This window comes from Pinus tabuliformis, chromosome 8, assembly GCF_031772625.1.
Source record: "Pinus tabuliformis cultivar Carrire ecotype Pingquan chromosome 8, CPIR1, whole genome shotgun sequence".
Classification (NCBI taxonomy): domain Eukaryota; kingdom Viridiplantae; phylum Streptophyta; class Pinopsida; order Pinales; family Pinaceae; genus Pinus; species Pinus tabuliformis.
This window is the reverse complement of record NC_142294.1, coordinates 1,182,877,373-1,182,949,461: the sequence shown is the minus strand read 5'-3', so window position 1 is coordinate 1,182,949,461 and position 72,089 is coordinate 1,182,877,373. Positions and strand designations below refer to the sequence as shown.

Genomic DNA, 72,089 nt, shown 5'->3' with positions numbered 1-72,089 from the left:
AGTCATGGTTCTTTGACAATCCTCTATGGATCCAATTCGGATCAAGTCATCTCCCATAGCTTCATTGGGCCCAAAGTGATTCCACTACACCTTAACTTGCTCAATTGCTCTATTCTTGAGAATGAGTTGTTTCTGATGCAATATGCATTGAGTTTGTGGTTGTAATTCTCCTTCTGGCTCCACCTGCAATGCAGACCAATTAATCACATTATCAACATCCTTTATATATATATTAAGTAATGAAACATGGTAAACACCATGGAATTCCACTATATGAGGAAGTGCTAGTCTCTAGGCCACTAGTCCAATCCTCTCAAGGATCTTGAAAGCCCTGGAATAGTGACGTGCCAACTTGGCACATTATCCAGTCCTCAAGGAGCTCTTATTTGGCTTGATGTGGAAGTACACATGCTCTCCAACCTGAAACTCCTTAAATTACCTGTGCTGGTTTACATAACTCTTGTGTTTGTCCTATGTTTCCTTTAGGTTCTACTTGATAACCTACATTTCCTATTCCATTTATCCCAACATTTCTAGTCCAATAAGTACCCTATTCATTGGATCACTCCAACTGATGGGAGTTTTACAACTTTGGCCATAGAGTGCCTTGAAGAGAATCATCCTCAGTGACTCCTGATAACTATTTTTGTAAGCAAAATCAACTAGTGGGAGACACTCCTCCCACTTCCACTGCTAATGCATCACATACATCCTAAGCACATCGTTTAGGATCCTGTTGACCCACTCTATCTATCCATTTGTTTGTGGATGATAGGTTATGCTTAATGCCAATTCTGTACCCAAACCTACAAATAACTTCTTTGAAAACTTGGAAGTGAACTTAGCATCTCTGTCCTACACAATCTTCTTCGGAACACCATGCAACCTCATTATCTCCCTGATGAAGACATCTGCTACATCACTAGTTGCATAAGTAGTTTTCACTCAAATGAAGTGAGCTACCTTGCTCAATTTGTCAACCACAACCATAATAGAATCATGTTGTCTAAATGTCCTCGACAAACCTGTACTGAAATCCATGGAAATGACCTCTCATTTTCACTCTAGAATCTGAATCGGTTGTAGAAATCCACCAAGATGCTTACACTTTTCTTTTACCTGTTGAAAATCTAAGCATCTAGCCACAAATTGTTCCACTTCATTCTTTAAATTCGCCCAATAGTAGAATTTTTTCGTCGATGTCAATTTCTTCTGATATCCCGGGTGACCTTAATATGGATTGACATGAAACTCCCTGAAGATAAGCCTCTTGTGGTCACTGTTGCTCGACACATAGATCATGTCCCTAAATTTGATCAAACCATCCGCTGTGAGATGATAGTCCACATCTTGGTCACCTGTACCCTGTTTTTGTAACCTGTGCCTAAGCTCCCTCTACCTTTCATCCCATTGTCCTGCCTATCAGATCTGATCCTATAAATTTTTCCCATAAGAACTCATAGTTAGTATATGATTCACCTGCACTTTTTTGCTAAGATCATCCGCAACACTGTTTTCCTTCCCTTTAATGTACCTAATCTCGAATTCAAACTCACTGATCATGGCCAACCGTCTAACTTTCATGGAATTTTGACTCAATTGGTCAAATGAGTATCTCAATCCATTGTAATCACTCATAAAGATGAACTTCTTTCCAAGAATACTTTGTGTTAGTGTTGGTATCTTCATCCCTCTGTCAGTGATCAAATTCTCTTGTTGCATTGCATGTTAGGTGTCTCACCCAATCAGCTGCATTCCATTAGGGTCATGGATCATCTGACAGTAGTGGCTTATTATATATTTTCCCTCATGTGCTAGCCTATTTTCATTCATCTAGATCATCTGCAGTCAATTTTTGTCTTTAAATCTGTAAAAGTCATTTTTAGGGTTTTAGGTCTCATTAGGTCTAGGGTTTTTGTCAATAAGGTCTCAAAATGCTCAGTGATGGTCAGCAGGCACATGGGGAGGTCAAATAAAGTTCTAGCAACAATAATTTTCATAACCACTCACTTAGTGATTGATTTTTCCTCAAAACCCTATTTTGAGGAAAAACAAAGTATTTTATGTTTTCATGTATAAATTTGATGTATTTCAGTCCTTTCATATGTAAAAAACTTCAATGGCAACCTTGGTCACCTTGCCAAGCTTCAACAAATCCATCCCCTATAAGGCAAACAAAAAATCAAATCATTTAGTTCATCAAAGGCAAAAATGAAGTACACTGCCCAAAAATAGAGTTTAAAAAGTAAGTCACAATGCAAACATTATAAAAGTGGGTTTTATGAGTGAAAAATCAAAATCTCTTGTATATAACTCATTGGTCATGTTCAAAGAGCTCATTTACATTCAAAGGAGAAAGATTGAGCAAGAGAAGGCCATGTTGGAGAAAGGAAGCAAGATTGCAGAAAAGCTATGCAAATTCAGGGGTGCGGCGCGTAGAGCTGGCACGGCGCATTGGGCTGCCCTCCACAGTGCAAAAAATACACTGGCGTAGCGCATAGAGCAGGCGCGGCGCATAGAGATGCAAGCTCGATTTCACCCATAAACTCTCTCCAATTTCCAAATTTGCTCAATCCTATGGTGTGCAAGTAAGTCAAGCCTTCTTCCCTTGCTAGTGAAAGAGTTTTTCTTAAAATTTATGGTGGTTTAGTGGGATAAAACTCAAACCCTACCTCCTTGCAATTTTTGCTCAAAAACAATTGCCTAGGGTTTGCATTTGTGTTTTTGCTGCCAATTCCACTCCATCACTCCCTCACTCTTTGACTCCTCCATTTATTTTCTAGTTTCATCCACTCATTCCCTAATTCCCATATTCCTAAAATTCCCTAATCCCCATATCCCTAACTCCCACTATCCCAAATCCTAGTTATAAATTCCTAAACCCTAATTGTTGTCCTAAGCCTACATACTATTCCCTAAACCCCCTATTTCCCAAAAATCTTGTCAATAACATTCCCAAAACCCCTCATACCCTCTCCCTCCACAGTCCCTCATACATTCTCATCCTTGGTAGCAAAAAACTAAAAACACCATAAATCTCTTCATACTCATCAAGAAGACTCACACATTAGCAAACATGGAGTCTTATGCCTCCTATGACCGAGATGAGGAGACACACAGTGATTCTTCTAAAGAAATGCATGCACCAAGAAGACCTCACAAGGGTGGAAAACATATACGAGAGGAGCCTACTTCACTTGCCAAGCTGTAGGCCTGTCCTCTTGCTGTCACATGTTTTCAACACCAATCCTATTATCAGTTTTGTGAGATGGTAGAGAGAGTCCAGTACCATCATGAGTTGGCCAGGTTGTTTGTGCTCCATCTTCAAAATGGCCAAGTCACTCTAGCAGGTGTGACATTCACCTTGACACCAGAGTCTATTTCTCTAGCAACTGGCATTCCCAATGTCAGTGAGCAATGGAATAAGAGGCAGCAAATTGACAGGGAACATTATGAGCCTTACATCAAGGCTGGATATTTGAGACATCTCAGAAGAGTTTTTCCCTTCCGGTATCTAAAAGACTCATATGCTCCCTTGATGAAACTTATAATTAAGTATTTTAGTTGTGAGGGCCGGTTTTCTCACCTGTATGCCTACCATATCAGATTGTTGATGCACTTCACTGGGGTGAGAATGATGAACCTCCCATACTTTATTTTCCAGAACATTGAAAAGATGACCACCTTAGTGCATAAGAAGACTCCTCAGTAGTAGTATAACAACATATATCATTTTGCACTAATCAAGATTGTGGTCATGCATCAGATTGGTTGACAGAACATCTCATGGGAGGATTTCATTTCACATGAGGTCTTCACCGCTCCTCAAGTGCCTCCAATAGCTTTTCATGAGACAGGTGGACCTTCTCATCAGCAGGAGCTTCATGAGACACAAACCGCTAGTGTGCCAGTATATGTCACCTACCAAAAGGGCACTAGAAGGTTGTTTGTAGCAGCAAAGCAAGTATTATCTCCGCATGGGGTGGAAGGAGTCTTGCTTCATCCATCAGCAGAGTAGGTACAGGACAAGGGCAAGCAGCCATTATAGGATGAGGGGCCTTCAGGAGGGCAGGATACAGATTTTATTCTTATTCAGGATGATGACACCGATTTGGGCTCACAGAGCTCAAAGCTTAGAGAGATCATCCAGGAGAAACAAGCTGGCATTCAACATTTGTCTCTCAATCTACAAAGAGCCAAGTGGATAGTCAAATATTTGGAGCAAAGAAACAGATAGCTAGAGGATCAGCAAACCATAATGGAGCTAAGAAACATACGAGAAAATCGGCAAATTGCCAAAAGGAGGAAGGTCAAGTTCACAACACTTGAACAAGAAATCAATGTTGATCGTGAGTCTTGGTTGGAGAGGACAAATATCCACTTGGAGAGGATGCTGGAGAAGGCCATCAATGAGAAAAATATGTTGAGAAACATGGCATATCACTACTTGTCAAGAAATATGGTGTGCCAAGCAAGAATCAGGAACTTGAAGGCCAAGTTGAAGAAGGCATCAAGGAGGCAAAAAGAGCAAGATAAACTTCAGATCTTGGTTGAGGCTTCCTTGGCCCAGCATAGCACTTAATGGAGGACACTCAGCCCAAATTTCAAAAAATTTGGGACACTTTTTGTAATTTTTGAATTTTTGCCTTAAAAAACAAACTTTTCTGCCCAATGCGTCGCGCCACTTGGCGCTCGCTTTTGATGGAGACATCCTTTTGAGGAAAAATCAGCATATTTGGATTTGTCATGAAAAAATATGCATGCTCACAAATGGCCAAGAAATTTTGACAGGTTTTGGGCTTCCAAAAAGGTCAAAAACACCCCAAAAATGACCTTTCTGCCCCTTTTTTGACACACAGGAAGAAGTCTTGGGGGAACTTAGTTTTGGGGGGACAAATGGAGGCCAAATTCAAAAATTCCACTTGTGCTGGAAAGTAGACAGGTAGACCTTTCCAACAAATCCACTTGGAACAAATTTGGACACTGGGAAGGCCTCCAAAATCAGCTGCAAAAAGGCGCTACACATAGGGAAATCGACGCGACGCATTGGAGGAATTTTGCTCATTTTTGGTCAAAAGCTCTGTTTTTCGCCTAGTTTTTCACACTTTGACTTTTTACTTCTAAATTTTCAAACTCATGATGTAATTTAATGTGAAATGATGGATTTTGATGTTTTTATGTTAAATTTTCACTCATAGAGGTAGATTCATCCATCAGAAGGTAGTTTGCAATTGAATGAATCACTTTCCTAGTTTTTAGAGGCAAGCTGTTCCACTACCTACTTTTTAATTCTCAGTTTAGATTTTGTTGGAACAGCTCCTAATCTTATGAGCTCGACCCCTAGAGGCTAGGATGAGTTGTTGGTTGCCTATATCTTGTAATTTTTCAGTCATTAGCATGGTTGGACTTTTGGGAAAGCTTGGAGCTTATTGTATACTCATTTCAGCAGTTTGGCTAAGGAATAGACTAGTGGTTTGCAGCACTTTATGGGATTCATGTGGCATCTTGCTTTGGTATTGTGTTTTCTTCTGTAATTGTAAGTCTACATGTGTTTTATGTATGCCATATCTCTCTTTATTTCATCTTAACTAAATCAAACAAGGATAAAGGTAGAATACATTGAAAGTGCAGTGCTCTACCTAGGGTTTGCTTAGTTATCTATGTTTTTAGCTGCTTGAAAAGGATCCCTGAGTTTTTCATGCCCTTTTCAACTCCTCATCTGTCTAAAACCTCTCCATATCACACAATTTGAAGTACCAAATCACTTGCATACCTTGCCCCATAGAGATCTCTGCAAAACTAAGCCTCATTCCCAAACTCAAATCTGTCTTTCACATTTGAGCCAACAAAACATCATCAAATTCAATCAAACACCTCTGTACACATACCTAGCCTAAAATCAATCATTACATCAGTCATCTCAAGTTTTCATTGGCCATCTTTTTTGAGATTGACAAGGAGAGAGCCCTCTCCCGACCTAGTAGGGCTAGCTACCAGGTTAAGTGTGGTTTGATGTTACCCTAGATCCTGCCTTTCTCAGCCTGAGGTAGATTTAGGCCCTAACACTTTGTCTCCACATCTTCAATGCATGGATGCTTGTTTCCAATTCAAGATCATGTGTCACATAGCTATGCTCATGCTCATCCAGTTTCCTTGATTCGTAACATATCACCAATCCCTCCTGCATAAGGACTCCACCAATTCCTCTCTTGCAAGAATCTATTCACACAAAAAATTATTTATATGGATCTACAATTTTTAACAATAGAGTATTTTTTAGTAACTGCTTCAACTTCTCAAAACTTGCTACACATTCTTTTGTCCATTCAAATTTATTTCCTTTCCTCTGTAAGGATGTAATAGGATATGCGATCCATGAGAAGTTCCTGATGAACCTCCTATAATAACCCGCTAATCCCATGAATGATCTTAACTCATCCACACTTCTAGGAGTTTCCCATTCCACGATAGGTTTTATCTTTTCCGGATCTAGTACTATGCCTTCCTTGGAAACCACATGCCCCAAGTAATGTACCTTTGTCTGAAACAAACTCCATTTGATAATCTTGGCATACAACTGATTCTCTCTTAGCAATCTTAATACTGCTTCTAAATGTTCAGCATGCTCTTACTCATTCTTAGAATATATCAATATATCATCAATGAATACAATAACAAAATTGTCAAGATAAGGAGGCAACACACTATTCATCAAGCACATAAAAGTAGCTAGAGCATTAGTCAAACAAAAAGGAACTAAAATAAATTCATAATGCCCATACCTAGTCTGGAAAGTAATCTTGTAGATGTCCTATTCTTTAATGCATCTCTGATGGCATCGTGATCTCAAATCAATCTTTGATAACACTGCTTCTCCCATCAACTGGTCAAACAAATCATCAATCCTTAGTAATGGATACTTGTTCTTGATGGTTACATTATTCAACTACATGTAGTTAATACATAACCTGAGAGAACCATCCTTATTCTTCACAAACAACGCTGGTGCCCCCCAAGGAAATACACTTGGCCTAATGTACCCCTTGTCAAGAATTTCCTTCCATTGCAACTTTAATTCCACTAACTCTAGAGTAGTCATCCTATAAGGTGCCTTTGATGCTTGTGTTGCCCCTGGTACCAACTCAATAGAAAAGTTCACTTCCTTGTGAGGAGGAAACTCTGGAATCTCTACTGAAACACATCCTGAAACTGCTATAATACTGGGTACCTCTTGAATATTTCTGCATCCTTAATATCCTTACACTTGTCACTAGAAATATGGACTGTAAATAGTACACATCCCTTTCTATGACTGCACTTGGCTTGCATAATTGTAATCATCCTCACTGATGTAGGCTTATTCTTTCCCTACAAGTTTCTCTTTTTCTCATTATCATCCAAGCACTCAATAGCCTTTTGATAGCAATATACTTTGGTTCTATGGTGGTACAACCAATCCATACACGAAATCATACTATATGATACCAATAGAAGCACATTTAGATGGGTTGATGTAGGCATACCATCCAACTCAAATTCACAAGCTCTTACCTAGTGATGAACTCTCTTCTTAGTATCTATATCCAAATGCACCAACCAAGACTCTACATGCACTTATTTTCTCAAGCCACACTTATCCACTAGGTTAGGATTAACATAACTATAATTATGTCTAGGGTCAATCAAAATAGAAACAACTTGACAATAAAGTTTACCTTCCATCTCAATAATGGATTCTTGGTGATTTTCCTACTTGTTGTCCACAACTGCATAAATATGAGGAATGTTATGGCCCACATCCCCAATTGTCTGCGCCACCCTAGCACTATAGATCTAAGGAATTCCACCCTAGTACAATGGAAAATCATTCTTGCAATGATCTTTTCCACATATCGAACACTGCAATGGTCCTCTAGCATCACCTCTATTTTGTTGCTCTCCACGCTGTGACCCATGTCCCTTTTCAACTACATTAAACTTCTTGTAAGGAACAACATTTATTTCTCACCTGCATCATGAGGTATTCTTCGCTTCAGTGGCCACTTCCCTTCAACTTTCTCATTCCCCTTCAAATCATGCTTAGGCTTAGTTTTACACTTTGACTACTCATAACAATGCTTCAGTTTCTTGATGGGTTCCTCCAATGACCGTGGTCCATCAGACTCAATCTGGTCTCTATATGATACTGGAAACCCACTAATGAACCTTTGAATCAATAAAAATATAAACCAATCAAAATCCTTTAAATTTAAAAAGAGGTACATGTAAATATTTTGGAGGGAAAAGAAAAAAAAAACATTTTTTTTTTAATTGTATTTTTGGCTTATCTCCTTATAGGTTTACTCAAATTTAAAGTGTAGACACTCATTGGATGCAGAATTAAATTTTTCATCCAATGAGTACCCATTATTTATATTTTTTCAAAGATCCACATTGATAAAAATTGCAGATACATTAAAAAACGTGTTGAACATGTTTTTTTAAATGTATTTGCAATTTTTATCAATGTGGGTCTTCTCAAAAGTATACATAATGGGTACTCGTTGGATGAAGAATTTAATTCCTCATTCAACAAGTCTCTACACTTTAAATTTGAGTAAAAACATAAGGAGATAATAAAAAATACAATAAAAAAGTAGTTTTCTTTTTTCCCCTCCAAATTCATAACTATTATTTTATTATTTTTCCTTAGGAGGCCACTTTTAGGCTAAAATTTCCTCTAATGTGACTTCCCGTTTCCACTCTGGAACGGGTAGTGGATGAAGTAGGCCAGCAAGGTGTTGGCATTCATATTTAACTTGTTGACATTCTAAACATTTTGCTAAATACTTTGCAATATATTTTCTCATTCATGGCCATAAGTAATCATTTTTATTGCAGATAACAAATTTTGATAACCGAGGTGGGAAACATAAGGAATTATGTGAAATTCATCCAGAAATAGTTGTCTAACTAAAATATGGTTGGGGATATATACTCTCCCCTTAAAATTTAGTAGATGATCCTCATTAATACTATATTCAAATTGTTTTCCAGAGTTGTTAAGATGATGGGATTGCTGCCAAAAAAACTTATATTCTAGATCTTTTTGGGTAGCCTCTTTAATATGTTCCAAGAATTTAAATTCTATTTGGTGGTAGTGAAGTTCATACACATAATATACCCTTTGACTTAATGCATCCTCTACATAGTTTTCCTTCCCCTTTAGATGCTTAATATTGAATTTGAATTCACTAATAAATGCATTCCATCTTGCTTGATGGGCATTCAAGTTAGGCTGCTTACAATAACTCATTAGACTATTATGGTCTGTCATCAGTAAAAACATTTTTCCCAATAGATAGTGTCAATATACTTTCATTTCATGGATTACAATAGTTAATTCCAATTCATAAGCAAAATATCTCTGCTCATGTTCCTTCAGCTTCCAGGTCTCGTATGCTATCACTTTTCCAGCATGCATTAGCACTCACCCTAACCCTTCTTGACAGGATTCTATGCAGAAAACAAATTTCTTGTTTGGGTCAACAATTTTTAACATGGTGGGAGTGGTTAATAACTGCTTTAGCTGCTCAAAACTTCATTGGTAGTCAGTTTTCCACTTGAAATCCCTTCCTTTCTTTTACAGAGAAGTAATCAGGTAAGAAATTCAGGAAAACCCCTCAATAAAACGACCATAGTACCCTTCCAAACCCATGAAGGATCATATATTTGCTACATTTTATGGTACATGACATTCCATAATGGTTCTGATCTTTTAAAGGTCAACGGTTCTACCTTCAGTTGAAATCACATGTCCCAAGTATTAGATTTGGTCCTTATAAAAATTGCACTTGCTAAATTTAACATACAACTGATGTTCCCATAAAGCTTGCAACACTATACCCATATGTTCTTTATATTCCTCTATATTTCTAGAATAAACCAAGATATCATCTATGAATATCAAGACAAATTTATCTAGGAACGGGTGAAAAATAACATGCATTAAACTCATTAATGTTGCTAGTGCGTTGGTCAATCCAAATGGCAAGACCACAAACTCGTAATGTCCATAACAAGTTATAAATGTTGTCTTACAAATGTCCTCCTCTTTCACTCTAATTTGATGGTAACCTGATCACAAATCGATCTTAGAGAAGAGCGTAGCACCTTTGACATAATCAAATAAACCGTCAATTCAAGGTAATGGGTACTTGTTCTTGACAGTTAATTTTTTAAGTTGCCTATAATCAATGCAAAGTCTCAAAGTTCCATCCTTTTTCCTTACAAACAGTACTGGATCTCCCCAGGGTGACACGCTTATGCGGATGTACCCTTTGTCGAGAAGTTCTTGTAACTACATCTTGAGCTATGTTAGCTCAAGTATATTCATACATTATGGGAATTTTGACATTAGGACTGCTCCAGGGACCAACCATGTTGTAAAGTCAATGTCTTGCTTTGGGAGCAGTCTAGGTAGGTTCTGAGGAAACACATCAGCGAAGTCTTGGATTACTGGTATGTTTTCTATGGAAGTTGTCTTATACTTAGTATTAGAATACCCAACTTGAAAAACATATATTGCATAGAACTTCCTAACACATTTACCTAACTAAGAGGAAATAATGGAACATAATTTTATTGGTTTCTTGACCCCCTATATTTCTTTCCTAGAGCCATCTTAAACAAGGTAGCTAATATACTTTTCTTTGCACATCACTAAGTACCAATGCCCTTCTAACCAATCCATTCCAATCAACATTTCATAATATCCTAGTGGCAATATATTCAAATTAACTTTAATTTGTCATCTTCTTATTTCAATTGAAGAATTTGGTACCTTAACAAACACTTTTCTCTTGGCTTTGGTAGCTAATTGTACCATCTAGGGGTTTTAAATTTATAAATTTGTAAATGACATTTTTCCACTACCTTAGGGCTGACATAACTTAAACTTACTCCCGGATGTACTAAAATACACATACTCTGGTCGAATAACTTAGCTTCCAACTCTACCATTGTAGGTTCGTAATCCACTTGATGATCTTCCAAGGCAATATTGATTATAAGTATGCTCATCGCTACCTTACCGACCATAGAAGCTTCCTGAACATTAGCAGTCTGCTCTAGTCTTGCATGATGGGGGGAATTTTTATAGTAATGAGGTTCCCAACAACCCCAACACTGTAAAGGTGGTTTTTGTGATGGACCAAAATCTAGCTTACTTGATAACTCTGTTTTTTTGGGTTCGTTTTTCCATTTAATTTTCTCTTGGTTTTTCCCAAACTGTCTATTCGGTTGAATTTTTTCTGCATTCTTTAAACTTGTAGTATTTATGTTTCTAGTGTTTTGAAACTTTTTTCTACCCTTTCTTATGTGATGAGCCTTTACCACTATCCCCCTTTTGTCTGATTTGCTGATACCAAATTTGAGACTTACAAATTGCCTCATCCATTGTCTTGGGGTTATCAAATTCTAAGCTTTCCTTCATATATATAGATAGACTACTAACAAAGCATTGAACTTTAACTTTTACCTCACGAATGTACAAGAAATATATTAACAAGTATGTAAACTTGTTCACAAATTCGTTCATTATAAGATGTCCCAACTTTAAATCGTGAAACTCCTTTACTTTGTTGTCATAAAACCATTCTGTCAAATATTTATTTTTAAAATGCTTCATGATTTTCCTTGTACCAAATTTTCCAAGTTCATTGAGGTATGTCTATACGTTATTTGAGTATTTTAATGAAATATAATTAATGAATAGGGTTTAGGGTTCCATACTCGTTCAAACCATATATATATTCTCTACAGTGTGGTTGTTATTAATTGTTAGAGACCTAATCCTCTATGGGTTGGTGTGGAATGTGAACAACCACCAGAGTCCCAAAAACCTTGGAATATGGAATCCAACGGTCACTCCAATGTACTATAAATGTATATCATGTCAATAAGATATGCAACTCAATGTTTATCATTCATATTTTGCCTTTGCCATGTATGTGTCTAACATGGTATCAGAGGGCAGGGGCATTTTCAGATTCTATTAGTTCTGTATCCTTTCCATAATTTATTTGCCATTTCTTTATTTATAGAAATATTCTAATGTTTCTCTGCTGCACCTGGGCGCTCCATCAGACCATTTCATTACTCTTTTTGAATGTGTATACATTGAGTGTTAGTTGGAATCTTGAAAATTATGCATTGAGACTGTTAGTGCTGATCGCTGAGTTAAATAATATGGGTTGTAACTTTGCATTGTTTCTCTCCATGCACTGGAGCCAGACCTGTTAAGTAGTTGGGAGAGAGACTCGCGTTTGTGGAGGAGATGCTAAATAAAGCCACGTCTGAGGAGCCACATTTTCTATACCATTTGCATTTCCAAATGGTTATGATTTGAATATACTTGTCCAGTTTGCCATCGTTGATTTCACAGTCAACTCCCCTCATACGCACCAATAGTTTTAACCCATACCACACTGCCATCCCTCCCGCATCTGGTGATATGTTGTCTTCTACGTGTATTCTCCTTTGACTGATACACTTCCATAATGCTCTTCCTTCTAGAGGACAGTGCAAAATTGGTAGAGGGACCTAGGTAGGTGAGAAGCGTTATCACGAAGAGGGCAGAGAGCATCGAATACCATACTTTGAATACCAAACTTGCGTATGGTAAGGTGTTGGAATAAGTCCAATGGTTAATTTCTTTGCTTTAAAGGTTTTTTAACCCTCATCAAAACCTTGCATGCTGGGATTTTGAGACATAGAACACATGACGTACTCTCATGATTAAGATTTTGTTTTTTATATTTGTAAATCGAATTTGTAGAGCTCTGTCACTGACATTAAATTTCGATTATGTCAAGAACTGTGCGGGTATTGTTATATTATTGGTCATATGATGCACGAATATTATCTTCCATATTGCAGCAAAGTTTGAGCTACTTTTAGTTAATATTCTGGTTAAATTTTGTGCCATGTCGACATTCAACTAATTTCCAGAATTTTCCAAAAATACATTTACCAAGCTATCCTGTATCATTAGCGATGACATTGGCATCGATGAAGGTTCTAGAACAATTGCATACATAAAAATTGTGTATTGATTTGAGCATCTTACTCCCTGACTGAGCGAAAATATTTCAACTTGCTTACTTTTGGTGATCTTGGAAGTGTGGTAACACATAGCATAGAGTTAGGCAGAGTTAGTCAGTCTTCACTGCAGTTGAAATTTTCTTCCAAAGCATGACAAAGCAACATTGGTAGATACAAAGAAAGAAACATAGGAGGAAGGTGGCTGAACATAGAGTGTCACTTAAACCATAGAGAAGTGCTATTTTACTGGAATTGGGATTTGGTGCACCTTCCCTTCGCTACCAGCCATTGTCCTCCCGGCATGGAGCGACTCTAAAGAATCGATTGTTGATGTCATTGTTCATTGTCCATATGTAATCTCCAGCAGTCTCTGTTCACTATCCATGGTACATGCGGGTTGGTTGATGTTGACTATATATATATATATATATATATATATATATATATTCAAAAGTTTTGGTTGATGCTAGTTATTAGAGCTCCTTGATGAGTGACACATATTCTTATGGGTTGATGATCTATACTTTTGGAGCATTTATTTTTTTTAGTAATATTTCATTTTGGGAGAAGCTTCCTTATGTTCGTATTCCAATAGCCATTACAGTAGTATTTCGCCCACACATGGCTAGATTTGATGAATTTTTAGAGTTATTAAAGACTCTAATGTTATCTACTACTCATAACACAGTCCAAATCAATAAGGACACTCTCTATGATATTTGAACCTGTTTACAATATGCAAAAGAAAACATTTATTTTTTGCAGCTTGAATCTCAACTGTAGCAGGAAGAATTACAACAGTGGAGTCATCATTCTGAACATGTTTCTGTTCAGAACATTGAAACAAACTCACATAAATAGAAAGTAAATAATGTTATAGTTGATTCAGATCCAGTGCCCAATGAAGCAACAAAGTTACATGTAGATGCAGAAGTTCAGTTTGCACTTCCCAAGTCGATCATCAGACCTTAGGAAAAGCTTGTCGATAACAAGTACAAAACTGGTCTTGGATATGACAAGGATGTGTCCTTTCATATTCCATATTACTCAAATCCCATCAAATTTTAGAGTGCTGGGCTTCTTCATGGAAGTTCACCTTTAGTTGTTCCAGATTCTGCTCTTCTTCCACAACAACAATAATAGAATATTAAATACCAACATTGTGACCGAGTTGGCCATATGAAAGATCACTATTTTGATCTTTATCCATGTGATCATTGTCATAAAACTACTCATTATTCAAACAGATGCTTAAAAAACAAGCCTCCTGTAAGAACAAAGATTCATCTTAGATGGATCACTTCTTGGCAATGGGCTTCAACAGTCAAGAAGATATTTCACTCATACAACAGGATTTGTTCTCGAATATTGAAAAGTCTTTTAGTTGAGATCTCTTCATCTTCTCACCTTGTATTTGACATGGGGGGAGGTGATAGTCATCCACAAGATTCAAAGCCACATCAAGCAACCTGCGATACCAGATTTAGAGTTGTAGCCAGAGACAAAGATGCCCCTGAACATGCCTTCAGTTAATGATCAACCTTAAACCATCACAGGTTGAGACCTCCCTTTCAAGGTTGAAGGTTTCCCTCTTCAAAAAATGAGGAGCACTTCCTCTAGCAAAAGGCCTTAGCTTCATGCTAGATTTGGAAGAGTTCCGGGAACTGCACTAAGCATTCCAATGTTGGTGGTCATGCTTAAACCACCGCCCTTATACCAACATTTCAAAGAGAACATTCAGCTTATTGCTTCCATGAACTTTTGCACATTTTGTATTACATCTATCTTCTTGGAATCATACATACCCCTTCGGATTAAGGAGGGGAAGGTTGGACACCTAATTCTCTATGGGTTGGTGTGGAATGTGAACAACCACCAGAGTCCAAGAGACCATGGAATATGGAATCCAACGGTCACTCCAATGTACTATAAATGTATATCATGTCAATAATATATGCAACTCAATGTTTATCATTCATATTCTGCCTCCTCCATGTATGTGTTTAACATTAATATTATATGTCAATGTTGTATCTAGGGCTAATTTCTTTATCCCATTCCATGGTGCAACAAGGGGGCGCCAATTTCCCAACACTTCAGATAACTCAACAAACTTTCTCAAAGTACCATTAGCTTACACCTATGAAGCGAGAGTAGTTTGTTGGATGAGCACTGTTGCAACCCTTGTAGGTTGGCTACCCTTCTCTCATTTGGTAATCGGTTATGTCTATGAGTTTTTCCTTTTATTCTATCGGCCCCTTCTCCCTAGCGGAATCCTGACATTTGACGGTAAAATTTGCAGGGTTTATATTCGACAAAAGGACATGGCTCCTACATTTTTCACTCATGCTTGCCAGGGTTTGTAGGTAAAGGGTAATACACTGGAGTTTGGAGTATGAATATGTTAATTGAAACTTCGCACAATTTAATTCTATGGTTCACCCTTCTTTTGTTCTCAGGGTAACAACAAATGGTTGAGTGACATGTTTTCTTCAAGTAAGATGGAACGATTCCCTTCCTTTTAAATTTTCTATTATCATAGTCCTTATTCAATAGATTCTTATAGTAATGGTGTTGCATGTAGTTCTCCTGCATAGGTAATGTGTCCAACATGCTAGCAGACTCATGGTGTTTTTTTTCTGGGCTTTGCACATGGGATTTTCTTTGCATAGCATTCTAATGAAGTATTTTTCATACAAGTGCAACAATTTAACTTCTCTTTATTACATAAAGTCTCTGCTGGAGTTATAATGTATTTGTTCTAAAACCCCAAATCCTGAAACAACGGTTGAGTTTTAGGCTAAGGAAAAATAAAGACACATATTATTAGTTGTAGCAATGAACATCTCTCTTCTTAATACTGTGTTCTAGATTGTAACTTTGTTAGGCTCAAAATGCGTGAGAAGGATTTATATGTATTTTCTTTAGCATGTATAGTGATTGTAGTATTATTTCTACTTAAGTTTTGTGTGATATGCATACTTATATGCCACATAAATGAAATTATTTTCCTTGTGTCGGTCCCTTGTAAATGGACAGAACTGTGTTCCTTAGGGTTTACTGCCAGATTTAAAACTTGTTCTGGTTTACATCAAATTCTTTTCATGGTTTACAATGTTTATGAAATTACTCATTGCTCTAGAAATTAGATGATGTATTATAAAATGATTTCATGAATTTTGAATGTATAGGGGTTTCCAATAATTTAATCTATAATTAGTTTAGGTAGTTAGTATTGTTTTCCTAGTCTAGTTCTAGTCCAAGACTGTCCTCAGGTGGTTGTCTCAGTCTGGCCTTGCCCATGGAATAACCTTATCGGGAACCCCCAACCAATGTTCCTTGTTCTTTGATACCACAGTTGCAGACTCTCTCTAAGTGTGATAGTCACAACTTAACTTTATTTACTACAAAATCTGTTACCCCACATTCATTCTGATTGTTATATGGTTTTTAGCTAGTGGTTCATCATTACATAGGTACTAACTCATGTAGTATTTTATTTTCCCATTACATTCCTATTATTGTTCTTTAAAAGAAGTTCTATGTATATATTATCACAAGCAACAATACGATAGTTTCCACACTTGTACTTACTTGACTCTGTTCTCAAAGAGACATAGTAATGCCTTAACTCATAGAGTGACAGTTATGCACAGTTTGAAACTTCTAATCATAAAATGCATTTACATTTATATTTTCTTATTGTTTCACACAACATATTAATATTTCGATCATAAGCACATTTATATTATTGTAGCCATATTGATTCAATTTTTATAAAGGGAAAACAATTCAATAATACAATTATACACATAATTGTTGATACTTCAACTAGCATTCTAGTACAAATACTTATCTGCTAAATTAGGTAGACTAGGAATTCACATGGTGACCACAATACCAAACCTTCAGAAAGACAGTTACATCATTTTCTCTCCCTTGAGCTTCTTTGTACCACAATAGTTCTTTATTAGTAACCCTATAGGGTTAGTTCTCAGGCAACAAAACCCCACTAGGTCCAACTTGGAACTTGCATTAGTCTTGAGGCTTCCATTGGCTCTTTGTCCAACTCAAGAATACCTAAGGGCTATGACCTGCCTCACCCTCACAACATATTATTAGTTGTAGTGATGAACATCTCTCTTCTTAATATTGTCTTCTAGATTGTAACTTTGTTAGGCTCAAAATGCGTGAGAAGGATTTATATGTATTTTCTTTAGCATGTATAGTGATTGTAGTATTCTTTATACTTAATTTTTGTTAGGAAACCAGCTCACAAAAAGATAAAAAGATAGATCAACGCCTTAGAATTCAACCTCTTCGAGGGGGCAACCTCCTTTACATTACACAAATGAAAAATTCTTGGATGATTCAAATGACAAAACCTCCTTTCTATATATAGGAGTCTAAGGGGACACAATATAACCAACCCGACCTAACAATATAATATAAAGTCACAAAAATAACAATAGTGGGATTCTATGGGGCACAATAATAACAATATGGGGACAATAGGGGAACAACAATAACAATAAGGGATACAATGACAATAGTAATGGGGGAATCACTAGTATTATAGGGACCTAACATGCCCCTATCGTTCAAAAAAAGTGTTGTCCTCAACGCTTGAGTAGTTCTGGGTGCTTCTGTATAAAATTCTCATCCTCCCATGTGGAATCTTCAACGGGTAAGTTCTTCCACTTGATGAGATACTCTGAAATTGATCGATTTCGTAGTTGTCGAGTTCTTGTTTCTTTGACTGCTTTAGGTTCCAATATGATTTTTCCTTCCTCATCAAGTTCTGGAAATATTGTTTGAACTGGAATCTTGTCACCTATAACCTTCTTTAAGCATGAAACATGGAAAACTGGGTGCACTCGGGAAGCTGCAGGAAGTTCCAATTTGTATGCCATAGTACCTATCTTTTGCAACACCTTGTACGGACCATAATACTTTGGTGATAATTTATTATCCTTCTTAGCTTGCTTGAGGGACATTTGTTTATATGGTTGTAGCCATAGGAATACCCAATCACCTACATCAAAACTTCTTTTGCTGCAATGTTGATCTGCCTGCTGTTTCATTCTATTTTTTGCTAAGGTAAGGTTATCCTTTAAGAGTTGGAGAACTTGTTGCTGATGCTCGATGTGATCTTCCACTGCTTGAACCTTAGAATTTTCTCTTAAATATGATGTGATGGATGGTGGATGATATCCATAAAGTGCTATAAATGGGGTCATTTTTTTGTAGTATGGAAGGAAGTGTTATACCACCATTTAGCTAGAGGCAACCATTTGACCCATTGTGTCTATTTATCAGATAAAAATCAAGGAAGATATCCTTCCAAAAAAAATTTTACTATCTCAGTTTTCCCATCAAATTGAGGATGATAAGATGAGCTATGAGCTAACTGAGTCCCAAGACAAGAAAATAATTCTGTCCAAATATTTCTAGTGAAAATGGGATCTCTGTCGCTTATAATAATCTTTGGGTTTCCATGTAGCTTTTGAATTGTTTCCATAAATGCAGTAGAAACTGTACTCGCTTTAAATGGATGAGATAATGCACAAAAGTGTGCATACTTGGTAAGTCTGTCAACTACCACCATGATAACACTCTTTCCTTCAGACTTGGGTAAACCTGTGATAAAATCCATTGAAACCTCCTCCCAACATTGGCTTGGAATGGATAAGGGTTGTAATAGTCACAGGGTCTTAACTATTTCAACTTTATTTTGTTGGCAAACCAAACATTTCGCCACAAACTTTTGAATATCCGATTTAAGGCCATCCCAAAAAAATCCTTCTTAACCTTGTGGTAGGCTTTTAGAAATCCTGAGTGCCCTCCTAAGGGAGAGGTGTGCAATTCGCTAAGAATCTTTTGTTTGAGTTAGGAATTATTACATAGGTATAACCGATCCTTGTACCACAACGATTCATATTTCCAACTAAATGTATCAGATGTACTGGGATCTTGTTGTAACTTTTGAATTGGTGCCCACACTTCCTCATCATTCTTCCATTCATCCCTTGCTTCGTTTATCCAATCTGGTTGGATAATAGAAATGGCACAAAGAAATGCTTCCACATCCTCATCCTTTCTTGACAGTGCATCTGCCACAATATTTTGCTTCCCTTTTTTGTAGATGATTTCAAATTCATATCCCAACAACTTTGTGACCCATTTTTGCTGCTCTTCTGAAGATAATCTTTGTTCCAAAAAGTATTTTAAGACTATCATGGTCTATTTTTACCTTGAAGTGTCTTCCCATTAGGTAGGGTCGCCATTTCTTAAGTGCATGTAGTATTGCCAACATTTCCTTCTCATAAATAGCTTTGTGTAAATACTTTCCTTTGATTAGATGACTTTCGAAAGTAATGGGTCTTTGTTCTTGCATTAAAATAGCACCAATTCCATTTCCTGAGGCATCACATTCCATAATAAAGGTTTTTGTGAAGTTCGGTGTAGCTAAGACTAGTGCTTGGCACATTGCCAGTCCATGAGAATGCATCTTTCTTCAATAATATTGTTAGAGGTGCTGTTATTCTCCCATAATTCTTAAAAAACTTGCGATAATACCCTATCAACCCAAGAAATCCTCATAGATGCTTTATGGATGTGGGGATTTTCCATTCCTTAATGGTTTTAATTTTGCTAGGGTCTACCTTAACACATTCATGAGATACAATATGACCAAGATATTCCACCTCTTGTACTCCAAAGAAACATTTAGACATTTTTGCATATAATTGTTTCTCCTCCAATAGTTTGAGCACCATGTCAACATGTTGGACATGATCCTTCCAAGACTTGCTGTAGATTAGTATATCATCAAAAAATACTAACACAAATTTTCTAAGGAAGGGTTTGAAAATGGAATTCATCAAACCTTGAAATGTAGAAGGTGCATTAGTAAGGCCAAAAGGCATGACCAAAAATTCATAATGACCCTCATGAGTTCTAAATGTTGTTTTTGGAATGTCTTCAGTCTTCATTCTGATTTGATGATATCCTGAACGAAGATCCAACTTGGTGAAGTAAATTGATCCATGCAATTCATCCAATAATTCATCAATGACAGCAATGGGAAATTTATCTTTAATAGTGAGCTTGTTGATCTCCCTATAATCTGGACACATGCGCCATGATCCATCCTTCTTGTGAACCAATACTACTGGAGTAGAGAAAGAACTTTGACTAGGTTGAATTATACCAGCCTCTAGCATTTCTGCAACCATACATTCAATTTCACTCTTTTGGAACTAGGGATATCTATAAGGCCTAATGTTTGGAGGAACACTTCTTGGAATCAAATTGATAGCATGATCATGATCACAAATAGGTGGGAGGCCTTTGGGAGTCTCAAATACCTTGGAATGATTTTCCAAGACTTTTTGGAGATCTGGAGAAATGGATGATTTCGATGTGGGAACCTCTAGTGAACATAATTGTGCAATTATGCCTCATTGTTCTTTCTTTAGAAGCTTTGTCATTCCATTAGAGCTGATTATCTTTCCCAGTTTCCCTGTGATACCCCTTAATTCAATTTCCTTTCCTTCTAAAGATAATTTCATGAAAAGTTCTTGAAAATTAAAAGTTATTGTACCCAAGGATTGTAGCCATTGGACTCCTAGTACAACATTAGCACCACCCATTGGAATGGAAAGCATTGGGATATTCAATACATATTCTCCCATGGATAGCTTGATATTATGGCACTTTCCTGAGCAATTTATGGTTCCTCCACTTGCAACCATCACTTGACACTCTGGTGTTGGATATAGGAAGAAATTCAATTTTTTGACTATCTTATAATGAATAAAATTATGGGTACTTCCTGAATCAATCAACACTATTACCTTTTTCTTCTTGATATGCCCTTCTATCTTGATATCTTGAGGAGTGGTAATTCCGGCCAATGCATTACAAGATATGGGTGGATTCATTTCTTCTTTTTCTAGGTTTTGTTCCTGGTGTATATCCTCTTTTTTTGAAGTTTCTTGTTCCTTTTCTTCCTCCTCTTCACAATCTATGTAAAATAATTTCTTCTCGGCACACTTATGACCTTTAGTGTTTTGCTATCACAACTATAACAAAGCTTTTTTACTCTTTTTTCTTCCAATTGTTATGGTGTCAACCTTGTAGGTTTTGGATGGCTAGGGGCAATAACACTTCCATCTTTATGATTGTGAGTGGTAGGCTTCCTTGTTGCCATAATTTTGCTTTCCATTTTTCTTTCCAACCTGAATGCCTTCTCCAATGAATTTGGTTCCCAAAGGCGAACCTCATGTTGGATGTTACCTTTTAAAGTCCCTATGAACATATCAATCCTATGCTCCTCTGGAATATCTTTTACCCTTATATTCAATTTTTGGAAGTCCTCAATGAGCTCCATCATTGAACCCTTTTGTTTGAGATTTATCAATTGGCTAAAAAAAGTGTTTCTTTTTGTATCCTCATAATGTGCTATCATTTCATCCGTAAAAATAGCCCAAGTGACAATTTGTTTACGAGAGCAAAGCCATCGATACCATACAAACTGATTTGGTTCCAAATATAAAGTTGTAATGCGTACCTTTTGTGTGTTTTGCACATTATGGAGATCGAAAAATTGCTCCATCTGTAGTATCCATGTTCCGGGATCCTTTCCATCAAACTTCCTCATATTGATCTTTGGAACATGGTGGTTCTTCGATCCAATGTTAGAGTCTATGAAATCATGATTAACATTTATTTTGTTCTCATCATGAGTTTCCTTTACTACCCTTTCACCATTAGTAAGCATTTCTTGTAGAAACTTTGTCAAATCTGTCTTCAAATTGTCCATCTTAGTTTCCACACCATCCATCCTAGCTTCCACACTGTCCATCTTAGCTTCTATGTCTTTCTTTAAACCATCCATATTAGCTTCCACGTCATTCATCTTAGCTTCTACACCTTTCTTTAAACCATCCATCTTAGCTTCCACGCCTTTCTTTAAACCATCCGTCTTAGCTTCTACGTCTTTCTTTAAATCATCCATCATAGAATCTCTTACTTTTTGTGCGAGTGACATTTGTTGTACTTGGTCTTGTAATTTTGATATATCATGTTGCATTTCTTCCTCTTCTTCATGAGTCATGCTAGAGCTTTCAATTTGCTTACTAGGTGTTTCCATTTTCTTTCTTTGGGGCATGAATTATCGATAATAATGCTTCACTATGCCCTTTGAATTCCTTCAAACTAATTTTTCAAACCAAGCTTATGCAAAAATTGAAAAAAAAATCTACACACCTTTTTTTCATTTTGTAGGAGCTTGATATTGAATCTAATGTATTTATGTAATTTCAACTCTTCCAAATGTAGCCCTCTGTGTCCTCTTTCCAATGCCACCAGTCTGATCGAAATTGGATTCTCTAAGAAAGATTTATGCACAATCTCCCAAGATGACCTAATTATATACCTTTTTAGAAGAGCAAACATGTATGAAGTGCCACGTGTCACTTTTTTTATCTTTGGATCTGAAAAATATATACAAGAAACTACAATCCTTCCAATTTCTGTAACTTCTCATGAAATTTCAATCTGATGCTCAGAGAGATAGTTATGACGATTTTCCCACGGTGACCTATTTGGAATGTAATTCGGGGGTCTACAAAACCCCTACCTTCCTCAGGCTATATCTTCGAAAATATAGCGAGACAGAATCTAAAATTCAGAGCCAAGGTTCAGACCGATTTCGTCTCAAATGGGTTTTTATTTTAGCTTCTGAAACTTCGTAGCAAAAGAGTTATAGCGAATATCCCACGATGACTTGTTTTAGCTTAAATTATGGATCTTGCAAAAACCCTAACTTCCTCAGATCATATCTCCGAAAATATAGTGAGATGCTCTGAAATTCTGACCTGAGGTTCAGCACGATTTTGTATCAAATAGGTTTTTTTTCACTTCTGAAACATTGCAGAAAAAAGTTATAGTGAAAATGCCACGATACCAAATGTTAAGAAACTAGCTCACAAAAAGATAAAAAGATAGATCAACGCCTTAGAATTCAGCCTCTTCGAGGGGGAAACCTCCTTTACATTACACAAATGAATAATTCTTGGATGATTCAAATGACAAAACCTCCTTTCTATATATAGGAGTCTAAGGGGACACAATATAACCAAGCTGACCTAACAATAATAATATAAAGGCACAAAAATAACAATAGTGGGATTCTATGGGGCACAATAATAATAATATGGGGACAATAGGGGAACAATAATAACAATAAGGGATACAATGATAATAGTAATGGGGGAATCACTAGTATTACAGGGACCTAACAAGTTTTGTCTGATATGCATAGTTATATGCCACATAAATGCAATTATTTTCCTTGTGTTGGTCCCTTTTAAATGGATAGAACTCTGTTCCTTAGGGTTTATTGCCAGATTTAAAACTTGTTTTGGTTTGCATCAAATTCTTTGCATGGTTTACAGTGTTTATGAAATTACTCATTTCTCTAGAAATTAGATGATGTATTATAAAATTCTTTCATGACTTTCGAATGTATAGGGGTTTGCAATAATTTAATCTATAATTAGTTTAGGTAGTTAGTATTGTTTTCTTGGTCTGGTTATGGTTCAAGACTATCCTCAGGTGGTTGTCTCAGTCTGGCCTTTCCCATGGAATAACCTTATTGAGAACCCTCGACTAATGTTCCTTGTTCTTTGATACTACAGTTGTGGACACTCTCTGAGTGTGATAGTCACTACTTAAATTTAATTACTACAAAATTTGTTACCCCACATTCATTCTGATAGTTATATGGTTTTTAGCTAGTGGTTCATCATTACATAGGTACTAATTCCTGTAGTATTTTATTTTCCCATTACATTCCTATTAGTGTTCTTTGAAAGAAGTTCTATGTATATATTATCACAAGAAGCAATATGATAGTTTCCACACTTGTACTTACTTGACTCTGTTCACAGAGAGGCATAGTCATGCCTTAACTCATAGAGTCACAATGTTTATGCACAGTTCATAACTTCTAATCATAAAATGCATTTACATTTATATTTTCTTTTTGTTTCACACAACATATTAATATTTCGATCATAAGCACATTTATATTCTTGTAGCCATACCGATTCCATTTTTATAAAGGGAAAACAATTCAATAATATAATTATACATAGAATTGTTGATACTTCAACTAGCATTCTAGTACGAATACTTATCTGCTAAATAAGGCAGACTAGGAATTCACATGGTAACCACACCACCAAACCTTGAGAAAGATAATTACATTATTTTCTCTCCCTCAAGCATCTTTGTACCATAAAAGTTCTTTATTAGTAACCCTATAGGGTTAGTTCTTAGGAAAAAAAACCCCACTAGGTCCAACCTAGAACTTGCATTAGTCTTGAGGCCTCCATTGGCTCTTTGTCCAACTGTAATACATCCATCTATCAACATTATATATATATATATATATATATATATAAAATTATACTAAACCACCCCAAAATTATATTTATATGTTAGACGAGGCATAATCAATTATTAACTATCATGTATGACTTATATACAACCTTGCTAAATGCCATTACCAAATTTATTAAAATACAATGGTTTGGACTTTAGATGCTATGTATTATTTGCATGATGATCATTGCGGTGGGATTTGGTTGTACGCGACATTGACTTTACAATATTTACATCCCTGTGTATTAAACAAATGGGTACATTGATGGCCTATGCACTAATTATTTACAGGCCATAGCCTCGAATCCCGCTCAGGAAACACATGTGTATTTAGTGCTTTGGGTGTCTGGGTCCTGGTGGCTGCTTGAAGGTGATCAGGCTCCTCCATCAATGATTCACCATGGCCCATTGGATCGAACCGTCCTTAGGTTATCGATCCTTCATTTCTCGGCAGTGTGGTTTCAATCTACCATTGTTTTGCTCTAGAATTCTTGAGGGGTTATGGCTCTGCTCTATCCCACGGTGTTTGTCTTCGCCTGCAGTCCGGGTTCACTAGTTCGTTCCCACTCCATTCTGGCATCTTAGAATACCCTGATGAACCCAAACCGTTTCAACGCTCTGGAACTTGTTCTGTGGAGGTAGGGTCTACCATATTCCCTTCGAAGGTAAGTTTTCAGGTCCTATTTTCCACATAGTCGACTTTGTTTATCAAGGTTTAGCGTGTTTATTATAGTTTCTATTCTCTTTTGCATGTTCTAATACAAATTCTCTGCATGGTGTAAGCTCTAGTTCCTGGGATGGAAGATTCATCTTAGCACTGTGGAAAACCCTCCTTTTGACTTCATCGTCTGCAACCAGTTCCGGGTATTATGATTCTTTGCAATTCTTTCTAGGGTAGGGTTTTTATGGTCAGGCCACCAAGTCTAAAATGCAATGATGAAAGTTTTATATGGGTCTTTCGAGACCACTCGAGTCATGGCTCGTCTGATAGTTTGTTTTGTGTTTCTTTCCAGAAGTTTTGCTTGAGGTCCCTTTAAAAAAAAGAGGCCTATGGCTTCGGCCAAATGTTGAAGGTTTTTAGCAAGGAGTTTCAGGCTGCCATTCCTGATATTATATTGACAGTTGGAACATTTAAAATGTATGACTGGAGTTTTAATGAGATGAGGGTTTCATAGTTTAATTGTTGAGTTTCAGTTGTTTTCCCAGTTTTATTCAAACACAGAGTTTGGAATCTGAGGGTTATCCTTCCTCAATTTCTTCAAAATGTTTGTTTACACTTCATTCGATATAGAGTTATAATGCGGCTCAAAAATGTATAATTTGTTTTGCATTGAATTAGTCCTAGCTCAGTAAAATCTCAATTTATTTTGACTTAAAAGAAAATGCTTTAGTGGTTTCTTTAGAAGCTCGATATGCTACGATATTTGTTATCTCGCTAAGATCGTAATCTTCTTTTTTATTGAAAATTTCTAGAAGTCAATGCTTCTATCTTGCATAATTTAATTCATGAGCTCTATTATACTCTTGATTGTTGCCGTGGTTGTTTAAAATTAAATTGTATATTTGTGCATCAACTAGGGTTTTAATGCATGTAAATATTTATGGTATAGAATCGTGAATAGTTTAATATTTGCTGATCTTTAAGTATACCTGTTTATTTTATCTATCATTGTTTGAAGTTATTTTGGTTAATAGATGACATTAAATGCTTTTCCTGAATTATATAAGATACAATATAGGGAATTTTACCCTATATGATATTGTAATAGTCTTGTTTAGAGGAAATGCTTATCTTTTCCAAATTTGCTTATCCTTCTAATTTCTTTGCTAAATCTCCTGATATTCTTAATATAGTTGGTGGGCTCCAGTATTGTAGCAATAATGCTACAACTCCTGGAGCTTCCTATCTCTAATTTTATCAACCCGGTAGTTCGTACAAACTTGGAAGCGACGGTGTTGTATGCACAAGTACTAGCTCTTGTCGCAGCTATCACTTGGTCAGCTGGCGCAAGTCCGCTAGGGCTCAAGCCAACTTCTATATGCTCACAGAAGAAGCTTTATGAGTGATGGATGAAAGCTAACTCAAAGGAGGCTAATCTACTTGCAGAAAGAAACTGAAAGCCAACAAAGCATGAAAACCCTAGTAAACCCTAATTTGACTAGCTAGGCCCTTACAATGCAAAACTGTGAATGAAACTTCTACCAATGATGCCATTACTTGCAGTGAGCTGAAATACATGCATCTAAGCTACTTGCATATGAAAAGACATGTTTTTGTATTTTTTTCATTAAGTGGTTGGATTTATTGTGATGATGCTTTTGATTAGGGTTTGACTGTGCAGGAGCGGTTCGAATGGAAGGAAAGCATGGGCAAGGTCAGGGGGGCTAGGAGAGGCCCTAGAGGATCTCTAGCATCAGTCCACAGAAGTCTACCACGTTCGGATGCTCAGCAACCGAGTTTGCAGGCTTCTACAGGAAGTCTGCAGGGGATCCTACAGGAAACTCAGGGGTTCTACAGGAAGTCTGTGAGATTCTACAGGATGTTCGACCGTGGGAGTTTTGGGAGATGGTGAAGTGATGGAGTGGTATGGGAGGATAGGTGAGATGGAGATGGAACTGGTGATGGCTCGGGAGCAGAGAAGTCAGATGGAGAAAGAGTGCATGCAGTGGGTCGATGGCTGGAAGGATGGGATCAACGAAAGGTTAAGTAAATGGAGCTACGTGAGTAATGGAAGAGCTGGAAGGTAAACGAGCTGAACAGAGGTCGGTTGAGTGGCTTCAGGTGTGGTTGGCAAGAAGAGGAAGGTAATGGAATGGTGTGGAGCAGTGTAGATGAAACAAATTATCTTTGAATGTCACCAAAACCGAGAACTCTTTAACCTACGTTAACTATGCTATTTTGAACCAATGAACGACAATGCAATTTGTGAAAGAAACTCGTGCATGGAAGTGGAATGAAGAAGTAATGATCAAGACCAAAGTGCATGGATGGATCTACGACTAAAGTAACTGTTGCAGCTTGCATGGATGTGAAAAGAACTGTGTTTGATTTTGGTGGTTGGTTCAGACTACACCCCAATCCCTAACAGAGATGGCAGTGAGGTCCTTTCAACCTTTTTCTGGAGCTCCAATGAATTATAACTATCCTCTTCTAACCTAAGCAACTGGAAGCAAATTCACCATAAACGAATCCTATTCAATCTCATAAAAACTAAATTAGCAGACTGTAAATTCGAATTGCATGTCAAAGTAAAGAAACGAAGTGCTGGAACGAAAGGCAAATAACATTACAACACAGAGGAGGTCTATTGCTCTCAGGTTGGGCCCTAACCTGAGAGCTATAGCTCCCTTAGAAACTCAGAATTAGATCCAAATCTGCTTGCCTTTATTCATAATCAAAAGTCTAATGTCATGCCAAAACTGGCTTACAAAACAACAAAAACCGAGCTGCAACTCGTGCTCAGAGATTACAATAGTAATTCCAAAAGTCAAAAAGCTCCTATCAGAGGCTACGGCCTCAGTATTTATGCAAAATGATAATCCAACAGGTTTCCTTGATTTGTGGAGCTCGGCTGTCCAACTGAAGGTTAAACTGCTGATCCTGTAGAACAGTTGTAACTGTTGTTCCTGTAGAACGGTTGGCTGCCTCTAAGCTCGGTGGGGAGATTGGTTGGAGCTCGGAGCTATGGTGGGAATCACGAGGAAGGTCCCCAAGACTGTGGACATCCTCTCCTAAAAACCAGCAGTGCCACCTTACTGTCTCCTTGTCTCCTTTTTCGTGGTCTTTGCTCCCTTTTAATGCCAAAAACCTGAAATCATCATGTATTAGTCACGTAGATAGAATGCCTACCCTTCTTCCTACAAACAACACGAATAAACCAAGAAATGAATGCATAAGCAATAAAAGATGAATGGTTTGAGCAAAGCAAGTAGGCCAAATGAGCCCAAATTGTACCAAAAATTGGGGCTCATCATCACCCCCCAGCTAAACTATTTGCTCATCCTTGAGCAACTTTGCTCTGGCTCCTCGTCTTTGGCCGAGAACTAGAGCCCGGAGCATGCTCTTCCTTTCCTGTTTTTGGTGGCCCTGCCTTTTCTGCCCCTGGTGGTGACGAGGGTGGCACTTCTCCCCTCTTTTCCGTTTCCTTGAGCCGGGCTTCGGAAGGCGATTGGCCTATTTTTCGTGTCCAGGAGGTTATTTTTGGGCTTCCCCTCTCGGGGGTGGCCGCTGTTTTAGAGGGGGTTCTTGCACTAGGTGAAGTAGGGACACCCCCTAAAATGGTTTGGCTGCTGGGTGGCAGCTGCGGCTTGCCCGTGTTTATCCTCTTACTTCTCCTGGCTTCAGATGGTAGAGGGGTCTCCCTCTCTCTCTTCTCCTTCGGCTTTGAAGGTGTGCTGAGGGCGGCCAGCGCAGCTGCTGCCTCCTTTTCGAGAGTACCAGCCTTCTCTTTCTTGCGTTTTGCTTTCTCAGAGCTCCTTGTAGAGGGCCCCTTCTTTTCAGATTTCGGGCTTCCTGTAGAAGACCCTGCTTTGCCCACTTCCGGGCCTTCTGTAGAAGATCCTTTCTTTACCAATTTTGGGCTTCCTGTAGAAGACCCGGTTTTAGCCACTCTCGGGCTTCCTGTAGAAGCCCCTGCCTTGGAAATTTTCGGGCTCCCTGTAGAAGCCTCTTTTTTAATGAAATTCGGGCTTCCTGTAGAAGACCCTTTTGCCAATTTCGGGCTTCCTGTAGAAGCCCCTGTCTCTGGTTTCGGGCTTCCTGTAGAAGCCTGTTTCTGCTTTCCTGTAGACACAGGTGTCTCCACCTTTGCTTGCTTTGCTGCCTGAGTTTTACTTTTTGGTTTGGTTGCAGGTGCTGACGAGGTACTTGGGCTGATGTGGACCACCTCAGCTTTGTCCGTTCTGCTCTTCAACCTCTTTTCTCTCGCTGATAAGATGGGTGTGCCACCTTCTTCTTTGTCATCCTTTTCCTCGTGCCTCTTCTTTTGTTCTTTCTTCTGCACTGTGGTCGGGGTCTTCTGGCCTTTTTCTCTCTTTCCCTCGGCCACTGCTTCTTGTTCCTCACTGCTGGAGGAACCACTCTCTTCAGTGAGCATCCTTATGTCTCCATCTCTGGTTAAATTCCTGAATGATTCCCATGAGAGGGGAACCTTATATGAATGAAGTGCATCCTCCACAAGAATTTTGATTAACCCATGGTGGGCTATCTGATCTGGTATGCCCTCTTTCAGTTTCGTAGCACACTCCATTAGAGACTGTAGCAGGAAATAAGGAATGCTAAGTTTCTTTTCTACAGGAAGATCAATTCGGTGCCTTAACTCAGTAAGCAACCGAAAGTGATACCCGTAGACGATGCTATAACGGCCTTCACATGTTATATATTTCATTATTTGCAGGCTAACTTCGTTCCATGGTGGCAACAGACTTGTTCTTCGCACCCCATTTTTGTCCTCCGAGAATTCCTCCTCAGGTGGAAAGAATTCTTTCTTTGCCTGCTGGCTCAGCTTTCTTTCTTCCTTATCCCACGGCAAACCCATAGGAAGTTCTGTAATCCGACTGATATACTGTGGGGTGAGCTTGAGGCTTAGGCCCCTGAAGGTTACTGTAGCCAGCGTTTTGGATTTCGGCCTTAGAGCTTGCAGAAATTCTTCGGCCACTTCATCATCGTAACCCTGCAATTTATCACAAAAAGATATCCATTGAACCCGTGTGAAGAGTTCTACCACCTCCTGGTTTTCCCTTAACTTGGTTGAATCGGTGGGTTCCCGTCTAATAAACCCACCCGGCATGATGAACACGGTTGTTTTAACTAAAGGTGGCAAATGCGAAAGAGATTTGGTCTATTGAGACAGAGCATGCACATAATCCACAAAATTCAACACAGTCTAATTACACTGACATCCTGTAGAACGACAGTATAGGCACAACAAACAACAATTTCACTGATATCTTTATGACCAGACTGTGGACGATGATCCTGCCACCTTTGAAAACCAATTGCATGAAGAGTTTCAGGGTTACCTTTTTCTGCCACCTTTTTTTTTTACGTGGGGAACCCGCCTTCCTGTAGAACTGCGTCCCTGTAGAGACTGCGTTCCTGTAGAAACTGTGTTCCTGTAGGAGCAGTGCGCAGATTTCGGGGAGGACTGTAGTTGGCCTGCGCTCGAGGTGTGCTTCACCGGCGTTCTGGTAGCCAAAAGCTCGGCGTATCAAAGTGCAGAAGAGATCAGAATAGCCACTCGAGTTTGAAGTGGTGGTTGATAAATGCATGTGCACAATCTAGCCGATTAGATTTTGAATCGGCGCAATCCGTGGCGCGGGGGGTGAGCTGTCCCCGCCGGACCGTTGGGCGACGTCATCCATCATTCGCCTGCGTATTCACTTGCTGCCGCATCCATTCCCACAGATCTGCCGCCGCCTCTTTCTGTTAAACTCATTGCTTCCGACGAGAGTGTTCTCACGTGCGTGCTGCTCATTCTCTTTGTCGTGGCCGCCACCCAAACATCCAACTATACCATAACTAGCCGACGTGGCCAGTCGACTGGCCATACGGCCGCTCAACCATTCACTTTTACGCTGTGCAAACAATTCAAAGTAAAATTCATGCGATTTGATGGAAGGAAGGGTCGAGACACTTACCTGCGTGGCTGCACACGATTTTTCTAGTTTTTGGACGATGGTGAGTGGATCTACCTGCTGCATGCGAACTTACACAGACCCGGAGGCTCATGGTTACAGGCTGCCGACGATGGAGTGGATGCTTTGGTTGCATGCCCCCGCGTTTCATTGCAGATGGCGGTGCTGTGAATGGTATCCACTCTAGCAGGTTTAACTGTTACAGGATTCCCGCGGGGTGTCTCGTAACAGTTCTTCCTCCTTGGGTGCATGCTGCACGACGGAGGATCTGGCCTTTCGATCACGCTCCCGGAGCTTCTGATGCCTGTGGTATGAGATCTCAGCACTTGTTTATCTTTGAAAATGGCTTTTCCCGCGAGAACTCATCGATCTGCTTTGCTGGTGCAGGGAACTTGGTTGCATGTCGACAAGGATGGTGGAGCAAGGTAACAGCAATGTGCAAGGGTGCCAATCAGAGGCTTGGATGCGTCCAAACCGATCCTTAGTCGCTAGATCTCCTTTTAAAATGAATTCTGGGCCGTTCCAAACTTCTACAGGAAGTTTCCTGTAGAACACAGAGCTTCCTGTAGAAAGTTCGGGCTTCCTGTAGAAAGTCTGCACTTTCCTGTAGAAAATCCGCGTCTTCCTGTAGAAAGACTGCATCTTCCTGTAGAAGATTCAAACCATGATAAAATTGCACATACCTTGAAAAAACATGGGTATCCTTGGAGGAGGTGCTGGTGAGGTCCCTTGACAGCATGATAAGGACCCTTGGCTTTGAGTTGAGAGGCTTCCTCTCCTCCATAGAACATCTGCAACCTGCATGCAATTTTACCATATTTTGCTTATTTTTTTTTTTTTTTTTTTTTTTTTTTTTTTTTTGAAAGATAACAGGGGCGCCTCAAAGAGGTTTTCACCCGTGCCATCTGCCCTGAGCGCCTCAGAGAGGTTTTCACTCAAGGATCTTTTTCAAACCTTTTCCTTTTTTTTTTTGAAAGACAATAGGGGCGCCTCAATGAGGTTTTCACCCCTACCACCTGCCTTGGGCGCCTCAAAGAGGTTTTCACCCAAGGATCTTTATTATTATTATTTTTTTTTTTTTTTTTATTATTTTTTTAAATCCTTCAGGGTATGCCCAAAGCAGAGGCAGAACCCTTCTCTATGACCAATACAGATTTCTCCATAGTTTTGATGAACTCTTGTCTTGAGAGAGGTCTCCTGTAGATCTTCAATCGATGCCCATTGACAAGCATGGGAATGGCTTCCTCATCAATGGTTCGAATAAGGACAGATCCATTGTCATGGCATTTTTCCACTGCATATGGTCCTAGCCATCTGGTTCTCAGCTTCCCCTTGAAATCTTTGTATCTGGAGTCATACAACAAAGCCCAATCTCCCGGCTGAAATTGCTTGTCATGGAGATGTTGGTCATGCCACACCTTTCTCTGAAGTTGAACCACTTCTGAGTGAAGGAGGGCCTGCATTCGGTGCTCATCCAATCCATTCAGCTGCAATAACCTTTCTTGCTGTGCATGGCTGAGATCTAGGTCCAGCTGAGCTGCCATCCTCAAAGTGTTGTATTCAAACTCAATGGACAACAAAGCTTTCTTCCCATAGACCAGCTCATAAGGTGTGAAGCCGGTGGTGGTCTTCCAAGTGGTGTTGTAAGCCCATGTGGCTTCAACCAGGCGATCTGCCCAGTCCTTTCTGCTGCTGCTCACCACCTTAGTCAAGATCCCTTCCAATGCTCTATTGGTGACTTCCACCTGCCCATTTGCTTGAGGGTGATAAGGGGTGGAAGTCCTATGCTTGATCTTGTGATGAGCTAGTAGATCTTCAACCAGGTTGGAGGTGAACTGGCTCCCTTGATCGGTGACCAGCTCTCTTGGATAGCCAAACTTATAGAAGATGTTTTCTCTTAGGAACTCGGCCACCTTTTCTTCTGTTGCTGCTTTGATTGCTTTAGTCTCTGCCCACTTTGTCAAGTAGTCAGTACACACAATGATGTAAGACCTTTGCCTCGAAGGAGGGTTGATTGGGCCCACAAAGTCCATGCCCCACTTCTCAAATGGCTCAAGAGTCACTTGAGGTTGGAGAGGCATCTCATCCCTTTAGGTCGGTTTCCCCATTCTTTGGCATTGGTCACACTGGATGACATATCTTCTGACATCTTGATGAAGTGTGGGCCAATAGTAGCCTGCCTGCAGGATTTTGAAGGCAGTTCTCTTTGCTGCAAAATGTCCTCCACAAGGCCCATCATGACAAGTGAGGAGGATATCAAAGACTTCCTCCTCCCTTACACAACGCCTTAAGATCTGATCGGGGCCAAGCTTGAACAGATTGCCCCCGATCCAAGTAAATGAGGCACTTTTTCTGATGATTCTGCTCTTCTCTCTGGAAGATAGGTGCGAAGGGAACTGTGCTGAAACAAGGTAGTTTGCTATATCAGCAAACCATGGAGAGAGTACTGAAATAGCAAACAGATGTTCATCGGGCATCTGGTCATCCACTGTTCCATCCTCATCTGCAGACAAATCCAATCTAGATAAAAAGTCAGCAACAACATTTTCTCTACCTGGTTTGTCAACAATGGTCAAATCAAACTGCTGCAATAAAAGTAACCATCTAATAATACGAGCATTCACATCTGGTTTATTCATTAAATATCTGATTGCAGCATGGTCAGTATGTACAAATGTTTGATAGCCAGTAATATAATGTCGGAACTTGTTCAGTGCACGGACCACAGCCAAGAATTCTTTCTCGGTTACAGTGTAATTCAGCTCAGCTTTGGTCAAGTTTTTGCTAACAAAGTAAATGGCATATGGAAGTTTTTGCTCAACTTGTCCTAAAGCTGCACCTATGGCTTTGTTCGAGGCATCAGTGTGGATGTGGAAAGGTAGGGCCCAGTTTGGACCTCTCAAGATTGGGGCTGACACCAACTTGTCCTTCAATTCATTTAAAGCCCTCTGACAATCGTCAGTCCAATTAAACTCCACATCTTTTGCCAACAGGCCAAACAATGGCGAGGCTAGCTTGCTGAAATCTTTAATGAATCTTCGGTAGTATCCTGCTAATCCCAAGAAACTCCGAACATCCCTTACCTTTTGGGGAGGTGGAACCTTTTTGATGAGAGCAATTTTGTTAGGATCCACCTGTAACCCTTGGCAAGAAATGGTATGGCCTAGCACTGTCCCTTCAGTCATTAGGAATTCACATTTTTCAGGACTAAGGGACAAGTTCATCTCAATGCATTTGGTTAGGACTTTTCCCAGATTGGACAATGCTTCCTGGAAGTTGGCCCCATAAGGAGTAAAGTCATCCATATAGATTTCCACTGCATCATGGACCAGCTCCGAGAAGATGCTCAAGACAGCTCTCTGGAAGGTAGCAGGAGCATTGCATAGCCCAAAGGGAAGAACTCGGTAGGCAAAGGTACCCCAAGGACAAGTGAAGGTGGTCTTATCTTGGTCTTCCGGGCTAATTTGGATTTGGTTGTACCCGCTAAACCCATCCAGGAAAGAGAAGAACTTCTTTCCTGCCAGTCCATCCAACACTTGATCTATGAAAGGTAGAGGGAAATGGTCTTTCTTGGTAGCTTTGTTCAGTTCTCGGTAGTCCACACAGATTCTCCATTTCCCATTTTTCTTGGGAACCAACACCAGAGGGGACACCCATTCACTATCTGAGATGGGATAGATGAATCCTGCATCCAACAGTTTTTGCAATTCTTCCTTGACAATGTCCTTAAGAGCTGGATTCATTCTCCTCTGGGGTTGCCTAACCGGTTTACAATCCTCTTTGATGTATATATGATGGGTACAGACCGAAGGATGGACTCCTTTCATTTCCTTATAGCTCCAAGCAAAAGCATCTAGGTGGTTGGCCAACAGACTACACAGCTCCTTTTCCTGGGAAGGAGATAGGGAGGAGCTGATCTTCAATGCTCTCTCAGGGCCGAACTCCACATTCTTGACTCTGGGAGTAACAGGGTTGGTTGTACAAAGATCCACTAAGGTGCTAGCTTGGGCATCCTCCACCAATTTCTCTAAGGGTAGTGCACTGGAAGGTGGATTCTGGATCAAGGTCTCGATCAAGTCATCCTCGGTTGGAGGGTCTCTTCTAGTGGTATCTAAGGTGCACAGAGGTGCTGAGTACACCTCATCTTCCTCTCCTTCTTCCAACCAGAGTGGTAAGTCATGCTCTAAGGAGGGTTGGGCAGGAGGGTATAGGACTAGCTGCTTGGACATGGGACCATTTTTGATGGTCATGTTTCCTGCACGACAACTTATGTAAGCATCTGCAGTAGCTAACCAAGGCCTTCCCAAAATGAGGGGATATCCAGTAAGCTTTGCCTTTGGTTGCAGAACCAGGAAGTCTGCAGGGTATTCCCAAGAGTCAATAGAGACCAAGACATCCTCCACAATCCCTTCGGGAGTCACGGTGGAGCGATCTGCCAGTTGCAGTACTGTCGAGGTCTTCCTCAAGGAACCCTGAAGATTGAGTTTAAGCATGGTATCCCTGGTCATCACATTAATGGCAGCCCCCAGATCAATCAAGGTGTGAGGTATAATGGTGCCATTGATGTGTACATCTACTACAGGACTTCCAGGATCTAGGTACTTTGGGCAGATGACTTGTCCTAACATAAGGTCAGACAACTGTCCTATGACATTGATAGTTGAAGCATCTTTCTTCCGTCTGCCTGGGTGTTTGAAACACTTCTCCTTAACCAGTTTGTTGTATATTGGCACATCCTTGATGGCTTGGAGAAGGGGTATTTTCACACACAACTGCTTGAGCTCTCCCAGAAGCTCATCCTCCTCTGGGTTGGGTTGTGTGGTGGCTGTTAGTCTCTCAGGAAAGGGTGGAATAGCCTTTGGTTCACTTTCCTGTTTATCTTCCTCATCCTCTGGGGGAGGAAGTTGGCGATCTGGTAGAGTCTTTCCAGATCGAAGATTGATCTCCTGGATCTCCACAGCATAGGTAGGGCATGAGGTTTCCCCAGTGTATACCTGCTGGGCCTGTCTATTGTTGGGGTTCGGGTTCGGTTGAGCAGGCATTTGAGGTTGCCTTGGAGGAGCAGGAGGTAATGGCTGAGGTTGAACTGGTGGTGGAGGCAAGATGGCGGGAGGAGTGTTGTATTGGGGCCTCCACCCCGATTGAGGTGCATTCCATTGAGGCTGTGGCTGGGCATGTGAATGATATGAATGAGAAGTAGGTTGAGTAGGGTACTGAGGTGGATAAGACCATGGAGGAGGCATGGACCAGGAAGGATGAGCAGGGGGACCCCAGGAAGGCATAGGAGTTGACTGGTTGGGGCTGTAATAAGCTTGAGGTGCCCCTTGCATCCCCTGCTGATAAGGTCTAGATCCTTGTGGCCTCCTTTGGTTGAGGTAATAGAGAGGTTCAGTGGGAGCTTCTGTCCCTTGGTACATGGCTTTAAACCCAGGTAAGGTTGGACACTGATTTGTGGGGTGGTCCTCCTCACAAACGAAACACACTTCAACCGAATGCAATGGACATTCGTTCTTAGGGTGTCTCCTTGTGCACCTAGGGCAGAAGACAGCCAAGGCTCTCTCAGCTTCTTCTTTCTTTTGCTGAATTCTGAATGTGTCCAGCTGCATGGCAATGGTCTGTCTCACCTCACTCTTGAGATCTTCTAATTGATTTGCAAGCTCATGTTTGGAGAAAGGGACACTAGTTGAGGGGAGGTTTCCTCTACCTCGTTTCCTAGCTGCCCTGGAGTGGTTTCTAAACACAGTCTTGATGTCCTCATAAGGCAGTTGGTAAATGTCCCCCCCAGCTAACATGTGAAGGGTATCTAAGAGGTCTTCAGGGACTCCTCGGAGCAGGACCAACTTGAGGGATTCAGGGTCAAGTGTGCACCTGGCCCGCTTATAGCTTAGTTGGAACCTCTCCTCATAATCCTCTAAGGACTCATCATTTCCCATGGCCATTTGAAAGATTTCTCCCTTGGTTTCCTTAGACCTACAATAATCCCTGTACTTGGTATTGAAAGCTTGCTGCATCTGAGCCCAAGTGGTGATACTATTCCCAGGTAAGCCCATGAACCAGCGTAATGCTGCATCCTTAAGAGTGGAAGGGAAAAGTTTCAGCTTTTGCTCATCTTCAGTATAGTCATAGGTTCTACAAAGGACAACAAACTCAAACAGGAAGGTATCAGGATCTTCAGTAGTCAGCCCATGGAAGTGAGGTAAGGCGGAGGGGCTAATGTTCTTCATTTTCATCTCTCCATTGGTCTCTCGGATGGGGAAGGCACCTTCTATTCTTTCATCTTCTCTTCTATTGTCAGCCATAGCTTCAGATGGAGTGGTCTCTAACTCTTCTTCTACTATAGGATCTTTGTATATCTCGGGATGTTCACCTATAGGTTCTTCTGGGTCACTGTCACCAAAGAAGAGAGAAGGGTGACTCAGTGATGTGGTGGGGGTGTTTGGTAGGAATTTGCCTGATCTATCTCGGTTCCTACGAGGCATGAAATGGAAAAGACTTTCTTTTTCTTTTGATTGTTTTTGCTTTTTTTCCTTTTTGGTACCTGCAAAACTGAAACAGATTGATCTACAACTAACTATGAAAGATGCAGAATTAAACTGAAAGCAGGAAAGAACTAATCTACTTTGCTCAAATGAAATTGCAAGAATGGAAATGCTAGTCTACGCTTGCATAAAGGAAATGCTGATCTATGAAAGAAGGAAATGCTTAATCTATGAAAGCAGGAAATGCTAATCTATGAAAGCAGGAAATGCTAATCTATGAAAGCAGGAAATGCTAATCTATGAAAGCAGGAAATGTCTATGCTACTCTTGCAGAATGGAAATGAAGTAAACTACTGAGCAGAAGGTAAGAGTAAGAAAATGGAAGAAAAGCAACAATTACTAATACTCTGACGCTTCCCCGGCAACGGTGCCAAAAAGATGGTGGGCTCCAGTATTGTAGCAATAATGCTACAACTCCTGGAGCTTCCTATCTCTAATTTTATCAACCCGGTAGTTCGTACAAACTTGGAAGCGACGGTGCTGTATGCACAAGTACTAGCTCTTGTCGCAGCTGTCACTTGGTCAGCTGGCGCAAGTCCGCTAGGGCTCAAGCCAACTTCTATATGCTCACAGAAGAAGCTTTATGAGTGATGGACGAAAGCTAACTCAAAGGAGGCTAATCTACTTGCAGAAAGAAACTGAAAGCCAACAAAGCATGAAAACCCTAGTAAACACTAATTTGACTAGCTAGGCCCTTACAATGCAAAACTGTGAATGAAACTTCTATCAATGATGCCATTACTTGCAGTGAGCTGAAATACATGCATCTAAGCTACTTGCATCTGAAAAGACATGTTTTTGTATTTTTTTCATTAAGTGGTTGGATTTATTGTGATGATGCTTTTGATTAGGGTTTGACTGTGCAGGAGCGGTTTGAATGGAAGGAAAGCATGGGCAAGGTCAGGGGGGCTAGGAGAGGCCCTAGAGGATCTCTAGCATCAGTCCACAGAAGTCTACCACGTTTGGATGCTCAGCAACCGAGTTTGCAGGCTTCTACAGGAAGTCTGCAGGGGATCCTACAGGAAACTCAGGGGTTCTATAGGAAGTCTGTGAGATTCTACAGGATGTTCGACCGTGGGAGTTTTGGGAGATGGTGAAGTGATGGAGTGGTATGGGAGGATAGGTGAGATGGAGATGGAACTGGTGATTGCTCGGGAGCAGAGAAGTCAGATGGAGAAAGAGTGCATGCAGTGGGTCCATGGCTGGAAGGATGGGATCAACGAAAGATTAAGTAAATGGAGCTACGTGAGTAATGGAAGAGCTGGAAGGTAAACGAGCTGAACAGAGGTCGGTTGAGTGGCTTCAGGTGTGGTTGGCAAGAAGAGGAAGGTAATGGAATGGTGTGGAGCAGTGTAGATGAAACAAATTGTCTTTGAATGTCACCAAAACCGAGAACTCTTTAACCTACGTTAACTATGCTATTTTGAACCAATGAACAGCAGTGCAATTTGTGAAAGAAACTCGTGCATGGAAGTGGAATGAAGAAGTAATGATCAAGACCAAAGTGCATGGATGGATCTACGACTAAAGTAACTGTTGCAGCTTGCATGGACGTGAAAAGAACTGCGTTTGATTTTGGTGGTTGGTTCAGACTACACCCCAATCCCTAACAGAGATGGCAGTGAGGTCCTTTCAACCTTTTTCTGGAGCTCCAATGAATTATAACTATCCTCTTCTAACCTAAGCAACTGGAAGCAAATTCACTATAAACGAATCCTATTCAATCTCATAAAAACTAAATTAGCAGACTGTAAATTCGAATTGCATGTCAAAGTAAAGAAACGAAGTGCTAGAACGAAAGGCAAATAACATTACAACACAGAGGAGGTCTATTTCTCTCAGGTTGGGCCCTAACCTGAGAGCTATAGCTCCCTTAGAAACTCAGAATTAGATCCAAATCTGCTTGCCTTTATTCATAATCAAAAGTCTAATGTCATGCCAAAACTGGCTTACAAAACAACAAAAACCAAGCTGCAACTCGTGCTCAGAGATTACAATAGTAATTCCAAAAGTCAAAAAGCTTCTATCAGAGGCTACGGCCTCAGTATTTATGCAAAATGATAATCCAACAGGTTTCCTTGATTTGTGGAGCTCGGCTGTCCAACTGAAGGTTAAACTGTTGATCCTGTAGAACAGTTGTAACTGCTGTTCCTGTAGAACGGTTGGCTGCCTCTAAGCTCAGTGGGGAGATTGGTTGGAGCTCGGAGCTATGGTGGGAATCACGAGGAAGGTCCCCAAGACTGTGGACATCCTCTCCTAAAAACCAGCAGTGCCACCTTACTGTCTCCTTGTCTCCTTTTTCGTGGTCTTTGCTCCCTTTTAATGCCAAAAACCTGAAATCATCATGTATTAGTCACGTAGATAGAATGCCTACCCTTCTTCCTACAAACAACACGAATAAACCAAGAAATGAATGCATAAGCAATAAAAGATGAATGGTTTGAGCAAAGCAAGTAGGCCAAATGAGCCCAAATTGTACCAAAAATTGGGGCTCATCAATAGTTTCTTTCAGTGAATGTAATAAGGGTTTTTCCCTTAGTTTCCTATTATTCTCTTGAATAATTATTTCAAAATAAAATACGAAAAACTCTAATGACATACTTCAAGAAATAGGAAACATTGCCTATAATTCTTACACAGTAATTTACAAATATATCTCTAAAAATTTAGCCAATCCCTAGCTAATTTTCTTAGATTCAATGAATAACTTATACAAGCATTTCTTTACTTATCTGTTTATGCTATCGAGGACTGAGTCTGGTATAAGATTTGCACTTTAATTTTCCTCTCTGTCGTTGGATTACCTACTATGGTAAATCTCCCCCCTGTGCTACTCCTAATTTCAGGAGTTGTCTTTCTCTTCAGAGACTTTAATGTTTACCAGCTATCTGGTCTTAACTAGATATAGCCTTTATAGACTGCCTAACCTTTCAGCACAATCCCCCTTTTCTCCTTTTGATCTCAGATCCATATCCTCTTGATCATTTTTGTAAAAATACTCTAGGATTTAGTTTTGGAACAGATAACTGTCTCCATAACTAATTACCTAGTAAAACAGTATTTACCCATAACTACAAAACTTATTCTTCCATAACTAAATTCCAAAATAGTTTATAATTCAAACAAATAGTAATAGTCTATTTGGTTGCAGTAAATAAAATAAATATTTACATTAATGGGGGATATTACATCTCCCCCACTAAAATGGAACATCGTCCCGATGTTCTCTTCCTACAAATAGACCTGGAAAGTTTTCTCTCATGACCTATTCATCTTTCCACGTGGCCTCTTCTGCTCATAGTGTTTCCATTGCACTTTAACCTAGGTGATAACTCGTTTCCACAGTGTTACTTCTCTCCGATCTAGTATAACCATAGGTTCGACCAAGAACTCGCCTTCGAGTTCAACCTGAACATAACAACAAAAAGTGTTAAGTCATTAACTAGTTATTTAAAACATTTGTATACATACCTTACCTGTATATCTTGCCATTGGATTATGTGGTTAGCATCATACACATATTTCTTAAGTAGAGAAATATGAAAGACATTGTGTACACGAATATGACTAGGTAAGGCAAGTTGATAAGCCACCAGTCCGATTCGAGCCAAGATTTGAAACAGTCCGCAATATCGGGGTGCTAGTTTAGCACACCCGGCCCATTGTAAGGTGATTTTCTTGGCTCGCACTCAAATGTAGACATGATCTCTTACCTGGAATTCTTAGAAACACCTCTTTCAATTGCAAATTTCTTTTGTCGGTCCTGAGTAGCCTTTAAATTAATCCATACCTTTTTCACCATTTCCTCCATTTCTTCCAACATGTCTGGCCCTAATAACAACTTGTCCTCTCGTCCACTCCAACTTAAAGGTGTCCTGCACTTGCATCCATATAAAACCTCAAAGGGACTCATTTAAAGAGATGCATGGTACCCTTTGTTATATGGAAACTCCACCAGGTGTAAATAATCTTCCCATTTCGTGGGCTGCTACATTACATACGTTCACAACATGTCTTCAACAACTTGATTCATTCTTTCAGTATGCCTATCTGTTTGCGGATGGTAAGATGTACTGAAGTGTAGTTGTGTGCCCAATCCTTCAAAGAGGGCTTTCTAGAAGGCTAATGTAAATTTTACATCTCGGTGAGAAATAATCATCTTATGGATTCCATGCAATTTAAAAATGTTCTGCATAAAAATATTAGCAATTTGGTCTGCTCTATAAGTTGATTGAACAGGTATGAATGGGAAGATTTGCTCAATTTGTCCACCACCACCATGATGGAGTCATTTTTCTTCCTTGATTTGGGCAGCCTGGTAATAAAGTCAATAGATATGCTTTCCCATTTCCATTCTAGGATAGGTAGAGGATGAAGTAACCCTGCTAGATGTTGGTGCTCATCTTTCACTTGCTGGCATTCCAAGCATTTGGCTAAATATTCTACCACTTCCTTCTTCATACTAGGCCAGAAAAATTCCTTTCGCAAGGCAGAAATCATTTTCTGATACCTGGGATGACCTGCATAAGGGATCTTATGGTATTCATCAAGAATGAGATTTTTAAGATGTTGTTGGTTAGGCACATATATCCTTTTCCTAAAAATCAACAAATTTTATGCATTTATTTCATAACCCAATTGTTGTTCCTGGTTGTTAGGAATTTTTTCATGTTGCCATAAATGTTTATATGTTGAATCCTGCATGGATGATTCTTGAATCTGCTAAAAAAAGGTAGTTCACGATTCACTAAAAGAAATTCCATATAAACAATTTATCTTCCGGCTTAAAGCATCTACCACCCGATTTTCTTTTCCTTTTAAATGTTTAATTTCAAAATCGAATTCACTCAGGAAATCTACCCAACGAGCTTGCCTGGCATTTAACATTGGCTGTTTGCAATAATTAATCAGACTATGGTGGTCAGTCATCAACAAAAATTTCTTGCCTAATAGGTAATTCCGCCATAGGCATGAAATACCGCAGTTAGCTCCAAGTCATATGCTGAGTACTTTTGTTCATACTCCTTAAGCTTCCTAGATTCGTAGGCAACCACTCTACCCTCTTGCATTAATACGCCACCCACTCCTTCCTTACTGGCATCTGTACAAACCACATATTCTTTGTTGGGATCAACAATACTCAGAATAGGTTCTATGGTAAGAAGTTTCTTGAGCTAATCAAAGCTCCTTTGACAGTCGGGGGTCCATTTGAAAACTTTGCTTTTCTTTTGTAGAGAGGTGATAGGATATGCTATGCAGGAGAAACCCTCCACAAATATCCAATAGTAACCTACTAAGCCCATAAATGATCTTATGTCAGCTATATCCTTTGGTATTGGCCATTCCATAATGGTTCTTATCTTTTCCGGATCTATGACAATTCCGTCCTTGGTGATGACATGTCCCAAGTATTGGATTTTCTCCTTAAAGAAATCACATTTACTGTACTTGGTGTACAGTTGGTGTTCTCATAGGACTTGCAGAACAATATGGAGATGTTCCTTATGTTCTTCCATGTTCTGAGAATAGATTAGTATGTCATCAATAAAGATTAATACAAATTTATCTAAGAACTGATGAAATATGTTGTTCATGAGACACATGAAAGTTGCTGGGGCGTTAGTTAGTCCAAATGGTAAGACCATGAACTCATAATGTCCATAACGTGTCCTAAAAGCAGTTTTTTTAATATCTCCCTCTTTTATTATGATCTAATGATACTTAGAGCGGAGATCAATCTTTGAGAATACAGTTGCACCTTTCACCTGGTCAAAGAGCTCATCTATCTGGGGAAGGGGGTATTTGTTTTTAATGGTCATCTTGTTTAGTTGGTGGTAATCCATGCACATTCGCAAGGTTCTGTCCTTCTTTTTAACAAATAAGATCGGAGCTCCCCAAGGAGACACACTGGGATGGATATACTTCTTATCAAGCAACTCTTTGAGTTTCATCTTTAATTCTGTTAGCTCAGGTATACTCATTCAGTATGGTACCTAGGAAACTAGAGCAGCTCCCAGAATCAGCTGAATAGTAAAATCTATGTCTCTTTTAGGGGGTAGGCCCAATATTTCTTCAGCACATCTAGAAAATTTTGTATCACAGGTATGTTCTCTAGTGATACAGTGTTATCTTTAGAGTCAACATACCCTACTTGTATAGCATAAACTTGACAACCTTTTATGATGCATTTGGCTAATTGAGAGGCTATTATTGGCCTTAATTATAGAGTTTTCTAAACACCTTGAATTTCTTGTCTCTCTCCTACTTCATCTCGGTAGTTAATAGCTTTTGTTTTACAATTTATTAAGGACCTATGCTTTTCTAACCAGTACATACCTATCAGAATATCGTATGACCCTAGGGGTAACACATTTAAATCAGCTATGATAGGTTGACCATCTAGTTTCAAGGGGCAGTTGTTTACTTTAGACAAAACTCTTCTTTTTGCCCCTGTGGCTAGCTGTACTAACCATGGGTTTTTAAATTTAACAACTTGTAATTTACATCATTCCACTACCCTGGGACTAATGTAGCTTAATGTAGCCCCGAGATCTATTAAAATAGAGCAGGTTTGGTAAAAAATAGTACCTTCAAATTCAACCATAGTTGGCTGAAACTCCACCTGATGATCTTCAAGAGCTACGTTGATCTTAGGGATGCTTCTTGCCACTTCTCCCACAGTGGATGCCTCCTAAATTTGTGAGATCTGATCTGCTCCCCTACGTTGAGGGCAGTTTTTGACATAATGTAGGCCTCCGCATCCCCAACACTGTACAGGTGGTCTATTAATTAATTCTGTTTCATTTATGCTGATCTGTTAATTTGTCCTAGCTTCACCTGGTACCTTAAATCTGGGCTTATTCACATTCTGATTACCTTGACCTTTATATACTCCCTTGTTGTTGGTGCTCTTATTTCCCTTATGGCTGGGAATGAATTTATTTCCCTTCTTGTTTGCCCACCTTTTACTCGTATCTCCCTTTGGTTTATTTTGTTAATAACAAATTCATGCTTTCCAAATGACTTCATCCATGGTTTTTGGATTGTCAAATTCCAGTCGTTCTTTCATGAACAACGGAAGATTGCTGACAAATCGTTGTACCTTAGCTTTTTCTTCACAAATATAAGGAATGTATCACAATAATGATGTAAATTTTGTTATAAATTCATCCATGGTCATTTGGCCTAGGCAGAGGTCATGGAACTCTTTTGCTTTTTCATCATAAAACCTCTCGGTCAAATATTTCTCTTTAAAGAATTTCTGGAATTTCTCCCAAGTAATGTTTCGTTCGTTGACCCCATGGACTTTTTTTACTTCCTCCCACCACAATGTAGCTTTCCCTTGAAGCTGGAAAATGGCCAGACGGGCCTTCAAATTATAGTCATACTCATATAGCTGGAAATACTTGTTCATATTAATTAACCATGCTTTCGCAGCCTCTTATTGCTTCCCATCAAAGATAGAAGCCTTGATTTAACGAAACTCCCCTTGGAGTTCAATCTTTTATTTCTTCTGCATCTTGTGATCAGACACATTTCCTAATTCTTCCTCTTGGTTTTCTTCTCCTTCTCCTGTTTCCATATTTTCAGTTTGGAACTCTTGTCCCCCAGTCATGTGGTCGTGCTCCAGAATGGGGCCTAGTGGCCAATGATTCTATCTATTTGACAGGCTTTTTAGGATCTTTTCTTGTTCCTGCATCAATCTTTCGTTGTCTGCCTGGAGTCGGGCCATCTCACCTTTCAGTTCTTGGATAGTTGTCCAGAGGTCTGTGTTGGGATTTTGTGTATCATCGCCCAGCTGCACCCAAACCTCAGGATTGCCTTCTTGAAATGATGTTGGCCCTGTTCCAAATATGGAACCATGTGGTAGATTTCCAAGTCACCTCATGCTGACTATTTGTTGTCTCCTACGTGCACAACACAATTTTGTTATTCCTTATTCTAGAGGCCTCAATTTTGGAACTTGAGTGCTCTGATACCATATGTAACACATCCATCTATCAAAATTAATTATATATATAATAAAATAACTTAAACCACCCCAAAATTACATTTATATGTTAGACGAGGCATAATCAATTATTAACTATCATGTATGACTTATATACAACCTTGCTAAATGCCATTACCAAATTTATTAAAATACAATGGTTTGGACTTTAGATGCTATGTATTATTTGTATGATGATGATTGCAGCAGGATTTGGTTGTACGTGACATTGACTTTACAATCTTTACATCCCTATGTATTAAACAAGCGGTACACTACTGGCCTATGCACTAATTGTTTACAGGCCATAGCCTCGAATCCTGCTCAGGAAACGCATGTGTATTTAGTGCTCTGGTTGTCTGGGTCCTGGTGGCTGCCTGAAGGTGATCCATCTATCCTTATCCAACCTAACCCTCGAGATCAGGCTCCTCCATCGACGATTCACCATGGCCCGCTGGATCGAACGGTCCTCAGGTTATCGATCCTTCATTTCTCAATAGTGTGGTTTCAATCTGCCATTGTTTCACTCTAGAATTCTTGAGGGTTTATGGCTCTGCTCTGTCTTGCGATGTTTGTCTTCACCTGCAATCCGGGTTCACTGGTCTATTCGCACTGCGTTCTGGCATATTGGAATACCCTCATGAACCTGAAACCTCTTCAACGCTCTGGAACTTGTTTTGCAGAGGTAGGGTCTACAATATTCCCTCTGAAGGTAAGCTTTCAAGTCCTATTTTTCACATAGTTGACTTTGTTTATCAGGTTTTAGCGTGTTTATTATAATTTCTATTCTATTTTGCATGTTCTAATACAAATTCTCTGCATAGTGTAAGATCTGGTTCCCGGGACGAAAGATTCAACTTGGCGTTGTGGAAATCCCTCCTTTTGACTTCATCATCCACAACCAGTGCCGGGTATTACGATTCTCTGCAATTCTTTCTAGGGTAGGGTTTTTATAGTCAGACCACAAAGTCTAAAAGACAGTGATGAAAGTTTTAGATGGGTCTTTCAAGACCACTAGAGTCGTGGCTCCTCTGATAGTTTGTTTTGTGTTTCTTTCCAGAAGTTTTTCTTGAGGCCCCTTTAAAAAAAAGAGGCCTACGGCTTCGACCGAATGTTGAAGGTTTTTAGCAAGGAGTTTCAGGCCGTCATTCCTATTATTACATTAACAGTTGGAACATTTAAAATGTATGACTGGAGTTTTAATGAGATGAGGGTTTCATAGTTTAATTGCTGAGTTTCGGTTGTTTTCCCAGTTTTATTCAAACACAGAGTTTGGAATCTGAGGGTTATCCTTCCTCAATTTCTTCAGAATGTTTGGTTTACACTTCGTTCGATACAGAGTTATAATGCAGCTTATAAATGTATAATTTTTTTTGCATTGAATTAGTCCTAGCTCAGTAAAATCTTAGTTTATTTTGGCTTAAAAGAAAATTCTTTATTGGTTTCTTTAGAAGCTCGATATTCTACGATATTTGTTATCTGTCTAAGACTGTAATCTTATTTTTTATTGAAAATTTCCAGAAGTCGATGCTTCTATCTTGCATAATTGAATTCGTGAGCTCTTTTATACTCTTGATTGTCGCAGTGGCTGTTCAAAATTAAATTGCATATTTGTGGATCAACTAGGGTTTTAATGCATGTAAAGATTTATGGTATAGAATCATGAACAATTTAGTATTTGTCGATCTTTAAGTATACCTGTTTTTTTTATCTATCATTGTTTGAAGTTCTTTCGGTTGATAGATGACTTTAAATGATTTCCCTGAATTAGATAAGGTATAATATAGGGAATTTTACCCTATATGATATTGTAATAGTCTTGTTTAGAGGAAATGCTTATCTTTTCCAAATTTGCTTATCCTTCTAATTTCTTTGCTAAATCTCCTTATATTCTTAATATAGTTTCTTTCTATGAACGTAATAATGGGTTTTCCCTCAGTTTCCTATTATTCTCTTGAAGAATTATTTCAAAATAAAATACGAAAAACTCTAATGACATACTTCAAGAAATAGGAAACATTGCCTATAATTCTTACACAGTAATTTACAAATATATCTCTAAAAATTTAACCAATCCCTAGCTAATGTTCTTAGATTCAGTGAATAACTTATACAAGCAATTCTTTACTTATCTGTTTACGCTGTCTAGGACTGAGTCTATATGAGATTTGAACTTTAATTTTCCTCCCTTCCATGAGATTACCTACTTTGGTGAATCCCCCCCCCATGCTACTCCCAATTTCAGGATTTCTCTCTCTCCTCAGAGACTTTAATGTTTACCAGCTATCTGGTCTTAAACAATAGGCATTATAGACTGCTCGACCTTTCAACACAGTCCCCCTTTTCTCCTTTTGATCTCAGATCGCTATCCTCTTTATCATTTTAGTAAAAATTCTATAGGATTTGGTTTTGGAACAGACAACTGTCTCCATAATGAATTACCTAGTAAAACAGTATTTACCCATAACTACAAAATTCATTCTTTCATAACTAAATTCCAAAATAGTTTATAATTCAAACAAATAGTAACAACTTGTTTGGTTGCAGTAAATAAAACAAATATTTACATTAATGGGGGATATTACACCAAATCAAGAATACCTCAGGGCAATGACCTGCCTCACCCTCACAACATCCCGTGTTGGCTTCTGAATCCAATTCCTTTCTTCGTGATGCCTCCAACTTCCTCTCTCAGTTGCCTTCCTTGGCTCTCATCTTTTGAGATCATCTTTTATCTCAAAGGATATAAGGGTAAGTGATTTGTAACTATATGGTAAAAGAGTTTCCATTTAAAGTGCCTCTCTCGGTTGCCTTGGCTCTCATCTTTTGAGATCATGTTTTATCTCAAAGGATAGAAAGGTAACTGATTTGTAATTGTCTGGTAAAAGAGTTTCTATTTAAAGTTCCCCCAACGAATTCCAAAATTTTCCCTAGTTATTTATCTGTCTTTAGGATAACACAACAGTACACTTTAATTAATCAAAACACGACACTTTAATTAATCTAAATTCCTGTTAGGCTTCCACTAGGCCAAGTCCATAGGCCATGCCCATAGTTCTTAAGTCTTAAGCAATAAAAGTAAATGCAAGTAATTCACAATATTTACAATCATTGGAGGAGTGTTACATCATCTAACTCCAAACATAAATAAATTATATCTAACTTCCATTATACCATAATAATTTAAATAATAAAAAATAGTTTTCCTCTTGCTTGGCCCTCAACTAAACTATTTCTAATCAAAATATGTCTTCTTGCTTCATGGTCAATTAAACTATATATACATGCATTCCATGTTTATAACCAAATGTTTTGTGTTATCACTTTAGGTTCAAATAAATGATTATAATCTCATTAAATTAAGTTGTGATTTAATTATCTTAATGAAGGCTTTTGTAGCAGTACATTCTCTAGTATGAAACAAAATTACATGTCTTCTATATGCCTCTATCTAGTATGGTGCTATATCATAAATACCAACAAAAGCAATATGTCCCAGCTATGTTATCAAAATGTACATCTCAAAATACTATCACAACATATATGCATCTAATAGCAAATCAACAAATACAAAAAAAAATAACTTTCAAAGATATTTAAATATCTACCTTCTGAATCATCACATAAATTATTTAAATTATTTAAACTTTTCTAATAACTAATATGGTTCATTCTCTCTCTATATATTATTATTTGAAAATTTAATGATATTTTTATTAAATTGTAGTTTTTAATTATATAAACTATTTTTTTAAAATAATCAAAATACATATTACATTTGCAATTTTCAAAAAACCTATAAAATTGCGAACAAAAAATCCTTAAATATCAAAACAAACAACTAAATTAAAAATAAATAAATTATACTACACATACACTTATATTATACTTTATAAATAATATAAATAATATAAATTATATCTATCTTGCACGCACTACAATAATTATATAATAATAAAATCAAAGAAATTGAAAAATTAAATGTGACTAAACCTACAACAATTATATTATAATTTATTAATAATGTAATTAATATAAATTATATCTATCTTCCACCCACTGCAAAATAATATAATTAGTAAAACATATTTCAAACACATTATTGCACCCACTATAATAATAAGGCAGCTCCTAACCAGCCATACATAGGGTATTCAATGTGTCGGGAGATGCACGGGACATAGCCCGCTAACACGCGAATTGCCCTTTCTTATTTAGTGGCGAGTTTCCGAATTCGCGTGTTAGCGGGCTATGTCTCGTGCATCTCCCGGCGCATTGAATACCCTATGTATGGCTGGTTAGGCACTTCCATAAGAATAAATTATATTTCAATCACATCACTGAGTAGAATACTTCACCGTGATGTATTGGTTATTGACGCGTGTCCATAAAATTTCGCTCAATTTTTAATATCCCTGTCATCACGGACTCTAGAAGATCTATAACAATAGTAACCGGGACATTCAAGATATTCAGAGTCCATAATAACCATGGGTTTTAAATTAACTTGTGTCAAGTAATGTGGACATGGGTTTTAAATTATTACAGCGACGTGTATGATTGAGACATATTTAGGCCGATAGACCTTCCTTTGAAAGGGACTTTCGTCGTCCCTTTGTTCCTCATGCTGACACGTGGCATCGGATTCCGAATGGCACAACCAAGAGTTTTTCAGTCTCGTGCTGACAGGTGGAGCGGGACAGTTTTGCGAGGGAGTGGCGTCAAAATAGAGCGGGACAGTTCTGCGAGGGAGTGGTCGTGTATTCATGGATATTTATGTTCTGCGAGGGAATGGCGGTGTCGTGTTAAGTTCGTGCAGTTATCTTCCAGCTTATGCATTCTTTAAGTTCCAGTAGTAACTGTTCTGCGGTTCCTTCTTGCATCAAACTACTGACAACAATCAATCTCACAGAGTATACCACTGTTCAAACTGACAGAGGAGCCTGGTTTAACAATCTCACGAATGGGTCTCGGAGCTGGAAATCAACACAACATCATTTCTTCCAGGTGAGGTCATCGTCTCTGTTTTTATCATAATCTGACCCTTTCGCTTGGGAGGAGGTTTTACTATTCAGGTCGCTTTGCTAGTATTTTCATTGTCCCAGAGTTTACTTCCTGTCTGAGTTGCGCGTGCTGTTACAGAGTGTCCAGTTATCAGACAGTTTTACTGTCGGGGGTTTTTCCAGGTTCGAGCGGATGACGCTCTGCCCCTTTCCAGGTAATTCATCATCTCGACACCTCTTCTATTAATTCGCTCCATGACCGGGTTTCCTGGTATCTTATTAGGTTTAATTCATGAATTGAAATTCTTCTCGCAGGTTGCGCTCTCCAGATAGCAGAAGGCGTACTCTTCAATACCCAGTTCCAGATAATCGGAACCCTTGCCGTAGGTAAGATTAATGCACCCATTTTTTGCTTTACGGTTCATTATCATTGATACACATGATTATTTTAGGGTTTTCACCTCACGCCGTGCACTTCTCAGGTATGCTTCCACTGGGGTTCGGGAGTCTGGCAGCTTCTCAACACTGATATCCTTGGCTTCACAGGTGCTCTTTACTGACTTACTTGCAGCCTTACGGCGGGTTAAAGAATTATAGGAAGAGGGTTTACATTCTTATGTTATACCGAACTGAATAGTTTGCTTATCGAGAGGTCTCCTGGCCAGTATTAACCCTGTGGGGTTCATAATTTATAACTGTGCATTTTGTAACTTTGAGTTTTGGACAACTCGTGTAAAAATTTGGGGTTTCCATAGAAAGAAAATGTTTTGACTTCTTCTGTGTATAGTGTATAACTGTAATTGCTAGACAGAACTCTTTTGCGGGGTGATATAATTTTTTTAAAGGAGCATGGATGCAGATTGATATTTAATGTTTGTTTTCCGATTGTGGCTGTCATGTTTAGTTAAATGGTTTGGTAATTTTATAAAATTGGGAATAAGCAAATGTTACAGGTTCTTTATCGGTTTCCTGTTGACTTCAAATAATTTCTCCTTTCCTTTGAAAAGGTTTCTCTGTCGCACTGGTTATAACATACCAGAGCCAAATATTACTAATTCTCTCTCTCTCTCTCTACAGAGATATAAATTAGAGTTGTGTTTCTTTTTCAGTTTATTGTTCCCTGTTCTTTAAATGTGAACAGAAGAATAAATTCATGCACCCCTAACTTCAATTGGTTTATTCACCATGAGAATATTTTGTGGGGTTCTGGACGGGGTCGGTATCAGATTGGCAGCCTAGTCCTAACCCCCTCGACTGTTGAATAATTAGTTTAACCCATATTAATCAGAACGATTCCATCACTCTCTTTGTTCTACCGCTTAATTTACTTTTCTTTATAAAAGCAGGCAACGGTTATATACTCTTTTCTTAATTTTCCGTTACAGGCATAATTAATTCCGGGTCTTTCCTTTCGGTTTTAGTATATAGGTTGATTCACAACCCAAAATCCTCTTTCTCCTCCAGAGTTCGATACTCTGCCTTCTAAGGGAAATAATAGTTTTATCTGTAACACACCTAAAAGTCATCAAATTCATTCAGAGTTCTTCCCTTTTAAAATAAAATGCTGGGTCTACTGTTCCCACTACATGTTTATTTATATATCTACTGCACATCATTAATAGGACTTATACAGTTTCGATTACAACAAAATGTATATATTGGAACCATATTTCAATACTGTTAACAGTAAATTGTAAATAATTTCAATCATGCATTTAACTACAGATTTCAAGTCATTTTTGTGTACTTATCTGCCTTATGTTAAATCCATGAATTCAACAGGGTAACTTTCTCCACCCAACCTTGAGAAGGGCAATGTCGGCCTCTTCTCCCCCCAAATGAGGTTATCCACTGGCTCAAGTCCAGCTCAAGTTATCCCTCTTTTGACAGCGTCCTGTCAATTTCACAGACCCCCAAATGAGGTTATCCACTGAGGTTATCCACTGGCTCAAGTCCAGCTCAAGTTATCCCTCTTTTGACAGTGTCCTGTCAATTTCACAGACCTTTAGGTTATCCACTGGCTCAAGTCCAGCTCAAGTTATCCCTCTTTTGACAGCGTCCTGTCAATTTCACAGACCTTTCTCATCCTTTTTCCATAACAAAGACTGAACCCCTTTCTTTCCACTCAATTTCACATACCTTTGTTATCCTTTTTCCATAACAAAGACTGAACCCCTTTCTTTCCACCGAGACTTCCTTTTATCTCCGAGAAAGAAAGGTACAACTGTCTCTATCTGTTTCTAACTGCGTGGAGGTTCCCTCTTGAATTATGGAACTCCGTAATCATAAAATAGTATTATTCGCTATTTAATTATTATAAAAAAATATCATTAATAATTCAAGTAGGTAAAGTAATTCAAATGTCATCCTCGAGTGTTACCCCCGATCCCCATTTACCTAATATCATAGGAAAGTTTGAGAGAATGGGGAGATTGGACTTTGGTAATAGCATCTGGCTTCGTTTGCTTGCTTGCTAGGACATTATGTGCCAACAGGTCTTATAGTTTTCAGATGTTAATTTTTTGGGCATTGAAAATGTACCATATTTTTCTTATAAATCTAAAACAGAAGGTATGTAGTTTTACCTCAGTACAAGGAACGTCTATATATTATTTCAAGTTAAACAGCAGAAAACAGGACGAAACAGAAAGAAACAAAATTTCATTCATAACTAATACATATAAAATATATCGACTAATTGCAAATTACCTGTTTAACAACTGCAACTGCAGTGCTTCCACTGCAAAAGCAGTCTATAGTCGGACGAGACCTCAATTCTTTGTCCATTACTTTGTACGCTTTCAGGTAGGTATCTTTCCAGGCAGAAAAAAGACTGGACTCCTTTCTTGAACTGACTTGGCCATCACCACCCAAGTCATTTTGGCCATTTTTTGCCTTCTTTTTGTTATTGTATGTATCGGTAGCATTGATGTTGTTTGCTTTATCCTTGAAGGATTGCCAAAAAGAATGCAGTTTCACTGGTAATGAATCCCTAACCCTACGGGCAACAAGATGACCATAAGGACCATGGCCATCAAAAACCCCACAGAAGATTGAATCATCTGAAACAAAATCCTGTGAATGATAACAAAAGAATAATGAAAATATGAACTTTTTATTTCCAATTAGGACACAGCAAAATTTTGCTAAAAAATTGAATATCATTTGAACTGAAAAAGAACTCTGACCCATGAAAATTTCGAAACATTTCATTTGTGAACTCATGAGAAAAGAAGATTCACAGCATAAATGGCAATGTCCAAGAGTCACATAGTAGCCCTTGTTCCATTCATTACTAAGGGCTAGGATCCTTCTCGCACTGAATAGTGCATGCACATTGTTGCTACAGCATACATGTAGATTGCATATGTTACATTCTACATTCTAAAAAAATACCCTCTTGCATGAGGCACAGAGTGCTGTTTATTTTCTGCTGCTGTTTAGGAAGAGATTAGTGGAGAACAGTAAGAGATCAAAAGATACAAACAATTCTCAGTAAAACCAAAGACACACATATGAAAATTTAGAAAACTGAAGTTCTTATTCTTTGAAGAGCAGCATTGTTGGCTTTTTGTGAAGTGCATGGTGAAATTTTTCTGTCTTCCTTGGAAATCCTTGAATGGTTTCGGTTGCCTTAGCTGATAGTTATTGGTAGGTACTTCAAAGAATTCAACACTACAGGAGTTCCCTATTGTTCTCCGTCATCTTCTAACCAGATATTGCCAAAGTTGCAGTTTGCAGTGTAAATTGAGCATTTACATCTCAAACTACCATGGGGATTAATCTCCTGACTCTCTCTTGATGATTAGAATTATAACATGTGGGCATTCATGCCTTCAACGACACTGGTTGAGACTGATCTATATCGTCCATATGCAGCATGCCCCCATGGAGATCGATGTAACAACCATCAACCTCAACCTACATAGTGTATGCACATTATTTTTTCATGGCGATTGATCCTATGATTAACTCAAATGCCTCTGTCATTGTCTGCAGAAGCTAGCTCTTATGGGGGTTACCTTCTGAACTGTTTAGATTCCACACATCATATCCACAGAGGATTGGATCTCTCACAATGGCGAGGTCTTCAGTATTTACATATAAACGTCTTCACTTCAATTAACGCCATGACCAAATCAACAAAAACGACTCCCCCAAGTTGTCAGCAATTTATGTCGTATGACAGGACAGAGTGACAAACCTCGCAGCCCACTGGATATATGGACTCTCAGTTCGAAGCAAACCTCAAGAGGACAACAAGTAAAAGGAAAAGGTCATAAAGGTTGCAGGGAAAACGCTAAATATGTAAGCAATTGTGAATCAGGATAGCATAAGTTTATTAATCTTTTATTAAAGGAAGCCTCTCTTTGCACTGCAGCCCCTTGAGGTATGTTTCTGTCAAGCATTCCAATATATATCTATATATATAAACTGCAGATACGTCTTCCCTTTTTTGAGGTTAGAGACATGAATTAAATGCCACACACACATATATCTTAGTCGAAGAGGTTAGTTCAGTTGGCTATGGCCAATGTTTTTAGGCATTTAGCTAATTTTGTGATAGCAGGTGCCGGATTAAAGCCTTTTTGATCAGGTGTACTAGTCTATGTTCATGGGTTTATCAAGAATGCCATCCAAAATGTGACAAAGTATTCCTCAGGTTCTCATTAAGTTTTGCTTGGAAAAATATATAGATAAATACCTCAGGCTACCAAAACAGTGCCAGAACAAGAAAAATATAACTAATCACATAGTCTAGAAATCATTATGTTATTAGACAATAACAGTTAGAATTTATATTCTAAAAAACTGTGGCTAAACCATATAGCGTAGGTTTACAAGAAATATATAGTTTTAGGCAGACATACCCTAGAGTGCACAGATAAGTATAAATTATCCAAAAAATATTGTGGAGGCCTATCCATTTCATTCTACTCTGAATTCTGCATGTCTGCTGCTTAACATTTCATTGAGTATATATCTACAAATCAGTGATTTTGGGATCAAATCCCACAAAGCAATTCTAGCAATTCTATACCTGCTCTTCAAATTCCTTCAAGCTTTTGAAAGCAAAACCAATGAATTATCAATATAATTTTACCATAATAAAAAAACAATTAGAAGGCGTTTAGCTAGCTCAAATTGCTCATCCGTTAGGCTTGAACCAACATCTCTTCTAGAGAAATTCAACAATTCTAATTTAATAATCCTATCGGCCTCTCTTTGTACCTTTTGGGACAATTGCTAGTGTACTTATCTAATTAAAAGATTAGATAGATGCTTTGTTCAAGTCATACCTGGAACGACGGAAATTAAAAAGATTCTCGAGCGCAGGGACATTGAAGGATGGAATTTCAAAAGTTCCCGAGAGGACAGTGCCACCTTACACGACACGCGATAGGAAAGAAGTTGTTAGAGAATCTTCGGGGTTCTGAAGACTTTTACCAAAACAATATAATTTACCACGCATAGGAACAAAGTCTTAGCAATCAAACTACACCTCACTGTCACTATACATAGATTATGATGGGAGATATTTTCCAAAACAATATAGTTAAAAAGATGGGAAATATTTTCCAAAACAATATAATTAAAAGATGGCTACAGTCAATTTGTAAATTTTTTTTTTTAATACTTACTGTTAAATTAATTAATAATTTGGTGTAATTATATATGGTTATTATTTATGTAATTTCAAAAGTTTTACAAATTATATTAAATTATTCTTAAAAAGTTTTTAATTTTGATTTTGGCTTATAATTTGATGAGTTAGATTTAAGGAGGACCTTATAAATAATAACACAGATTTGAAGCCATTTTTAAATAAGAATTTGAGAGAACATTTTAAGAAATAATAATATGTAAGCATGAATTTTGAAGAAATTTATAATCTTCTCATAGGCTAACACCTAAAAGGCACAAACATAGTTGTTTTTATATTTAAGTGTGAATTTATTGAGAGCATCATAGCCTTAGTAACCACACATTTGAGATTCTCATATCCAACTACAAAATATATTTGTTTTCTAATCAAACTAATAAATAGATTCATTTTATCTATCACCAATGTGCCAACACTAAATAAACTACATAAAATTCTCAAAATCAAACAAAAAACTATTGTTTCACCTAAACAAAGAAAAAGCCTCAATGAGTGTTTTATATAAAATTACAATGGCTATTGGGTGTGGACATGTGTGAGTCTCAATCTTTAAACTTTAAGCTTCAATGTTTTTGTGTTATGCTTAAGTGTATACATTGTAGGATCACATGGTATGACTAAAGACAGAGATAAACCTTGTCTATAAGTCCAAAAATACACTATAAATGAATCTATGTTTATCTTCAAATCTCATCGGAAAATCTTAGTAATATGGGTGTTATCTTCAAATCTCATCTCAAAATCTTAATAATGTGGGTGTTGAATAATGCAATATTTATTTTGGAATCTCAATAATTAAAATCACTAATTCTTTTTATTTGTTTATATCAATTAGGTTTTTTTTTTATAAATGTATATGAGTAAAATTTTAAGCCATTGATTAAATCGATGGTTTGAAAACTTAATAACCGTCCTACAAATTTTAAAATAAACTTTCCGTAATTTATGGTGATACCACAGCTCACTGGACAGTGACCGGTCGACCGTATGGAAACTAGCGTTTTTTAGTCAAAAGTTTGCACCAAATTACGTAAGGGGCCCGGTAAGCATTTCATGAAAGTAAGGTCCAAAACATTTCCTGGTTTACGATACGATATATTCTTATCTGCGTTCCTCCCTCTCGGCTTAGCTATTGATAAAAGCACTACCAACGGCATACCTATGGAGGAATCATCTTCTTCTTTATCTATCGTAGCTGAGGCTCCCGGTCTGCTGAGGATATACGAAGACGGGACGGTTGAACGCTTGCTCGACGAGGGTACCGTTCCCCCTTCTCCGCTGCTCGGTAATGAATCCAAGGGAGGAGTGCCATCGAAGGACGTGGTCATCGATCCTGAAACAGGCGTCTCCGTTCGACTCTTCCTTCCTCCGTTCGAAGTGAGTGAGGGAAAACAAAAAGTTCCGGTACTTGTGTACATTCACGGAGGGGGTTTCTGTATCGGATCGGCTGTCTCGCCGCTTTATCACAACTATGTCAGTGAAGTGGCTAAAGAGGCGAAGGTGATATGCCTATCGGTGGAGTACAGGAAAGCGCCCGAGCATCGCCTCCCTGCTGCTTATGACGATTGTTTTGGCGTTCTTGAATGGCTAGACCATCAAGCAGTAGCGCTGGATGGGGGTGTCTGTGGATCCGTGGCTCGCTTCACGCGCAGATTTTAGGAAGGTGTTCGTGGCAGGTGACAGTGCCGGAGGCAACATCGTGCATCAGTTGGGAATCCTTGCGAGTGGAAGGAAATGGGATGGCCTGTGTTTCCAAGGGGCCATTCTGGTTCACCCCGGCTTTCAAGGGAAAGAACTAGTTGGCCGCGAAGTTGGGCCACAGGCGGAGGCGGAGGGTTTTAAGGAGTTGTCGGATGCACTATGGAGCATCGTCCTCCCCCCAGGGGAGGATAAAGACCACCCTTTTAGCAACCCAGTTGGACCCCGTTCTCCTGATCTGTCCACTCTGGTGTATGAACGAATGCTTGTATTCGTTGCAGAGAAGGATCTGCTGACAGATCGTGCTGTTCTGTACTACGAAGGTTTAAAGAAGGCAGGCAAAGACGCTGATCTGGTTATGACGGAAGGCGAAGGCCACGTGTTCCATCTCTTCAATCCCAAATCTGAGAATGCGTATCTCATGTTGAAACGCATTTCGGACTTCATGCATTCCTTTTCCTCCCCCTCCTCCTCTGATGACTGTAAGAACCCTACCCAGAGTCTTTCTTTGTCACTTTGAAGGCGAATATCTGTGATTGTTTAGCATATACAGTTTCGTTGCGGAAACAGAAAGGCTACAGGGTAATAACTGCACTATGGAGCCAATATTGAAGAAACTGGACAGTCTTAAGAGGCTACAGGGTAATAGCTTTAGCGAAAGTGTCATTACGCAGATATTGAAATCGATTCTTTACTGCATTCTTATGACGGCCATGCATATAATAATTTGTTGTCTTTTTAACCCTGTAATTTGTTATTTTTACAAGTGGAAAGATCAATGTTAATTGATTTGTTCTGAGAAGTTAAAAAAAAAAAAAAAAAAATAGATGCATTCATATATTTAATTTTATAATGATTTATAAAATTAAAAAAAAAAAAATGAAAAGAGAATGGAAAAAAAAAATTAAAAAATAATTGATTTTTTCAAAGTCTGAACCACAAATACATTATTAATCAATGAGATGTTAAAAATAATTAAAAAATAATAAATCTCAGATATATTGAGCTGAGAGATTAAAAATAATTCGAAAAGATAATACATTCACATTATAATCAATTAATTATCGCCATTTAACTTTACAAATTCTTCTTATAAACTGGTATGTTGGAGAAGGTACAAATACAAGAGCTGAAGTTGTCGCTATGGGGGTTATTGTATAATGCCAGAATTTGGAACAGATAGCCATTTATGGAGAAGCAAGGGTAATCATTGAATGGTCTTTGTTCCCCATTGGATGCTTCGCATTGAGAATTTGAAGAAATCCTTTCATAACATCTCCTTTATGCGGGCTATCAAAAAATAGGTCTTGCAGCGGAGCCTAGAATATTCCATCACAGCTTCCTCCACAATGGCGGGGATCTATTCCAATGTGCTCATGTTTTTCCAGCTACTGGTGGGGAAGTAATTTCCAGAAGTTTAGTTTTGTTATATTTGTCTTTTGATAGTATATATGGAACTCATTTTGATGTATTAGGGAAGACAGGATATACTTTTCAGCTAATTACGGACCACATAAATGGTAGCATATGTTGAAGGATATAATATTTTAGTTTTAGTATAAGGCATATGATAGTGGTATTGGTTGAATATGCGCTGGTTTTTTTTTAATAGTAATATGAATATTATGTTTTTGTTGAAAAAAATCAATTGATTAGTTGTGAGATGTTAAAAAAAAATTGAAAACTTAATAGATTTAGGATGTTTTTAATATAACAATGATTTTAAAAATATGTGAAAAGAGACTTGAACTTATTAATGAGATTTTTATTTGTTTTTATAATTTATATAAAAATTTAATAATCACACAATTATAATTTATTAATTATATTTTATTAATGTTTTTTTTCAATTTTATATATAAAAAATTAATGGCCACGCATATTTCCATTATAATTTATAATTTTTTTAATTGTTATTGTTATTTTAAGTTAAAATTTGTATTGTTATTTTATAAAATAACAAAATTTTATTTTTATAATTTATAATTTTTTTAATTGTTATTGTTATTTTAAGTTAAAATTTGTATTGTTATTTTATAAAATAACAAAATTTTATTTTTATTTGTTTCTAACTCATCGTTGAGGATCAGAGTAAAGAAATAATGATTGTTTATCAATAAGTGTCAAAAAATGATATGAAAGTAGAAACATCAAACTAAATAAGATAAGAGTTGTTCTTGTCCTGGGAAAACTATCTAGGAATATGAAAACCAATATAAAATATGACAAAAATGGAGAACAAAAAAGAGAGTCATCCAACATGTGGGAAAACCAACCAAATGAGAAAGTTCCACAGTAGCCAAAGTTCTAAACATTGTAGAGATATAAAAAAAATAAAAGAAACTTGTGGGTCATGAAGATAATGAAGTGTCCAAATTAATAGAATGATCTACAATGTGGTCAGGTTGTGAGGCCTAGGGCTAAGCCCATTTCTATTAATCAGATTGTATAAATAATGGTAACATTCCATTTTCATTAGGTTAGGCACATTCTACATTAATTTAAAGAGTAATTTTTTTTGTGTAAGGTGAATTTTATTGACCAATCAGAAATGATATACATCATGTACAATCACGACTTTTTTTCGAGTACAATGTGCCATATATTGATAGGAATATCACTAAGTTGTATGCGACTAAGAATAACAGAGGAGACATAGCGGAAAAAAAAACAAAAACAATTGCAAATGTGAATCACCCAAATTTGGGTAGGTCCTCAGAGTGTCCTTTATTTCCATTCTTTTTTGAAACCTTCACCCAATCTTCCAAAGGTGGGTTTATCAACGCAATCTAGAAATTATTATTGTGCGTTGAAGGAGAATCCTTGTTAGAGTATAAAGAAGTAGACTCATGAGTTGAATTCAATGCGTCCAAATAAGCATTATTATTCACTATCTTTATTCATGTCGAAGGAGCATGGTTCATAATAGCATCCTCAGGAGACTTTTGAGGAGTCGAATTTTGAGCCTCCTTGTCCATCGAATGCATTTCATCATCGGATCATTCATCATCCTTGTTCAAATGAGAGGAGGCCTCATCCTCCATAAGAGGTTGATTGCAGGGCTTCCAAATTTTTGCTCTAGAATTTTAAATGTTCCACTTCTAGTGAGATTTGAATGGAGGGAAAGAGATTCGTAGATGGCCTGTTTGATGATAAAAGTGCTAGCGAAAAGCAATATTCTCATAGTCCAGAGCTTAGCTCTAAAGAATATCAAATTTTTAAATTAATTTTGTTTGGCATCCCTTTACTGATGTCAATTTCAACACATATTTTTGCATAAGTGTAGATGCAAAACTTCCCACGCAAATTATCGGTTGTAATGAAATGACCTATTGAGTTTCCAATATCATCAAAAATTGAGTGTTGCTAAAAGTGAGTAGGTTGATTAAGAAGATAGGTTGATATTGGTAGCTTGGAGATGACTACTATAGAAGGGTCAAAATATGGAATCCAAGGAATTTGGAACAGTCCAACATTGCCCCATATCAAAGGTCCATTAGATAAAACTTTATGGTAGTCTTCTAATTCTACAAATGCCACAATGAAGAAGCCTTTGGAGAAGAAAATAAGCTTACAACTCTTGGTCCATGAAGAATGGATCCATTGGTAAAGATTAGAGTGGGACCATAAACCATTAAAGCGACATATGAGGATTGATTACACATAGAGCTAATGGAGGTTCTTGAGAGCAAGGTGTGATATTTCTAAGGAGGGAATTTATTTAGATTTTTCAACCAGCAACAACATAGGAGCCACCTGAGACTACAATTCCTTTATGGAGGGTTAAGCATGTACAACATATTTATAGGAAAAAACCCGAGGGGAGGACAAATTTCCCATAACACCCCCTCGTAAGTGAAGGGTCATAAAATCAGTGGCATCTTTACAAACATTATAGATTGAAAGAGGGAAAGGATCATCTAGATGCTTACCTTTGAAAAGTAGGCATTACATGACATAAGGCATACCCACCTAGAGCTCTAGGGAAAGCTTGAGGTCCCATAACAAATCAGTGGAGTAGGACCCAAAGAGTAGTGAATTCCCAAAGAGAAGTTTGACAACTTTCTGTAAATAAATTTGTGGAACCAGGGACTGAGGGTCCAAGACCGTAATAAAGTAGGATAGAGGGCTTCTAACATCATCACCATGACGACCCCCAAGACCCTTATCTTCTTGGTAAAATGGTTCTGTGAGATTAGCCTCTACAACACGAGCTCGGAGTCCAATGAAATATAAGTTGTTCCCATGGTTACTCTCATCATCTCTTAAACAAAAATCCATCTTGATAAGGCTATGAGGGCAATGCAGGGATCGATACTAATCTACCATCCCATAATGAGGATCAGATCACACATATTTGTGCTTCGGGTAAGGATAATGCTAGTATTTTCATTTAGGAATGTCCACCATTACTGTCCAATGATTAAGACTCTCTATTGTCACAGGCCAATTGGTTTGAGTTGGGCTGCATATTTTTTCCAAACCTTTTTCATCTTCCTGGTTGCGACTAGGATTCGATTCCATTGCTTTTCCTTTATGTGATGTGGATCAATGTTTTTTCACTTATCAATTTAAAGAGTAATTATAATATTATTATTTTTTTAATTGAAAAATATTTTTTACATATACATTATAAAAAAAGAGAAGAAAATGAAGGATATATAGAAATAATTCATATCCGCTTGTAAAGAGAAACTAAAACAATTATAAAATCTAAATAAGGATTTGAATTTAACAGTTTAGTTTGGAATCCCTAATCAACAATACTCTTTGTCTAGGATTTACATATGTATCTCATCATGCCATCATTTTGAATAAGATTTTAGAGAACTAACATCATTATTAAAACACATTTGCAACAGAGTTTCCAAAGAGTATTATTGGCTACCCAACTGACTCCCCTCTCATTTTCAAAATGATACAGGCCCTCTTTTTATTTGTTTGTTTGCTTTCGATTTTCATAATTAGTTTTCGAATGGAATGTTGATAATGGTTTCAAGTACATATTTTGATTTGCATTGTGATATGGATTTCATTTGATTTCATATTTAGCATTTTTATTCAAAGAAGTGGAGAAGTTATCTTAAGCATTATTGACTATGATTATTTATCATCTTTTTCTTGTTATATAAGGTTGTGTATTCTTTTTTGTTACAATAACAAGTTAGCCTATGTGTTTTGAGTTATTTCACAGGGTCATAAATTTATTTAACCTAGTCAACATGTTCTCATTAAAGTCTTCAATATGTTACCTATATATACTATCATTTTGATTTTTGGCTTACATTTTGTGCAAGCAATAATTTTTTTTTCTTTCACGTTATATAAGTCAATGGATTATATGAAATTTATGGGTCTCAAACCATATCATAATAATGGTTTGTTTGTTTTAGCAAAGTTTTATTTACGTGTGTATGAAATGTGTCATTCTAAACCTGATGGTTTTGACATTTGGATTTCGTGAGTTTTGTATATATATATATATGGGTATATTTGTTTTGGAAAAGGTTATATTCTTTCATTTGAAACGTTGTCATTTCATGACCTTGTCATATCATTGGTCATTACCAAACCCTTTGATCAATATTTTGACATGTTGTTATGGTTTGATTTTCATTGTATTTAATAGCAAACCTCTAGTTCTATGTGAAATTTAATATTGGTATCAAAGAATTCTATTTTTTTATATGGTGAAATGATCGCTGACACATTTGATGAGATTTGCTTCGATTTTAACATCTATCATTTCTAGTGACATGGAACCATACATTTGACTTGTAAACTATGACTTTTGGAAGTTGTTCTCCTCATTGACCATTATCATAATTTGAATAGTCCCAGCCATAACTCCTCTGGTGGTGAGTATTGTTGATTAGTACCTTTGTACCATGTGCGCCAATTGCCAAATATGTCACGTAGGGTTTTTTTCCACCTCCAATGCATTTTATTCCTACGTATGGGCTTTACATGTTGTTCCACAAGATGTTAGGGTTTTCAAAACCTAATCTTTCTCATTCCACCTCCTGTTCACACCCAACCCAAACTAAAATTGCACCAAAACTATAGCTATGCCACCTGTGAATAGAAATGAGCCAGTCAAAGCTTATATCATTGAGACATACAACGAATATTTGGCATTGTTTTAATAGGTTGGATGGTGGAAATTTATTTATCTCTTTCATGGTTTTAGTGAGGAAGTAGTTAGAGCCTTTACCTCTATGTTTGATGCTAAGAGGGCAAAAGTTGGTGACTTAGAGATTCTTGTGGATGTTAGTTTCATTGCCAAAGTAACTGGTATTCCCACCATGGGGGCAAAATGGTCAAAAAAACTACCCTGTGCATGAGATACCTTGGAAGTATCTAGCCAGTAAGGATTGCACATACGATGTTAAATATTTGCAAGTTTCTTTCCTAAAACCTAAGTGGAAATATTTGGTGTTTTTCCTGCATCATTATATAACATGTGAGGGGCGTTACAGACTAGTGTTTATTTATCATATGTGTCTTCTCATGGTGTTTTTGGGGTATAAACTTAATCTTCGATATTATTTGTATAAAATACTAGAAAAAATAGCCAAATCTTATTAGACCTAAGATAAGAACCTTGAGAGATCCTTATTCCACAATGACCTTATTATATTTTCATTAAAAGAATCATCTAATAAACATAAACAATGTGTGGGATACGTCCCTCCTTCGAAATAGATATCAGGAACGCCAAAGTGTTGAGCACCCATGTCTTATAGATACGGTTCCGTCTAGTCCTCCACCAATCGAATCAATTATGTTTGATCCTGATATTGAGGATGATCTCAATGAGTCTTCCCATGCATAGAAAGTGGATTATTTTGACAATAATGGGGTTGTAAATCCTTAAATTACATCTCTTCATGTCACCAAGAGAATGGATAAGAATGTTGAATTCCATCTTGTGGAATTGAAACTAGAATTTAGGGAAAAAGAGGAGTTAAAACCCTTTGACCATAGCCTTTGATTTAAACCTGCAAAATGAGAAGAGGTCAGGCATTCTATGTATAATTCTCAGTGAAGGTTAAACAAACTAAAAGAAAGATATCAAGGGCTCAACATAATAGGTGAAAGAGTATCCCTAAAAACGAGGTTTTCATCAATCCTAAAGTGCCATCCAAGCCTTCACCGAAGAAGAATACACCTCAAACTAAAAATAACTCAGGTTTTGTGGAAAATGTTGAATATGTGTGTGATGGAAACAATCCTTTAGAAAAGACTCCTCAAAGCAATCCTGGATCTGATCCATCCCTACTCGACATGTACTACCACCATGAATTTCTCGTTACAGTGCCTCACCTAGAGCATCATATTAACCAATTGTTATATGAAAACAACCAACTAAAATCCCTAAACCAATCAAGGAAGAAAAATAAAAATCTATAGAAAATGAAGTCAAAATATAGTTAGGAGATACTCATATATTCATTAGTCTTTGAATTTCAAGGTTGTCATCTCTCTAGATTCAAATCACACTTAATAAAGACTTTATATTATCTATATTTCAGGGGATTTCTAAGATATGTTTTCGTTTTGATTTCAATAACTAAATTTAAAATGGACACTACAAAATATTGATTCTGTAACGTCCTTTGTTTTATTATCATTGTAAGTTGTTAATTCTATTTGCTTTATTTGTTGATAGGTTATTCTTATGATGATATTAGTTTCAATGGAGCAACTAATGTGGATTCCTTTTAGCTATGTTACGATGACTTGTTAGTCCTTCTATGTTTATTTTTTTCAAGTAGTTCGGATATGACCATTAGGTCAAAAACAATATATTGTAATTTTGATTTTTTTTTTTTTTTGTAGATTTAGCTTGAAATCTAGGTAGGCTCTCAGGGCTATATAAAAACATTTAATTTTGACCAGTAATTAGGAGAGAGAAATGGAGAGAAATGTTGGAAAGTATACAATGATTTTGAAAATATTTTAAGTCTTTCTATAAGTCTGTTGATTTGGTTTAATTCAATCAAGTATTGCTTGTACTAGCCTTATTTTCCATACTTATTTTTCGATTATCTTCTTGATTCTTAGTAATTTGACTTCTGAGAATTTTGAAGATAGCATACTGTCATTTCAATGACTTTGATATAGAAATAGATAGTAATTTTCATTGCATTTCTTTTCATTCTTATTAATTCAATTTATGTTTGTTTGTATTTGATCATTACCATCCTTTAGTGACTTGTGTCCTAAGGGTGATAATAGTTATAAACATTCCTCTTATTTGTGTTTCTGTGAATTGTCTACAAGAATTTAGATTACTAAGAGATGTTATTTTCTTTATATGATTTGAACTAATAACTATGTTGTAGCAGTTTCTAGTCTATTATTTTATTTCGTTGTTGGTTTATTAAACTATTTCATAAACGAATAATTGGAAGAAAATTCTACTCATAGAAATAGTTATAGTCATTTCTCTAGTATACCTTAGCCAAGAAAGAGTAGTTAGAATGCATTAGCTAGTTCTCTGCATATATCAATTATTCTTGATGTGAATAATTAAAATGAACATTGTTTGATTTGCACTGCCTTAAAAGATAAGAAGCTTACATTTTCATAGTTATTTGTCTTTTACTTATTCACATGAAGGATTATTGTTAATTTTAATTTATAATTGCTTATATAAATTAAAATTAGATAGCATTTCACAATATTTTTGTAGAAATACCTATAGTTTATTCTTTGAACCAATTACATTAAGTTCTAGTCTTTTATATGTTGTATTATAATTCTTGTACCATTTGTATAGAATTTATTTTATTTTAAATGTTGATGCTAATATGATGTTTGTATCATATTTTATTAATTATTAGTTAATAGTTTTAGGTATATTAACAATAGTTTAGGTTAGTGTGCATCCTACATTAGCTAACCTTTTAGGTTTCCCCCTGGTTCTCTTCTTTATTAGAGGAAGGATCCAAAGGGCAATGGAGCCTTAAAACCCATCGGGAGTGACCATCCCAAACATCTTGGGCTATTTAAAGAGCCTCAGTATGGGTCACATCCGCTTTGTTGACTAATGTATCAAAATCCACGTCAACAAAATGGAACTATATGGAGGGCATACTCGACTCTAAATGGCTAAGGGCAGCCAAAAGATACAAACTGTTAGGCCTTCTATTGTCATGAGAAGTCACTTAAGATTTTTTACATATTTATATATTGTTAATTAATACTTCAATACACATAAAATAATTGTCACTAAAAAATAACAATTTTAAGCATTTGACAAAAAATACACATTTTTAGGCCGATAGGCCTTCCTTTGAAAGGGACTTTCATCGTCCCTTTGTTCCTCATACTGACACGTGGCATCGGATTCCGAATGGCACAACCAGGAGTTTTTCAGTCTCGTGCTGACAGGTAGCGTCAGAATAGAGCGGGACAGTTCTGCGAGGGAGTGGCGTCAAAATAGAGCGGGACAGTTCTGCGAGGGAGTGGCGTCGTGTATTCATGGATATTTATGTTCTGCGAGGGAATGGCGGCGTCGTGTTAACTTCCTGCAGTTATCTTCCACCTTATGCATTCTTAAGTTCCAGTACTAACTGTTCTGCGGTTCCTTTGGATGTTAGAGCAGAACCTGATCCACGGTTTGTTTTCCAGTTTGTTCGACAGCCTGACGCCCTGAAGACAGTCCTCAGATTTTGCAAGCGCAAGGAAAAGTTCATCAGCCTATTTTTAGCTGCAAGTTTAGCCGTGACAGAGGTGATCGCTCCAGGCAAGTTTTCAAACCTCTTCACCTCATAGCATTTCATATTCAGACGAACCTGTCTTTTGTTTTTCGAAAAACTATCGGTACATTCAAAGTGTAAACCTATCAGAATGTCCATGTAAGGAAAACTTAAGAAGTTTAGCTATCTATCTATCTAAGGCAGGGGAGTTGCATTTGGATGTTAGAGCAGAACCTGATCCACGGTTTGTTTTCCAGTTTGTTGGACAGCCTGAAGCCCTAAAGACAGTCCTCAGATTTTGCAAGCGCAAGGAAAAGTTCATAAGCCTATTTTTAGCTGCAAGTTTAGCCGTGACAGAGGTGATCGCTCCAGGCAAGTTTTCAAACCTTTTCACCTCATAGCATTTCATATTCAGACGAACATGTCTTTTATGCCAGCCGACTAGAATTTGAATGGATTCTTGATATGAAGAAAAGGGTCGGGTAATTCTGCGAGTGTAGAATGTAATTTCTTCCACAAATCTCTTTTAATTTAGCAATGCCAGTTCACATTATAAGAATCAAGGGTTTCTGTAGTAGGATTTCTATAGTTTTATGCTTAATACATGTATAAATTATATAACTTCTAGAAGAGTTACATTCGCATGCATTATTTGTTTATTGTTCATGGCTTATGATTGGACTATTCAGTCCTTGCTTATAACTCTTTCTTAGTCTTTGGATGTTTATTTATATATGAAAATTTTTTGTTCCACAATAATTAATTTCTCTTAATGAAGGAAATCTCTGTTGTGTCTGATTAAAGCTATGATGCCTTAACCACCTATCTTCTCTGTGGTTATGGACTGTTATCTTATTCAAACTCTCCGCAATACTAGATTAATACAAGCCTTTTTTATAGCCTCCATGAAACATACAGAATTGCATATGTTCCCTCTTCTACGAAAGGGTGCAGTTGGAAAGCTATGTCCTGAGGCATGAATGCGTAGCTTTATCCCCAAAGGTTGAATGCTTAATACAAGTTATATTCTTTGTTGAATCCCATATTCAAATCCCAAGGGATAAACTCAGGATATAATCAATGTAGCCCCCTAAATGGTTAACTTCCAGTCACAGTTACTGAGGGTAAACTCTGATCTGTCTAATAAAATAGCAGGTACCAGTTCACATGATGCCAAGTGTATCTAGGGGTTCAGTGCTTTGAGTGGGGTGCTAACTACTAATTGTTGGACAGCCTGAAGCCCTGAAGACAGTCCTCAGATTTTGCAAGCGCAAGGAAAAGTTCATCAGCCTATTTTTAGCTGCAAGTTTAGCCGTGATAGAGGTGATCGCTCCAGGCAAGTTTTCAAACCTTTTCACCTCATAGCATTTCATATTCAGACGAACATGTCTTTTATGCCGACCGACTAGAATTTGAATGGATTCTTGATATGAAGAAAAGGGTCGGGTAATTCTGCGAGTGTAGAATGTAATTTCTTCCACAAATCTCTTTTAATTTAGCAATGCCAGTTCACATTATAAGAATCAAGGGTTTCTGTAGTAGGATTTCTATAGTTTTATGTTTAATACATGTATAAATTATATAACTTCTAGAAGAGTTACATTCGCATGCATTATTTGTTTATTGTTCATGGCTTATGATTGGACTATTCAGTCCTTGCTTATAACTCTTTCTTAGTCTTTGGATGTTTATTTATATATGAAATTTTTTTGTTCCACAATAATTAATTTCTCTTAATGAAGGAAATCTCTGTTGTGTCTAATTAAAGCTATGATGCCTTAACCACCTATCTTCTCTGTGGTTATGGACTGTTATCTTATTCAAACTCTCCGCAATACTAGATTAATACAAGCCTTTTTTATAGCCTCCATGAAACATACACAATTGCATATGTTCCCTCTTCTACGAAAGGGTGCAGTTGGAAAGCCATGTCCTGAGGCATGAATGCGTAGCTTTATCCCCAAAGGTTGAATGCTTAATACAAGTTATATTCTTTGTTGAATCCCATATTCAAATCCCAAGGGATAAACTCAGGATATAATCAATGTAGCCCCCTAAATGGTTAACTTCCAGTCACAGTTACTGAGGGTAAACTCTGATCTGTCTAATAAAATAGCAGGTACCAGTTCACATGATGCCAAGTGTATCTAGGGGTTCAGTGCTTTGAGTGGGGTGCTAACTACTAACTTAGGTTAATGAAGCCATTCAAGTGACTTGGAGATCTTCTGTGTACATCATCCATAGAGAGATTATTATACGCATATGAGGACGCTTCAAACCATTCTGTGGGTTTTGACAGGTTATGTAGCTTGCCTGGCATATATGTTGCCCATGCAATTATTAATGTGCAGATGCACAGTGATCAGGATACTAATGCTGAGTAGGCTCCTATCTATGTCTCAACAGTATCTGGGATTTTGTTTATTTATGTTGGAAATCATACCCTGTTTGACTCAGTTGCTCTGAATTTTTCTGGACATACCTAGAAGTTTGGATCTGCCTATTACTCTCTTACAAGTTACAAGATGTCATTGCAGCTGCAATGATATCCTGTGTGACTTTTGGGGACTCAAGGAGCAGTGTTGAAGGCTCTGTGAATGCTTTCTAAGATGCAATGGAGCTATCTAATATTTGACATTTTCCTGGGGGAAAACTAATGATGATCAATTGTCAGCATCCGATTGTGTGGCTGCACATGCATAAAGTGAATAATCTTGTGGAAATGCATTATGAAAGGCTAGAGCTAATGCAGATGGCTAAGTTTGCTTTTTTATAAAAGTTCTATAATAGGAGATAGTTAAGTCGATTGCAGTAGTAGCATTAAAAGTCCTGGAAAGCCAATGTAACACTTGAGCATCAACATTTACTTCAGTGTCAAAATGGAACACTCAGGCTTTATAATAAGCTGGGATGGTGGATATATTGATGCATGATAATATCCTGTGAGCTTGGTTGGGCATACACATCATTCCCTCTTAAAATCTAAAGCTGAGTTGATATTATGAGGAACACAATATTTCTGATAGATTAGGGAGATTATTGGTTATGTATGTGTTCAAAACTTGCTTCTTTGCTAGGAAGATAAATTGCTTTACATTGAACAACATATTTTTGTCATGTATTTGAAATGAAATATGCTTTTGGATGATCTATGGTGAACACGTCTCCCACATGAACATCTGCTGGTTTCCAAGGAGAACACAGTCCGTAGTAGGGGCAAGTTCTCATGATCTATCTATTTATTGGGCTGAGGCTCCTCCCTAATTCTCTTCAACATATGTCATTCTACTCTGAATTCTGCATGTGTGGTGCGTAAGAAACTGACATACTAACAATTCCACACCTAAGGATAGGTAGGAGGTGAGGTCATACTAACAATTCGACACCTAAGGATAGGTATGAGGTGAGGTCATTCAAAGCCCTTCCTTTCAGGTCATGAAATTACATGGGTTGGTAAGGCTAAAATTATATTCAAACTGCCCACATTCTTTCTCCTTTCACATCATACTCCATTTCCCTCTTTTTAACTTTGTACAAAAAGAAAATGGGAATTGAATTACTCCTCTTTTCCAGATCGCTGCATTTAGGTGGATTGGTCAGGCTGCAAATAAATAGAAACTGCCCATGATAGTCCGCAATCTGGCCACTGTTATGTGACTGATGGAATCTGATTGTTGGTATGGTCTGGCCGCTGTTTTCAGGGTCCTGTTTCTGATAGTTCTTCTATATGCCTGGACTGAAGGAATGTGTGAACTTTCAGATTCAATAGCTATAGATGGTGTTTGACGAGCGTGTTCACTATATGCAATGCCTGCTTTTCAACATCCCTAAAATGTGCAGAAATGCACAAGCCCAGTGAGTACACCCGAATATAGCATATTAAAGAAAAAAAAATTGTGCATTGTTCACATGATACTTAATATATCATAAATTATTACAAAGCCATATGGAGTCCAGTCAGCCTTTTAGAAGGGTCTGGAAAGGGTAAATTAAGTGAGTGAAATACATGGCAAATGCCTTGATTGAACAACATCTCTTAATGTGTAGGATCAGTATTAGGATTGGCTGAGAAATTTTCCTATTTCATTGATGTCTTGCCGGTACTGTAAGACTATAAGCATTTTTGAGCCGCTTGAGGTGCTTCTAAATTCCAACAAAATATAGCTTTTCCCTGAATCAAATAACAAGCATTTCGTTAACATGGATTACCTTGGGTGGTTAATATGAGAGGTTATTCTCCTCCTCGTGTAGGTTGTGCCCTTATTATTGTTTCACCATCAACAGTTAGCCTTCTTAGATTAAATTCCGCATTCA

The 72,089-nt window shown here is 37.8% G+C and overlaps 1 protein-coding gene and 1 pseudogene across 1 annotated transcript; both read left to right on the top strand.

The window, feature by feature from the left end:
- Positions 1-50,411: 50,411 nt before the first annotated feature.
- On the top strand, positions 50,412-51,445 carry LOC149239575 (uncharacterized). The gene is made up of 4 exons (XM_089367166.1): positions 50,412-50,709; positions 50,845-50,920; positions 51,021-51,092; positions 51,188-51,445. The coding sequence occupies exons 1-4, from the start codon at positions 50,536-50,538 to the stop codon at positions 51,232-51,234; spliced, it is 369 nt and encodes a 122-aa protein (XP_089223292.1). The 5' UTR covers positions 50,412-50,535; the 3' UTR covers positions 51,235-51,445.
- Positions 51,446-57,469: 6,024 nt separating this feature from the next.
- LOC149239574 (2-hydroxyisoflavanone dehydratase pseudogene) lies at positions 57,470-58,756 on the top strand (annotated as a pseudogene).
- Positions 58,757-72,089: the final 13,333 nt, after the last annotated feature.

What these genes read in the sequence shown, in the direction of transcription:
- LOC149239575 (XM_089367166.1), top strand. Translation starts at nt 50,536, where the DNA reads ATGCATTCTTTAAGTTCCAGTAGTAACTGTTCTGCGGTTCCTTCTTGC. An exon ending in CACAACATCATTTCTTCCAG is followed by an intron (nt 50,710 to 50,844) that starts GTGAGGTCATCG and finishes GTGCTGTTACAG; the next exon opens with AGTGTCCAGTTATCAGACAG. An exon ending in AATCGGAACCCTTGCCGTAG is followed by an intron (nt 51,093 to 51,187) that starts GTAAGATTAATG and finishes TGCACTTCTCAG; the next exon opens with GTATGCTTCCACTGGGGTTC.